Source organism: Callithrix jacchus, chromosome 2 (genome assembly GCF_049354715.1).
Source record: "Callithrix jacchus isolate 240 chromosome 2, calJac240_pri, whole genome shotgun sequence".
Taxonomy (NCBI): Eukaryota; Metazoa; Chordata; class Mammalia; order Primates; family Cebidae; genus Callithrix; species Callithrix jacchus.
Window position 1 is genome coordinate 2,202,039 of NC_133503.1, and position 58,208 is coordinate 2,260,246.

At 40.4% G+C, this 58,208-nt stretch overlaps 2 protein-coding genes across 5 annotated transcripts; both read right to left on the bottom strand.

The window, feature by feature from the left end:
* Positions 1 to 6,849: 6,849 nt before the first annotated feature.
* Positions 6,850 to 14,996, bottom strand: LOC100413863 (zinc finger protein 92-like). Its single transcript, XM_078365732.1, has 4 exons — positions 14,913 to 14,996; positions 10,529 to 10,655; positions 9,924 to 10,019; positions 6,850 to 8,982 (listed from the first exon to the last, which is right to left on the bottom strand). The coding sequence occupies exons 1-4, from the start codon at positions 14,994 to 14,996 to the stop codon at positions 8,966 to 8,968; spliced, it is 324 nt and encodes a 107-aa protein (XP_078221858.1). The 3' UTR covers positions 6,850 to 8,965.
* Positions 14,997 to 29,337: 14,341 nt separating this feature from the next.
* LOC103788059 (zinc finger protein 680) lies at positions 29,338 to 51,099 on the bottom strand. Of its 4 annotated transcripts, XM_078353258.1 has the most exons (5): positions 50,954 to 51,099; positions 50,007 to 50,133; positions 49,160 to 49,255; positions 43,388 to 43,464; positions 29,338 to 34,655 (listed from the first exon to the last, which is right to left on the bottom strand). In XM_078353258.1, the coding sequence occupies exon 5, from the start codon at positions 34,651 to 34,653 to the stop codon at positions 32,392 to 32,394; it is 2,262 nt and encodes a 753-aa protein (XP_078209384.1). In that variant the 5' UTR covers positions 34,654 to 34,655; positions 43,388 to 43,464; positions 49,160 to 49,255; positions 50,007 to 50,133; positions 50,954 to 51,099; the 3' UTR covers positions 29,338 to 32,391. The 4 variants fall into 4 exon arrangements, with proteins under 4 accessions (XP_078209384.1, XP_035134918.3, XP_008979318.5 ...); XM_035279027.3 differs by lacking the exon at positions 43,388 to 43,464; XM_035279034.3 differs by lacking the exons at positions 29,338 to 34,655; positions 43,388 to 43,464 and adding an exon at positions 46,128 to 48,958.
* Between the last annotated feature and the right edge of the window lie 7,109 nt (positions 51,100 to 58,208).

Genomic DNA, 58,208 nt, shown 5'->3' on the forward strand with positions numbered 1-58,208 from the left:
TGTGATTTTCTATTATACATGCAAACCAGAAAATTTAGAGAAAATAAACTACTGAATACACACAACCTTCCAAGATTGAACCAGGAAGAAACAGAAGTCTTGAACCAAGCAAAAATAAAGTTGAATCAGTAATAAACCTACCAACCCTAAAAAGCCCTGGATCAAAGTCTACTAAGACACAAGAAAAATATCTACAGTCCAGTATTCCTGGTAGACATTGAAACAAAAATCTTCCACAAAATACTAGGAAGCTGAGTTCATAAGCAAATCAAAAAGTTATTTTGGCACAATTCTGTAAGCTTTATTTCATAAATACAAGGATGTCATATAAAAATTATTGTGATTCACAATGTAAAGATAATTAAAAGCATTAAATCACATGATTATCATAAGATGCAGAAAAAGCATTCAAGAAAATTTAATGTTCATAAAAATATTATCAAGAAACTAGTCATTGAAGAAATATAGCTCACAATAAGAGCCATCTATGGGCAGATCCTTAGCCAATATCGTACTGAACAGGCAAAAGCTGGATGTATTATTTACAAGAATAGAAATTAGACAAGAATATCCACTCTAGGACTGTAGTTCCAGCACTTTGGGAGGCCAAGATGGGTGGATTATTTGAGGCCAGGAGTTTGAGACCAACCTGACCAACATAGCAAAACCCTGTCTCTACTAAAACTACCAAAAAAATTAGCTGGTTTTGGTGGCACACACCTGTTATCCCAGCTACTCGGGCAGCCGAGGCAGGAGAATTGCTTGAACCTGGGAGGCAGAGGTTGCCGTGAGCCAAGATCGCACCATTGCATTCCAGCCTGAGCAACAAGAGCAAAACTACATCTCAAAGAAAACAAAATCCACTCTAAACACTCATAATCAACATAGTTCTGGAAGTTCTAGCCAGAGCAATTCAGCAAGACAAAAGGCATCCAAATACGAAAAGAGAAAGTCAAATGATCTCCACTGATGATATAATTGCCCACCTGGGAGATGTCACCAACACACTTTACAAGTCTTCAAGAAAAAAATCTTTCAAAAGAAGATTTCACTAAAAGACTCCTACCTCTGAAAAGTGACTTCAGCAAATTCACAGGATTCAAAATAAACATTTACAAATTTGCAGCACATTTCTACTTAAAATAGCCACAAACAAAAATATGTCTAGAAATAAGGAGGTAAACTCTCTTTATAAAAAGAACTCCAAAACACTGAAGGAAATCAGAAAACATATGTAAGTGGAAAAGCATTCCATGCTCATGGATTTCGAGAATCCATATATCTAAAATGTCCATGCTGCCTAACGCAACCTACAGAATAAATGCTATTTTTATTAACTATTAATGCAATTGTAAATAGGAGAAAACTATAGTAAGAGTTATGTGGAAAAATAGCAAAAGCAACTTTAAACAAAAAGAATAACCTGGAAACGCTCACATTACCTGACTTAAAGTTGTGCTACAACCTACAGTAACTAATATAACATGGTTCTGGTACACATATAGACCAATGAAACAGAAAAGAGAGCCTTCAGTTAAAGCTACACTTCTACAGTGAACTTAGTTTTTGACAAAGTTGACAAAGGGGAAATAAACTCTATTCAATAAAGGTATTGGGAAACCTGGTTAGTCATAGGCACAAGATGAAAATTGAACCCCTTCCTCTCTCACCACATAAAAAATACATTGGGCAGGAGCAGTGGCTGACACCTGTAATCCCAGCACTTTGGGAGGCCAACATGGGCGGATCATGAGGTCAAGAGATAGAGACCTTTCTGGCCAACATGGTGAAACCCCGTCTCTACTTAAAAAACAAATAGCCAGGTGTGGAGGCACGTACCTGTAGTCCCAGCTACTTTAGATGCTGACGCAGGAGAATTACTTGAACCTGGGAAGAAAAATTATACATATCTCAAGATAGATTAAAGACAATGGGGAGGGGGCGGGGGGGGGGAAGACAACCAGGAAACAACACACACCAAAACCTGTTTCGGCGTAGGGAGAGTATCAGGATAAATAGCTAATGCATGTGGGGCTTATTACCTAGGTGATGGGTTGATAGGTGTGGTAAACCATCATGGTACACATTTACCTGTGTAACAAGCCTGTACTGTACATCTATCCTAGAGCTACAATTTTTTTTAAAAGACTTAACCGTGAAACTTTATGCTATAAAAAAATGTAGATGCACACCTAGAAAGTACTTTCCTAGACACTGGCCTCAGGAAAAAAAATGGACTAACACTTGAAAAGTGAATTTAAATGAAAATTGACACCTAAAGAGCTGCACAGCAAAAGAAAGTACTGGCAAAGTAAACAACCTACAGTATGGAATAAGATATGTGCAAATTGCATACAAAATAGAATCTATAATGTACCAAAAAAGACATAATATAGACACTTCTCAAAGGAATACATAAAAGCTGCTAATAAACATACAAAAATGTTTCTCAACATCCCTGATACTCAGAGGTAAATCAAAATGACATTGTGATACTACTCAAACCAGTTAAATTGCCTGAACCCAGGAGGCAGAGGCTGTGGTGAGCCGAGATCGTGCCATTGCACTCCAGCCTGGGTAACGAGCGAAACTCCGTCTCAAAAAAAAAAAAAAAAAAAATTGGCTGTTTAATAAAGTTGTGGAGAAAAGGGAATCATTATACACTGTTGGTGGAAATCCAAACAAATTCAGCCCCTGTGTAACATAATTTGTAGATTTTTTAAAGTAAAAACAATTTCCCTTTGACTGACAGTATAACTGTCTAAATGAATGAATGAAAGAAGAAAATTCCTGAGTGGCTTGAGAAAAACAGCTTACAGTATGTTGCCTTCAAGACACTCATTTTGGGGTTGGTACAGTGGCACGGTGGCTCACACTTAAAATCCCAACACTGGGAGACTGAGACCAGCCAAGTGGTAAAATCCTATCTTTACCAAAAAAAAAAAAACTAAAATGCAAAAGTTAGCCAGGTGTGGTGGTACACGCCTGTAATCCCAGCCACTTGGGAAACTGAGGCAGGAGAATTGCTTGAACCTGGGATACAGGTTGCAGTGAGCCAGCCTCAGTGACAGAGCAAGCAAGACTGCATCTCAAGAAGAAAACAAAAAACTCATTAGCATTCAGTCACATAGGCTGAAATTATCAGAAAGGAAAATACCTATATTCTATGCATATGGTAACCACAATTGGGTGAGGAAGTCATAATTACATTAAACACACTTTAAGTCGAATACTAGCATGACAAAAATATCACATACTACCACTAAAATGGGTGAATTTATCAAGAACCTGTAACTGTTATGTCTATCTATATGAACATGTATGTACATTAGGGCTCCAAAATCTGTAAAACAAATATTGACAAAAGAAATACATAGCAACATAGTAACTGTAGAAATCAAGACCTCATTTTCAATAATAGAAAGTTCAGATAAAAATCATTAAGGAAACAAAAGACAACATTGTATACAGTATTATTTTGTACATAGAGGAATACGTGATTTTTTTTTTTATAAAGATGGGGTTTCACCATGTTGGTCAGGCTGCTCTTGAACTTCCGACCTCAGGTGATCCACCTGCCTTGGCCTCCAAAGTGCTTGGATTACAGGCGTGAGCCACCAAGTCCAGCCAAGAGGATAATTTTTAAAGAAGAAATGTTTGGTAGACTGTACAAGAAGTGTATGTCAGCAACTGCTTCTGGTGAGAGCCTCAGGAAGCTTACAATCATGGAAGGCAAAGAGTAACTGGACATGTCACATGGTAAGAGACAGAGCAATTGTGAAATAAAGCACCTAGGTTCTTTCAATGAACCAGCTTTCATTTGAATTCAGTGTAAACTTTTTGATTACCAAGGGAAGGATGGTCCCAAGCCATTCATGAAAAATTTGCCCCCACGACCCAAACACCTCCCTATTAGGTCCCACATCCAACACTGAGGATTACATTGCAGCATGAGGTCTGGAGAACATGGACATCCAAACCACATTACAGATCAACTAGGCTTAACAGATATGAGTAAAACTTTCCAGTCAAAAGCAAGAGAATACAAAATTTTGTTTAGAGACAGAGTTTCACTCTGTCACCCAGACTGGAGTCAAGTGGCATGATCTTGGCTCATTGCAACCTCCACCTCCCAGGTTCTAGCAATTCTATCGCAGCCTCCCGAGTAGCTGGGACTATAGGCACACACTGCCATGCCCAGTTAATTTATTTTTTTTTTTTTAGTAGAGACAAGGTTTCACCATGTTTTCCAGACTGGTCTCTAACTCCTGAGCTCAGGCAATTCACCAGCCTCGGCTTCCCAAAGGGCTAGAATTATAGGTGTAAGCCACCGTGTCCAGCCTACAAAATATTCTTATCTATATCTAGTGTATTCTATTATGAATCATACCAAGCCTTATTAAATTTAAGAATACCAGCTAGGTGCAGTGGCTCATGCCTTAATCCCAACACTTTGCGAGATTAATTGTGGGAGGATCACTGGGGCCAAAATGTGAGACCAGCCTGGGCAACAAAGTGATGTCCTGTACCTACAAATAATCAAAAAATTAGCAGGACGTGATGTGCATGTCCTTAGTCATAGCTACTCAGGAGGCTGAGTGGAAGGATCACTTGAGCCCAGGAGGATGAGACTGCAGTGAGCCAAAATTATGCCACCGCACTTCAGCCTGGGTGACAGAGTAAGATCCTGTCTCAAAACAATAAATTTAAGAAGATCAAAATCATATACTGTGTTTTCTGGCCAAAACTGAATAAACCTAGAAATTAAAAGCAAAAGTAGAACTAGAAAATCTAAAAATACATGAAAATGAAACACTCTTCATATTCGTGGTCAAGGGTCCAAAAAAATTAATTTTTTGACTGGTGCAGTGGCTCATACCTGTAATCCCAGCACCTTGGGAGAGTGAGGCAGGTGCATCACCTGAGGTCGGGAGTTCAAAACCACCCTGACCAACATGGAGAAACCCTGTCTGTACTAAAAATGCAAAATTAGCCAGGCATGGTGGTGCGTGCCTGTAATCCCAGCTACTCAGGAGGCTGAGGCAGGAGAATTGCTTGAACCCAGGAGATAGAGGTTGCAATGAGCCAAGATCATGCCATGGCAGTTCACCCTGGACCACAAGAGCAAACCTCCATCTCAAAAAAATAAATATTCAAAGATGTCAATGCAACATACAGTGGTAAACAAATTCAGTATAATCTCTAAACAAATTCTAATGGAACAGTTTTTTTTACAGAAATATTGTTTAAAATTCTTAAATTTGATTATAAACTATAGCAAAATTCATTAAAAAGAAAAATGATGCATTATATTTTCTGATTTGAAAACAATAAAAGGTACACTAATAAAAACAAAGTGGTATTGACACAGAAACAAACAGATGAAAGAACAGGTACAGAAATGAACCCTTCCGTACATGATCAAATGATCTTCCACAAAGTTGCCATGAGCACACAATAGAGAAAAGAGAATTTCTTCAACAGTAATGTCAAAAATTGGATATCAACACTGACAAATTAAGTTGAATAATTTTCTTGAACCACATACAAAAAAACATTTAAAAAATACTTAGACATAAAAATAATTTCTTAGAAATGAATAGAAGAAAAATACATGACATTGGTCATGGCATTATTTTCTTAGATGTGACATTAAATGCATGAGCAACAAAGAACAGAAAAATTGAACTATATTATACTTCAGAATCTCTGCACATTAATTACATTCAATAGAGTGACAATGTCTCCTAGAAAATGAGTGAAAATATTTGCAAATCACATGTGATAAGAGTTGTATTCAGAATACATAACTCTTAAAAACAAATGCCAGTGCGGTGGCTCACACCTGTAATCCCAACACTTTGGGACCCTGAGATGAGCAGATCATGAGGTCAGTAGTTCGAGACCAGCCTGGTCAACATGTTGAAACCCTGTCTCTACTAAAAATACAAAAATTAGCTAGGTGTGGTGGTACATGCCTGTAATCCCAGCTACTCGGGAGACTGAGGCATGAGAATCGCTTAAACCCGGGAGGTGGAGGTTACAGTGAGCTGAGATCATGCCACTGCACTCCAGCCTGTGACAGAGTGAGATTCTGTCTCAGAAAAAAAAAAAAAAAAAAATTGAATAACTTGATTTAGAAATGAACAAATAATTGAAGTAAATGTTCATTAAAAATGAACACTAAAATACTATTTGTAGAGAAATGCATAATACAGTAAAAAAAATCACCTCATACCAATCGGAATGGCCATTATCAATTTTTTAGTACCAAATCTGTTGATTATGCAATAACAATAATCCCCATGTTGCCTGCTGGTGGAAAACAAGAATGCAGCCATTATTTTAAAATTCTATAAAGATTTCTCAAGTAATTGTAAATAAAATTATGGGCTGGGTGTAGTGGCTGACATCTGTAATTCCAACACTTTTGGAGGCCAAGTTGGGCACATCACTTGAGACCAAGACTTTGAGACCAGCCTGGCCAAAATGATGAAACCGCATCTCAACTAAAAATATAAAACTTAGCCAGTTATAATGGTGAGAGCCTGTAATTCCAGCTACTCAGAAGGCTGAGGCACTGGAATCCTTTGAAACAGGGAGGCAGAAGTTGCAGTGAGCTGATATTGTACCATAGCACTCCAGCCTGGGTGACAGAAAGAGACTGTCACAAAAATAAAACTATCATTAACTACAGCAATCCTATATATGAGTATATCCAACTGTACAACCCAGGACCTGAAAGACATATTTGAACATCCATGTTTATTGTACCGGTATTCACAAAAGCCAGAAGAAGGCTGAAGAAACTTAGATGCCCCTTGACTTACAAACACATTAAAAAAGGTAACAAACACACAACAGAATTTTATTCAGTCTTAAAATAGAAAATCTTGTGACATTTTAAGATAAACTTTGAGAATAGTATGTCACCTGAAATAATCCAGTAACAAAATGATGGAGATGGTATGATTCCACTTATGAGCTATCGTAAGTAGTCACACTCATAAAAACCAAAGTGGAAGGGTGTTTATCAAGGGATAAAGAAAGGGTAAAATGGGCAGTTGCTACTTAAATTTTAGTTCCACAAGATGTAAAATTTCTTAAAGTCTTTTGCATAACAATGTAAATATACTTAACATGCCTGAAGTTTTGGGGACAGGGCCTCACTGTCACCTGAGCTGGAGTGCAGTGGCACAATTATCACTCAGTGTAGCCTCAAACTCTTTTTTTTTTTTTTTTTTTTTGAGACAGAGTTTCGCTCTTGTTACCCAGGCTGGAGTGCAATGGCGCGATCTCGGCTCACCGCAACCTCCGCCTCCTGGGTTCAGGCAATTCTCCTGCCTCAGCCTCCCGAGTAGCTGGGATTACAGGCACGCGCCACCATGCCCAGCTAATTTTTTGTATTTTTAGTAGAGACGGGGTTTCACCATGCTGACCAGGATGGTCTTGATCTCTTGACCTCGTGATCCACCTGCCTCGGCCTCCCAAAGTGCTGGGATTACAGTCGTGAGCCACCGCACCGGGCCCACCTCAAACTCTTAAGCTCAAGTAAGCCTCCCAAAAAGCTGGGACCATTGGTGCACAAGACCGTGCCTGGGTATTTAAAAAACAAAGTAGAGAGGGAATCTCCTTATGTTTCCCAGGCTGGTCTCAAACTTTTGTGTACAAGGAATCCTCCTGCCTTGATCTTCCAAAATCCTGAGATTACAGATGGAAGCCACCACCATGCCTGGCTCTAAAATGTACACTTTAATAGATTTAAGATGGTAAATTTTATCAGTTTTCACAACTTTTTTTTTAACTGAAAAAAATACAGAATCAAAAATCTTTTCAAAAATCACCTTTAGGCCAGATGCGGTGGCTCACGCCTGTAAACCTAGCACTTTGGGAAGATGAGGTGGACAGATTGCCTGAGCTCAGGAGTTTGAGACCACCCTGGGCAACACAGTGAAACCCCATATGTACTAAAAATACAAAAAAATAGGCAGGTGTGGTGGTGAATGCCTGTAATCCTAGCCACTCAGGAGGCTGAGGCAGGAGAACTGCTTGAGCACAAAAGGCAGAGGCTGTAGTGAACCAAGATCACACCACTGTACTCCAGCCTGGGCAACAGAGCAAGACTCTGTCTCCAAGAAAGAAAAAAAAAATTACTCTGAAATCACAAAAGTGTTTCTCTAACACAAAGGAACTATATATTCATTATAAAACACATGGTGAAAAGAAGACTATTTCCATGATTACTCACTTAGACAAAATAAAACAACCATTGAAAATCAGCTAAGAATGAATATAAACAAGATGTAACCAAAATAGGGGTCATTGATAAATAAACACACATATATAATCTGATTTTGATAGACATCTGCCTGATTTATCTCTTAATTAAACCCCACATTGACTTTTAAGTACAAGCAATTGCAAAATGTCTTAAATTGTAACATGTAAGTAAAAAAAAATTACAATAAATTAATGTTAAGGAACCTATACTGAAAAAACACACTAATATAAAACTACAGAACAATAAGAGACATGTTGACTCAAAATCTGGTTTGCATTACTGGTGTAATATTAAGGAAGAATTTGCCTAGATAACTGCAATATTTGACCGTGCACCTATGGAAGACAGGTATTTTGAATCGTTGTCATACATTGTATGGCAGAATTTCAGAGGAAATGCAGTATAACCATAACTAAGAGATCCTAATGAGAAATTTTCAAGAAGCATTTAAACTATAGATGATTTTGATATTTTAAATATATAATCACGAGGTCAGGAGTTTGAGACCAGCCTGGCCAACGTAGTGAAACTTCATCTCTACTGAAAAAACAAAAATTAGTCGAGTCTGGTAGCATGTTCCTATAGTCCCAGCTACTCAGAAAGCTGAGGCGGGAGAATCACGTACACCTGGGAGGTGGAGGTTTCAGTGCGTCGAGACCATGCCACTGCACTCCAGCCTGGGTTTCAGAGTGAGATTTTGTCTCAAAAAAAAAAAAAGAAAGAAAGAAAATAAACAGTATATTAAAACCTGTCAAACTGATAAATATACTCAGTAAATTACCAAACATTAAAAACATATGAGTATAAATTATGGTTCCATATACTTAAACTATCTGATAAAATAGAGAAAGAAAACAATCTTTACGATAAAAAAACTGCTGAGAACAAATTTAACCAGAGATAAAAAATTTTTACAATGTAAGATATCAGTGAAAAAAAATTAGATATAACACAAATAAATTTTAAAATATTATATGGATTTAAAAAACAAGTTTTGTTAAAGTGCCATGTTATCCAAAGTAATCTATAGATTCAATAAACTCTGTATCAAAATTCCAGTGGCACTTTTGTCAAAGTGATAGAAAATACAATTCTAAGATTTACGTTAAACAATAATAAAGTTTGAATAGCCAAAGCAATCTTGAGGAAAAAGAACAAAGTAGAGGGACATCATAATTTCAAACTGTATTTCAAAACTATACTAACAAAAACAGAAAAGAATATGCAGAAAAATGAACCAAAAAACACAATGGAATAGAAACCACTTCTCAAACATTTCAGATATGCAAAAAGAAAACTTAAAGTATAGTTTAATACAGTTTCTCAAAATTATGCAGATATTCACGTGTCCCTAAAAACAATTAAAAAAAAAAAAGTCAGATTGTGTAGTCTTTAATGTGCCATGAAGAGGACGTTGGCCCTCACTGTGAACTTAAAGAAGGATTACTGAAGGGAAAGTAGAATCCTTAAAGAACTTAAAAACATAAGACAGAAGATGTTCTATGCGAGAGCAAAATAAAAACTCAGCCTTCCCAGAAATGATTTCCTTTGGAACACAGCTTCCCAAATTAAATCTAAAGGAGCGGCCTTGTCCTTGGCCTTTGACCTCTCACCCATGCCATCTGTGTATTCACTCACCTACCTGGGGGTTTGGCTACCATCACATGACTCTTCATATTCCAGGGCTCTTTTCCTTGCTCCAGCCAGGTGATCAGGTCTGGCTTAAAAACAGCAATACCTATTTTATTAAAAATAAATATCATGACTCTTGCTCATATTCTCCAATTGCCAACCTAGTAATGTGCTCAGTAAAGAGGTTCTAGAATATTCTAGTAAATTAATCCCAAAATGCTAATATATAACAAATTTCTAAATATCTAGAAAGTACTTGAAATTTGTAGGTTCTTAATTTCACTACCCAGTACTATTGAATAAAAAAAAAAAAAAAAAAAGCTGGTGTGGGAAGTTAGCTTTTAAGGTGTGGCCAACAATATTTTGTGCCAATAAATTTCTGGAATCACTACTACTCTAGAGTGAAGGATACAGATCAGCTCAGAAATGTGGAAAATTCAGGTCAAGATGAAACATCTTAAAGAAATTCTTTGCTACAAATCTCAAATATTTTTTTGAAAACCAGTATCTGAAACTCATTTATGCAAAGCATACATTACAAAAAAAGAAAAAGAAAAAAAAAAGAAATGAAACCTTTAGGGTGTATTAGGAATTGTGTATTGAAGTTATCCTCACCCAGGAAGACCAGGTTTCTGTAGTTCTCTAACATCACATCTCTATATAAATTCTGCTGTGCAGTGTCCAGGCATTGCCACTCCTCCAGAGAGAATTCTATTTTCACATCCCTAAATGTCAGTGGTCCCTGAAACACACACGCACATGCACACACACATATTAACCAAGTAGCAGCAATGGGCAGAATTTTAAATTTGACTCAATGTAAAATAAGACAGTAAAGAAAACTGATTCTGACTTATAGGAGTGACTGAAATTATTCACAAAATAATTTTTAACACAAATATTTTCTAATATACTTATCCTGAGAAAAGAAAGTGGCATAACAGCCACAGAATCTATGTGTATATGGTACTCTTTTAGATTAGATAAAGTACAAAATTAAGGACATAAACACAAACATGTCCACTTCCGAGTGCTATATGTGCATCCTACATAATGAGTTGTGTGTATTTTTCACATGGAAAAGGTACCTCTCTAGTTTTAATGTGTACAAAAAACGAGATTGTTAATGCAGATTATTTCTTCAGACAATCTGGAATATAGTCTGATTTCTAAATTTCTAACAGGCTCACCAGTAATGTCAATGGTTTTGGCCCAAGAAGAATATTTTTTCATACATCCAGTAAGTGGAAGAGCCTGTAATTTTCCCAGTTTTTCTGGCCTGTAAATAAAGATGAGAGCCTCGATTTTCCAAAGGCAGATATATGCAAAGAAAACGTAAGATAGAAAGAGCTGCCAGATTAAATGTAATGGTTTATGCACATGAGCAGCATAAAGATACTTAATAATGAAGAGAAAAATAAGTAACTCTAAATAAAGAAATCTGTCAGAGAGCTGTTTAACCAAGTATATCATTAACATCAACTGCACTAGGACAAATTTTTATGATGTGCTGAGGCACACAGAAAACACAGCTTCACTGCTGTGATACTGCTCCCAAAAGGAAATTACAGTTTGATCTTAACCATAAAAAAATCAGTTTTGAGAGGCCAAGGTGGGTGGATCACGAGGTCAAGAGATCGAGACCATCCTGGTCAACATGATGAAACCCCGTCTCTACTAAAAATACAAAAAATTAGCTGGGCATGGTGGTGCGTGCCTGTAATCCCAGCTACTCAGGAGGCTGAGGCAGGAGAATTGCCTGAACCCAGGAGGCGGAGGTTGCGGTGAGCCGAGATCGCGCCATTGCACTCCAGCCTGGGTAACAAGAGCGAAACTCCGTCTCAAAAAAAAAAAAAAGAAAATATGATATGGTATGGCACAGTGGCTCATGCCTGTAATTGTAACAGTTTGGTAGGATGAAGCATGTGGGTTGCCTGAGTTCAAAAGTGCAAAACCAGCCTGGGCAATATGGCAAAAAAGCACCCCTACAAAAAATATATCAAGAAAAAAATTGCCAGGCATAATGGTACAAGCCTGGAGTCCCAGCTACTTGGAGGTGATGAGGTAGAAGGATTGCTTGAGCCAGGGAGGTTAGCCTGCAGAAAGCCAAGATCACACAAACACACTTCAGCCTGGGTAATAGGGTGAGACCCTCTCTCCAAAAATAAATAAAATAGAAGATTTAATAGAAACAAAATCGGTACTACAAATATCATGGAATACTATGTGGCCATAAAAAAGAAGACTGTGTTCTTTGGAACATGGATAGACCTGGAGACCTTTAACTGTAGAAAACTAACGCAGAAACAGAAAACCAAATGTGTGTTACTAAGAGCGAGCTCAATAAGCCGGGTGCGGTGGTGCGTGCCTGCAGTCCCAGCTACTCGGGAGGCTGAGGTGGGAGAATCTCTTGAGCCCAGGAGTTCTGGGCTGTGGTGCGCTATGCTGATTGGGTGTCTGCACTAAGTTCGGCATCAATATGGTGACCTCCAGGGAGCAGGGACCACCAGGTTGCCTAAGGAGGGGTGAACCGGCCCAGGTCGGAAACGGAGCAGGTCAAAACTCCCATGCTGATCAGTAGTGGGATCGCGCCTGGGAATAACCACTGTACCCCAGCCTGGGCAACATAGCAAGACCCCGTTCCAAAAAAAAAAAAAAAGAGCTAAATAATAACACATGGACACAAAAAGTGGAACAATAATCACTGAGGCCTGCTTTAGGGTGAAGGCTGAAAAGACAGAAAGGATCAAATAAATACCTGTTTGGTGCTATGCTTAGTACCTCAGTGACAAAACAACCTGCAGGCCAAACCCCCGTGACACAATTCACCTACATAACAAACCTGCATGAGTTCCCTGACCCAAAAATAAAAAATTTGAAAAGAAAAAACCTCATGGGTGGGGGAAAGCGTAATGTAGGTGACATAACTGATTCGTGCTACAGAGAGCGGCCCCGGTGGGGCTGTACACTGACTTCTGCGTCCATGCAGGCAGATGAGCTTAGGAACAGGTGGTCCAGAGCCCTCAACTGGTGGAGAAAACAGGTTGCTGCTGCAGACTTGGTGTTTGGGAATAGGAACACATCAGGAGACTTGTAGGCACTTGTGTGTGTGTTTGGCAAGAAACACTAGGATGATAAATGCTGTGGTGAAATTCCTGAGGGTGGTGCCTGGGAGGGGTGTGGACACATCAATGTCTACTGGGTATGTCTGTGAGTGGGTGTGAATCCTGAGTGGCAGCGGTGGGAAAAGGGGTTCTGTTATCAGAGCTCCTTCCCTCTAAGTTTTCAGTCCTCCCTCACCATGGGAGGAGACCTGGAATCCCAGGACAATGGGCAGTGTGACAGCCTGTGTACAGGAGATCAGAGCCTCCCATTTGCAGACACCCAGAGTTCCATTCCAGGCCAGGCTTCTGAGATGTCTTTCTTCTGGCACCAAATCTGTCAAGTTTGCTGAACACCAAACAATTCTCCAAAACCAACACACTGTCTAAAATTCAAATTCTGACCCCACTCAGAGTCAGCACAGACCCTAATTCAAGGCTCAGCCCCGTAACACTGTCCTCACTGCAGATGGCAGACACAAATGCCATGGACTCATCTACGTTTTGGGGCTACTGTTTAAACAATCAGGACTCCCATAAACTCCCTCAAGTTCAATAATTTGATGAATCACAGAACTCAGCAAAATATTGTAGTTATGTTTACCCATTTATCATAAAAGACACAACCCAGAAAAACTCAACTGGAAGAAATGTAGGCTGGGCACGGTGGATCATGCCTGTAATCCCAGCACTTTGGGAGGTCAAGGCAGGTGGATCACCTGAGGTCAGGAGTTCGAGACCAGCCTGACCAACATGGCAAAACCCCATCTCTACTAAAAATATAAAAATGAGCTGGGCATGGTGGCGCATGCCTGTAGTCCCAGATACTCAGGAGGCTGAGGTTGGGAGAATTGCTTGAACCCAGGAGGTGGAGGTTGTAGTCAGCCAAGATCACGCCACTGCACTCCAGCCTGGGCGACAGAGCAAGACTCTGTCTCAACAAAAAAGAAATGTAAAGGACAAAGAAAAGAGGTGTGAAAAGATGAAGCACATAGATAATCCTGGTGAACAGCGTGATTAATAATATTCTCCTTCCTCTGTGTTCTCCAGAAACAGTTTATAGAAAAACATACCCTTCCTATTATGACTTAGATGGTGCTCTCTTTTCTTACCTATCACATAACCAGATATTGTCTCTACACACATTTTTTTAATTAAAAAATTAGCTGAATTTTTCTTCTGTGGTCAAAGAAAATTCTTCTTAATCAAAATTTACTTAAGTTTGTCTCCTTCCCACAGGCTCCTGAACTTTGAGCTACCCTCAGTCTGAGCCAACATACAACGCTATTTTAAGTTTCTCCTCAAAACTGACTGACTTCAGGATAAAATATTTCTAATCTAAAATCTGATTTTGGCTGCCCAGTGGCTCCCTGCAATCCCAGCACTTTGGGAGGCTGAGGAGGGAAAATCCCCTGCGTTAGGAGTTTAGAGAAAACTGTTTCTACTAAAAATATAAAAATTAGCCAGGTATGGTGGGGGGTGGCTCTAATTACACCCTCTTGAGGCATGAGAATCACTTGACCCCAGGAGGCAGTGGTGGCAGTGAGGTGACATTGAGCCACTGCAGAGTGAGACTTGGTCTCAAAATAATGAACTAAAAATAAAAAATAAAAATGTGATTTTTATACCCCCCATTTGCCATTCCCCTCTGACCTTCTAATCTTCTTTCCTCCTCCCAAAAGAAAAAAAAAGCCTTTGTCTGCCTAAAACTTGCAATCCTTAAAGATCTTCTAGTTGGTATTTCCTTCTGTTGCAATACTCTTAGAATTTTTTTTTTTTTACATAAACCTCATTTTGTTTTATTTTACAAAGTCTAGAAACTGCCTCAAAACAATAACAACTTCATCCTCAGTAGGATCCTCCCAGTCTTCTGCCATCTTCATGTCTACTGAACTCACCTGTTTGTACCCCGTTTTCCAGGGCTCTGTGGCTTTTCTCAGTATAGAGTTTCTTCCGTGGCTGGGCTGAGCAGGCTGGGACATTCACAGGGAAGGAAGGACATTCATAGTAAGTTGCTAACTGGGTCTTTAGTAACCTCCCTTCCCTTTGCAGGCTCAGGATTAGCCTTAGCTTGGGTGTCACTGGCACGAGCTTTAATTTCCATGGCAGACTTGTTCACTTGGTTTTTGAAACTGAAAAATTCCACAAAATTCCTCAAACACAGTTTATAAGGGAAGGAAATTTTAAAGCACTACATTACATAGCTCAATGAGAAATACAAATGTATGTATGTATTTCCTTAAGATGATAAATATGTTATTTCCTTTAAAAATGATGTAGTAGGCCGGGCGCGGTGGGTCAAGCCTGTAATCCCGGCACTTTGGGAGGCTGAGGCGGGTGGATCACGAGGTCAAGAGATCAAGACCATCCTGGTCAACATGGTGAAAGTCCGTCTCTACTAAAAATACAAAAATTAGCTGGGCATGGTGGTGCGTGCCTGTGATCCCAGCTACTCAGGAGGCTGAGGCAGGAGAATTGCCTGAACCCAGGAGGCGGAGGTTGCGGTGAGCCGAGATGGTGCCATTGCACTCCAGCCTGGGTAACAAGAGCAAAAACTCCGTCTCAAAAAAAAAAAAAAAAAAACAGATGTGTTGTCCTGGCACTCTAATACCAGCACTTTGGGAGGCGGAGGAGGGCAGATCATGAGATCAGGAGTTTGAGACGAGCCGGCCAACATGGCGAAACCCTGTATCTACTAAAAATGCCAAAATTAGCTGGGCACGGTGGCACGCACCTGTAGTCCCAGCTACTCAGGAGGCTGAGGCAGGAGAATTGCTTGAACCTGGGAGGCGGAGGTTGCAGTGAGCTGAGATCGTGCCATTGCACTCCAGCCTCGGCAAGGGAGCCAGACTCCAACTCAAAAACAAAAAAAGATGTGTCTGACTCACTTGTCAAGTCAGGCCACCCAATCACTTGAGAGAGAAAGATTCTCTCACCCCATCCTGTTCACTTAAGTGCTCAATGACCACCCTCTCTGCCCCAGGTGCATTTCAGTTTGCAAGCTCTTGAACCATCTCACTGGGGTCAGGTTTGATTTGTCTTTTGGGATGGTACTGTTTCTTTCACAATTCTTAGAGAATCCAGGGGGCCGAAATTATTTCAGTGTTCCCTCAATACCAGCATCTGATTGGCTGACCAGCAATATGTCTGCAGAAATGGAAGCTAGGTTGGTGTGGAGACGATCTTAAGTTCTCAAAGGGTTTGCTTTCCAAAGGAAGAGTACACCAGGAGATTCCTCTCAGCCCCAGGGCATCCACCTGCTCCCGAGAGGCTACTCTCCAACCTCAGGCTGTCCCGCATGTCACATTCCCAGATACCCAGAGTTCCATTCCAGGCCAGGAGCTGACTGTCACTAGACATTCCAGCATACACAGCCACACTGGATATCTTGATTTATCCCCAGAAAGTACTGAAACCCAGGACCAGGGCAAAAACTGAAAGGTGGCTGAGGACACATTATCTTATGTCTCCAAAGGGAAACCTTGAACCAAAAATATTCTAAGATCTCTGTGCTTAGGGAAGATTTAAAAAAAAAAAAAAAAGAGGTGCAGAGATTTTTTACAATACAGTGTCGAGATAATTCTTTGTTTTCTTCTCACGGGAAATATTTACAAACAGGTAACATTTTTTTAAATGCCATCCCGTGCTTTATCAAAAAATGAATTAAAATACAGTATTTCGAATGTACACTAAAGGAATAGTTGACAATGTGAATTACGGAGGGCACGTTGGCATTTGGGAACGTCAGAAGGAACTGGAAATTTGGTATGTTACTGTAAGCCAGAGTTAGGCTGGAGGAATGAGGAATGGTGAATGGGGAGTAGTCTTGAGACCCTGATTGGGACATACGTGAAAAATGCAGGGGAAAATCAGTCCCCCATAAAGTGTGAAAATAATTAAGTGGCAGGCAATTACACTAAGACCGCTCCACTCCCAGGGTATCTAGTTTAAAAAAATCTAACTTGAATGCATTTTTTGTAAATTACTACATTGTGGAAAATAAAATTCAGGCGTAACCAACTGTAAACTGCCAATTAACCTCTGATTAAATGACCAGGAAATTTCCTCATTGATGGTACAAATTAAGAAACTACATTCCTCGACTAAACAATTACTGAATTCGGCCAGGCGCGGTGGCTCAAGCCTGTAATCCCAGCACTCTGGGAGGCTGAGGCGGGTGGATCACTAGGTGATCGAGACCATCCTGGCCAGCATGGTGAAACCCCGTCTCTACTAAAAATACAAAAATTAGCTGGGTGTGGTGGAGTGCGCCTGTAGTTCCAGCTACTTGGGAGTCTGAGGCAGGAGAATTGCTTGAACCCGGGGGGTGGAGGTTGTAGTGAACCGAGATTGCACCATTGCACTCCAGACTGGCACCTGGCAACAGAGCGAGACTCTGTCTCAAAAACAAACAAACAAACGAACAAACAAATTACTGAATGTGGTTTTATCATACACCTTATAAAAGTGTTTCCTTCAAGCTCCTCCTACAGACCAAAAACTACAAACCACAATTCTTGCATCACTGTTTGATTATTTAATATTTTTGTGGTAAGCCGGGCGCGGTGGCTCAAGGCTGTAATATCCTTGGGAGGCCGAGACGGGTGGATCACGAGGTCAAGAGATCGAGACCATCCTGGTCAACATGGTGAAACCCCGTCTCTACTAAAAATACAAAAATTAGCTGGGCATGGTGGCGCGTGCCTGTAATCCCAGCTACTCGGGAGGCTGAGGCAGGAGAATTGCCTGAACCCAGGAGGCGGAGGTTGCGGTGAGCCGAGTTCGCGCCATTGCACTCCAGCCTGGGTAACAAGAGCAAAAACTCCGTCTCAAAAAAAAAAAATAAATAAATAAAAATTGTGGTAACTTTCATAAATTTTAATAGGAAAAAAGTGGGACTGGGAAGCCCGCGGAGGAAAGCTCTTCTCATTCAGAACCCAGCACCCCGAGCCAGGATTCTCGCAACAACCCTCCCGTGGTCCCTGCCCAATCGCTGCAGGTGCAGAGCTGCCCAGAGAGGCCTCCAGGCCAGGGTGCAGGCCCCGCGCAGGGAGGAGACAGGACGCCTGGGGGCCCAGCTGCCAACCTATGGCCGAAGGGGACCGAGGGCCGCCCTGGGCCCAGAACATCCGGATTTCGGAGCGAGGCCCCGGTCCAGCCACAGCCACTTTGACCGCTTCCAACCAGCCCCACCCCGTCTCGGGATGTCGGACAGGCACTCTTACCATTTCCAGGCTTCCTGGCATCTTAGCTGTGCATCTCCCAATACCTGCAGGTAACACAGCGCCACGGAGGCTGGGCCTCTAGGAGCAGAGGACGTAGGAAAGGGAGGACACAGCCAGCTCCGGAAGCCGCCTGGTCCCTCCAGCTGGCTGCCTGATCGGACCTTTCCCAGCCCAGAGTCCCTGATTGGATAACGTTTAACACCCCACCCGCTCAGGCCCTGAGTGACGGATGTGCTCAGGTGCTGGCCTAAGCTGCAGACTTTTAAGGCAGGGTTTCCTCCCTAAGCTGAGCCAGGCACACCCCAGAGAGCATTTGCATTTAACCTTGTGTATAAGGTCGTATGCATTTATAAATACTATATAGCTATTCACACCTGAAAATAATATAACAATTATTTTTAAATTCCAGATTTTATAACCTTACTGAATCTGGTCCTTTGGGCAGGCAGCCTGAAATTTTTTTTTTTTTTTTTTGAGACAGAGTCTCACTCTGTCGCCCAGGCTAAAGTGCAGTAGCACAATCTCAGCTTACCCCAACCTCTGCCTCTCGGGCTCAAGTGATTCTCCTACTTCAGCCTTCTGAGTAGCTGGGATTACAGGTACTCATCACCACGCTCAGCTAAGTTTTGCATTTTTAGTAGAGACAGAGTTTTGCCATGTTGGCCAGGCTGGTCTCAAACTCCTGACCTGAGGTGATCCACCCGCCTAGGCTTCCCAAAGTGTTGGGATTACAGGAATGAGCCATCATCGTGCCTGGCTGGCAGCCTCAGATTTTTTTTTTAAAGGCAATCCTCTGAAATAATTCCAAATTTTCTAGTAGTCAAACTCAGAAGAACCAGGTAAAATTCATTATAATTGACACGGTTGGTCATTTAGGCTGGGCTCGGTGGGACCATTCTTCTGGTCTTAGCCAAGCTCCTTCAGACTTGTATCAGCAGTGGCTTATTGAGGAGACCTGTGCTTATGGGGGTGAGCTTCTGCACCTGCGGCTGTCAACACAGGCAACTTGCTTCTCCTCCCTGTACTATCTTGCATCTGGCTAACATGGGCTTTTTTTCATGGAGGTAGCAGCCTTCCGAAAGAAAAATGAAGCATTCAAAATCTTTTCAGCCCAGGCCTCAAACTAGCACACTACCCCCTGTTCACAGGTTTCTACTGCCCTGAGCAAGTAAGGCCAGCCGGAGAATTGCTTGAACCCAGGAGGCAGAGGTTGCGTTGAGCCGAGAGCACACCATTGCACTCCAGCCTGGGTGACAGAGCAAGACTCCGTCTCAAAAAATAAATAAATAAGTGCTGAAAATGGAATATTAAGATATGGCCAATAATAGTTTATGCCACTGAATTTCCAGAATTACTACTAATCTGGAGTGAAAAACACAAATCAGCTCAAGAAAAGAGGGTTATACCAAGAGAAAACATCTTAGAAGATTTTGTTTTCTCGAGCAGCAAACTTGCAGTTCTTGGAGAAACTAAAATTCATTCATGCAAAGCAAAATCTCCCAAGAAACATTCTACAGAGAGAAAATTAAACTCTGAGGAATCTTAGGAATGGTGTTATTAAGGTTCTCCTCACCCAGGAAGGTCAGGTCTCTGTAGTTTTCTAACAACACATCCCTATACAACTTTTGCTGACTGGGGTTTAAATATTCCCCCTACTCCAGAGAATTCTACGGCTACATATCTGAATGTCGAGGGTCCCTTACAAAACACATATTTGCCACGTGATCATGGTCTCAATTTGACTACAGGTGAAATGAGTTTTTTAAAAAACTAGTTTTGGTGGGGCACAGTGGCTCACTTCTGTAATCCCAGCACTTTGGGAGGCTGAGGCAGTTGGATCATGAGGTCAGGAGTTTGAGACCAGACTGACCAACATGGTGAAACTCCATCTCTATTAAAAACACAAAAATTAGCTGGGCATAGTGGCACGTGCCTGTAATCCCAGCTACTCAGGAAGCTTGAACCCGGGAGGCGGAGGTTGCAGTGAGTCAAGATCATGCCATTGCACTCCAGCCTGGGCGACAGAGCAAGACTCTGTCTGAAAAAAAAAAGGAAAACAAGTTTTGATTTATGTGATAACTGGGATTATCTAATAAAATTTTTAACACAGTAGTATTCTCTAAACCATTATGTGACTGAGAAAAAAGGATGGCATGCTCGTAATTTTTGCTTCTGCAATGGAAATATGGGCCACACCGACTTACCCTTACCAAACCCAAGCAGAGCAGGCCTTGTGACCTTCATTCGGAACAAAAGGTGAACTCACATTTTATTAAAGTATTTGGAAGCCTGCATGCTTGACCCTGATCTCACTGTAGAGTCACGTGAGGCACTTAATTTAAAAACAGAGATGTTTCCGCACAAAACAACAGAGAGAATCTGTGGAAAGAGCACAGGTGATGGTATCTCTTCACAATGGTCAGGTAATCCTGTTAGAATACTGGGCAGAGAATCATTTAACTAAGCAATGCCTCTCAAGCTTCAATGTGCACATACATGTTTTGGTGTTTCAGGCTTCACCGTAAGGAACGTAATGCTGCAGGTTTGGAAAGGGGCCATGAATTAGCTTCTTTTCGCAGGTTCCCTGTTAGTGCAGAGGCTGCTCCTTCTAGAGCCCTTATAGCAGCACTCAGCTGGAGGAAGCAGGGACGGCACACACAGTCCCTTACTCCAGCATCCTTTTTTTTTTTTTAATGACAGAAATTTATTTTCTACAGTTCTGGAGGCTGTAAACTCGAAGAGCAAGATTCTGTCAGGGTCCAGTTCTTTGAAGGGCACTCTTCTTTGCTTGAAGACTGCTTCCTTCCTGCTGTGTTCCCACGTGGCTGAGAGTGAGCTCTGTGGTGACTCTTTTCAGAAGACCACTAATTTTGTGGGATCAGGGTCTCACCCTTATGCCTCATTTAACCTTAATTACTTTCACAGAAGCTCCATCTCTAAATACAGAAGCAGTGAGGGTTGCAATTTTTTGCATATGAATTTTGAAGGTACGTAACATTCATTTCAAAACATATCCACTAGGTTAATTTGGAAATATTTATTTATTGATACATAAAAATAATGTTGACTTGTGAAATTTTTTATATTGTACAGAATTTCAAGAAGATTAGTAGCTATGACTAGTTGGCTATTGCTACAGATAGTTAGAAAATCATTTCACATTTTTTTCCAGCATCTTGTTTCCTGACTATTTTTTTTAATTTATTTTTATTTTTTATTGCATTTTAGGTTTGGGGGTACACAACACAAAACCCTTTCAGCCAAAGAAAGAACCACCAATCACCACTGCAAAACACAGCATTGTTTGCAAACCCTTGAAAGATTTCAGCGGCTGGAGATGGTGGCAACGTCTCAGTAAATATGCGTTTGGAAAACAACACGTGCTCACGCATCAATGCGACGTTTATGCAGAATGCACTGTGAGCTCAGGAGTCCGTTTGGAAAACAGCATGTGCTCAGGCATTAATGCGACGTTTATGCAGAATGCACTGTGAGCTCAGGAGTATGGCACAGAGCACTGCACTAGGAACCTCAGATAAGTTTCTGTTTTTTTAACACACTGGGACATTGGTACTTAAGAGTCCCATAATATTCAGGTTTTAAGTACATGGTCCGGCATTTCTATTTCTTCCTCTGTTTCCCTATTACTAATTTTAAAAAGAAAATATATAGAATAATAGCTCAGTATAAATAGCTGGGAGAAATATAGCAAGGAAGTGTTAAGTGCAGTTCAGAGGGACTTAACTTTTGTGTTGTATTTTATTGAGACTTGTGAAGAAACCACTAAAAATGCAGAGATGAACAGGTTGCTGGACGGCATGTCTAGAAATGCCAGCTTTAATTAAAAAAAAAAAAAAAAGATTTTAAGTTCCAAAGTATGTAGTTTGTTGTCCATTTATCTGCTTCTGGGTTTCAGAAAACTGTGAGCGCCAGCTCTGGAGAGGCAGTGGGGGCAGCCACTCCAAACTCTGACCGTCTTTAAGCAGTTCTGTCGGAGATTCCAGTGTGGGGTCAGACTGGGACAAGGCTCAGATTAGGGTGAATCTGGGCAGAGAGTGGACTCTAGGCTTCTGATCTCTATGCTGCTAAGTAAAAGCAATATAAAGAATTACAACCTCGGCCGGGTGCGGTGGCTCACGCCTGTAATCCCAGCACTTTGGGAGGCCGAGGCAGGTGGATCACGAGGTCAACAGATCGAGACCATCCTGGTCAACATGGTGAAACCCCGTCTCTACTAAAAATACAAAAAATTAGCTGGGCATGGTGGTGCACGCCTGTAATCCCAGCTACTCGGGAGGCTGAGGCAGGAGAATTGGCTGAACCCAGGAGGCGGAGGTTGCCGTGAGCCGAGATCGCGCCATTGCACTCCAGCCTGGGTAACAAGCGCGAAACTCTGTCTCAAAAAAAAAAAAAAAAAAAGTTACAACTTCACGAATAGCCCTTCAGAAGGTAGCATAAAACTCATGTAACAATAAAGGAAATAAAAGGAAAATGACCCAAATGAAGCCTAAGTGCCCTGTGCACCTCCCGTCCTTTTATTAATCACATGATGCTAAATTCAACCATGTATTCGTGTGCTCTAGACTGCAAGTTTCCAGATGGTTGGGGCGTGACAGCTTCATCTGCTTTTCTAATGGCCATATGAAAGGGAAGCAATCTGTGGGTGTTGAACAATGAGAACACGTGGACTCAGGGAGAGGAGCGTCACACACTGGGGGCAGCAGGGGAGGGGCAGGGGAGAGACAGCAGCGGGTGGGCAGGGGAGAGACAGCAGCGGGTAGGCAGGGAGGGTGGGGCGGGATAACACGGGGAGAAATGCCAGATATAGTATGCACCTAAAGTAAAATAAATAAAAACTTTTTAAAAAGGGATTCAATTTACTGATTGACCAGTTTGAGCATCCAGATCTATTCATTTTTTGCCAAAGAACCAGAGCAATTCCCATCTTAGTACAAACCAAAAAGAATGTTTCTGTGAGGAGAGAAACAAACCCTGGATGAGTCAGTGTTCTTCCTCTGAAATGGGAGCGGAATTAGATTTTTTTTTTTTTTTTTTTTTTTTTGAGATGGAGTTTCGCTATTGTTACTCAGACTGGAGTGCACTCAGCTCACCGCAACCTCTGCCTTCTGGGTTCAAGCAATTCTCCTGCCTCAGACTCCCGAATAGCTGGGACTACAGGCACGCGCCACCATGCCCAGCTAATTTTTGTATTTTTAGTAGAGACGGGGTTTCACCATGTTGACCAGGATGGTCTTGATCTCTTGACCTCGTGATCCACCCGCCTCGGCCTCCCAAAGTGCTGGGATTATAGGCATGAGCCACCGCACCCGGCCTGGAATTAGATTTTGTTATAAGCCCGCCCCCAGCCTGCACAGGACATCCTCAAATGTCTTAAACACCCACAAACGCTGGTGAGAGTGTCTTGCTGATCCTGGGCTGATGCCCCCCAGAGTGATCCAGGCAGGAGATTCAGGATGACTTTGTGGACTACAAATAAGTGAAACTGCCCCTGCCCCGGTGAACTGTAGACCCTGGATTCAGATGTGATAGTCCTTGTCCCTGATGACCTAACTCTAGGGTGGGAGAAAAGAAACGAATACTCGACTCCAGTAACACAGGTGACAAGGAGGCATAGTTGTGATTATGGCTCTGGATACTTTGCGGCCCTAACCTCCCACTGCTCAGGTGCTTGTTTAACAGATTCCACCACAGGATTCTGTTGACACCAGCACCTTCTCACACAGCTGTAGCAGGACTCTGGAAACGAGATCTGGAAATCGCAAGGGCTCCACTCTAAAAACAAAGCTTACGACGTCTATGTTGATGTCTCATGGTGCAGAAAATATCTTCTGTGAGTTTTCTGTGCATCTTCAACCCAAAGTCTGGTCCTGTCTTGTGAATCCAAGGCAGACACCAGCTTTTATGTGCAGAATTTACGTGGAATCAAAGTGACTCTCCCTTCTTAGAGTTTATAGCAAGCCAACTAAAGCCAGGAGAGATCCTCTCGTGGAGGTTTTCTCAACACATTGTAAAAAGTATTTTGACCTAAAAGGAAACAGCTGGGGTAAACCTAAGTAGAGAGTTTGTGCTAAAGCTTAAAGACTGCAACCCTGGTGTATAAAGTTCCCCTGAATATACACTCCAATTAGAAGCAGTTGTAAGTATATTTTCCAAGGCACAAAGGAAGGCAGAGAGGGTAATAATACAAAGTTGTCAGAAATTCTTGTTTTATATAAATAACATTGATTAGTAATTGCCTATACATTGTTATGCTATAGGGTGTGGGTTATAGAGTCGAGTGTGACATTATTGGCTTGCAGCAAGAGCAACCAATTTAAAAAAATAGTTTTTTTTTCTTTTTGAGACAGAGTTTAGCTCTCTTTACCCAGGCTGGAGTGCAATGGCGCGATCTCGGCTCACCGCAACCTCCGCCTCCTGGGTTCAGGCAATTCTCCTGCCTCAGCCTCCTGAGTAGCTGGGATTACAGGCACGTGCCACCGTGCACAGCTAATTTTTTGTATTTTTAGTAGAGACGGGGTTTCACCATGTTGACCAGGATGGTCTCGATCTCCTGACCTCGTGATCCACCCGCCTCAGCCTCCCAAAGTGCTGGGATTACAGGCGTGAGCCACCGTGCCCGGCCCAAAAATAGTTTAAAGAGGAGAGCAGACTATAACTCTGGTCTCATTTTAACATATCTCTGGGTCTGATAATTAAAATAACTTGTATTTCTCAAATAAAAGTTCTTTTCTTCCCTCAAATCCCAGGATGTGAATTCAGAATCTGGAACTACACATTTATGTCTTAGCAGCCTGGTAAGCTAGGAACGTTTGTGAGCATTTGGACGAAAGGAGGGAGGACGGTAAATTCTCATGTTTAATCAACGTGCATGTGTGAGCCTCGCTGGAGATCTGGGACCCTGTGATCCTTGAATCCGTGTCAGACCTGAAGATGGCAGGAGCACTGAAAGGGCAGAATAATTGATTGCTGTTCTAAAGAGTTATTTTTGCAGAAACCTAGTCTAACTGCTCCAGAAGGGACTGTGGATCTTAAGTAGGAGAAACCATTGTTTACAGATTTGGAGAGCACTTTGCTGCACAATTATGGGTTGTGACTGGGAACCTGAGAAAGAAAGACCCCTCTAAAATCAAACCTGCTGGGCACCTTGTGTATAACCTCTGGTAATTCTGGACAGTGTGTGGAAAATACTAGAAACAAAAACATCTCTAACCCTAAAAAAGTCTTAACAATAATAGAACAAGAAAACTATTTTGTCATATTAAACGGAAATGTAATATGTATCACAGGCAATCTGCTAAGAAAGGTCACCAAAATTAGTTTCCAAGTGGAAGACTTGACAGCAGCATTCGTCATTCATAGTTTATAATCATTTCACCTAGTAATCTGGGAGGTCATCTGGGTTTTCTAATTGGTAACATTCAAAGAAAAAACAAAATTTTTGCCAGGCATGGTGGCTTAGGCCTGTAATCCCAGCACTTTGGGAGGCCAAGGTGGGCAGATCACCTGAGGTTGGGAGTTCGAGACCAGCCTGACCAACACTGAGAAATTCCTGTCACTATTAAAAATACAAAATTAGCCAGGTGTGATGGTGCATGCCTATAATCCCAGCTACTCAGAAGGCCGAGGCTGGAGAATCCCGGGAGGCGGAGGTTGCGGTGAGCTGAGATCACGCCATTGCACTTCAGCCTGGGTAACAAGAGCAAAAGTCTTAAAAAAAAAAAAAAAATTCACAACTTCATGACAGAAAGTACCTTTGCAATGTAGAGCCATGTACCTGCTGAAGGGAGCCTCCTACTCTCCTGCACAAACTGTGGAGTAGATAGGATGCATATTCTTGCTATTTACATTTTGGAACAGCTTCCAGTTCCTAAAGGCAATTCTGAGTCAAAAAGACAAATGAAATGTTCAAGTAACACAAATGATTTACATATATATTTCAAAGAAGCAGAGGAAATATTTAAATATAAAAGTTTTCAAATTAAGTGCCTTATGAAACTAGAAAACAGCAAAAATCTTCCCTTATTTTAAAGAGAAAGCATTAAGCCTCTTCCTAATTTGTATCTCTACTAAAAGTATAAAAATCAGCTGGGCGTGGTGGGACGCACCTGTAGTCCAGGTACTTGGAGGCTGAGGTTGCAGTGAGCTGAGATCACGCCACTGCACTCCAACCTGGGCAAGAGTGAGACTCCACCACAAAATAAACCAACAGCCGGGCGCGGTGGCTCACGCCTGTAATCCCAGCACTTTGGGAGGCCGAGGCGGGTGGATCACGAGGTCAAAAGATCGAGACCATCCCGGTCAACATGGTGAAACCCCGCCTCTACTAAAAATACAAAAAATTAGCTGGGCATGGTGGCGCGCACCTGTAATCCCAGCTACTCAGGAGGCTGAGGCAGGAGAATTGCCTGAACCCAGGAGGCGGAGGTTGCAGTGAGCCGAGATCGCGCCATTGCACTCCAGCCTGGGTAACAAGAGCAAAACTCCGTCTCAAAAAAAAAAGAGAGAGAGAGAAAAAAAAGATTGCAAATCAACAACCTAACTTTCTCCCTTAAGAAACTAGAAGGCCGGGCGCGGTGGCTCACGCCTGTAATCTCAGCACTTTGGGAGGCTGAGGCAGGTGGATCACGAGGTCAAGAGAGTGAGACCATCCTGGTCAACATGGTGAAACCCCGTCTCTACTAAAAATACAAAAAATTAGCTGGGCATGGTGGTGCGTACCTGTAATCCCAGCTACTCAGGAGGCTGAGGCAGGAGAATTGCCTGAACCCAGGAGGCGGAGGTTGTGGTGAGCCGAGATCGTGCCATTGCACTCCAGCCTGGGTAACAAGAGTAAAACTCCGTCTCAAAAAAAAAAAAAAAAAAAAAAAAGAAAGAAAGAAAATGGGAGGTTTTGGGTCCATTCGTGCTGAGAGGCCTCCGGGGAAAAAAATCTATTTTTTTAGGAGCTCAATGGCTCAAAGTCAGCTTCATTAAAAGCTAACATCCAACATGTGTATATGTGTGTGTACATGTTTGTATTTAAAAGGCATTCATGTTTTTATCTCCTAAGACCTTGCCTTTGTGACAAAAATTTTCTCTTCTCAGATTGACTGAATTCTGTTTTCTTCATTAATAGCTATTACAACAGAAGCTACTCTGGGATTTTTTTTTTTTTTTTAGATAGTTTATTTCTTGTTGCCCAGGCTAGGGTGCAATGCCATGATTTTGGTTCACTGCAACCTCCACCTCCCAGGTTCAAGCGATTCTCCTGCCTTAGCCTCCTGAGTAGCTGAGATTATAGGCACACACCAACACACGTGGCTGTTACAGGCATAAGCCACCGCCCCTGGCCTTGGAAAAAAAATTTTAAGTGCACTGTAAAAGCATCACATTGTCTAGTCTCATAATTCTCCCTTTTTGAAAACCCGGGATTCAGTGTGTGCTCTGCTATGTAATTTTTGTTTGATCTGGCATCCATCTTTAATCTCCTAGCACCACCAGACTTTCTGTGTGCGAGATGTAAATCTTGCCCTTTGATTTTCACCTAAGAGTCGTTTCCTTTCATATGCAAATTTAGGGCTATGTAGCTGACAACGGCCAGAGTAATAAACCAGGTCATCAAGAGTTTGAAAATCTAAGATAGGAAAAAGGAGGTCTTATGAATCTATGAAATGTACTTCTATTGGCAAGGCTAATACGTCTAAGTATTTATGTCTTGTATACCCCATATTTCACTACCGAAAATATATAAAAGAGCTCTAACTAGGCTGGGTGCCGTGGCTCAGGCCTACAATCCCAGCACTTTGGGAGGCCGAGGCAGGTGGATCACGAGGTCAAGAGATCGAGACCATCCTGGTCAACATGGTGAAACCGTCTCTACTAAAAAACACAAAAATTAGAGGGGCATGGTGGCGCACGACTGTAGTCCCAGCTTCTCGGGAGGCTGAGGCAGGAGAATTGCTTGAACCCAGGAGGTGGAGGTTGCGGCGAGCAAACATTGTGCCATTGCACTCCAGCCTGGGTAACAAGAGTGAAATTCCGTCTCAAAATAAATGAATAAATGAGCTCTAATTGGCTCAAGTAAATAAAAGCACTTATAAATGTATAAATATATAAAATAAATTTATTATATAAATATACATTTATAAATATATTTTTTGAGACGGAGTCTCACTCTGTTGCCCAGGCTGCAGTGCAATGGTGTGATCTTGGCTCACTGCAACCTCCACGTCCCAGGTTCCGGCCAGGCTTGAGCCACCTCACCTGGCCAAAAATAGGTAACATTTTTAAAATGTTTATTCAGAACTCAGAATTTCTTTAGGATTTATGTATAGTTGTATATAATTTTTATTATAACCATAAAAATGACCGTGTAGTCAATGAAGATTGTACATTCTGAAGTATCTAAAAGTGTAGAATTGGTTTGTTAATACAAAGGAGAAATGCTGGAGTTGATGGATACTTCTTTTTGCCCTGTGATTAATACATAAAATCATATGCCTGTATCAAATGCCATACATGCCATCATTTTTGTATCCACAAAAATTAAGAGAAATACATTTAAATAAAAAACAGAACAAAAAATCTAACCTATGGAAACATTTTTTTTTTTTGAGATGGAGCCTTGCTCTGTCACCCAGGATGGAGCGAACGGTCGTGATCTCAGCTCACTGCAACCTCCACCTCCCGGGTTAAAGCGATTCTCTTGCCTCAGCCTCCAGAGTAACTGGGACTACAGGTGTGTGCCACCACGCTCAGGTAACTTTTTGTATTTTTAGTACAGATGGGGTTTCACCGTGTTAGCCAGGATGATCTTGATCTCCTGACCTTGTGATCTGCCTGCCTTGGCCTCCCAAAATGCTGGAATTACAGGTGTGAGCCACTGCACCCAGGTTCTTTAACTTATTAGTTTAAAGCCACTAGCAAAAATAATTATTAGAAATATTAGTCCATCATGTTATCAAATTGCATACAGTTACCCTCATTTACCTAAACCCTTGAGTAAGGGGGGATGGGTAAAAGTTAGTGGCATAAAAACACTTCATTGAATGCACAATGGCCTTAACAAGTTAAAAAAAAAGTTTAAGTTCACACACAATTTAAAAAGTTTTAAACATAACGCATTTTATTACATACAAATACAATAAAATGATATATTACAAATTAATCTTAACTAAGATTAAAAATAACGTTTTCTTACTATAATGCAGAAGAATAGCACTCTGAATGCCTTCCTCATGGACCACTCAATACTGTAAGTTAAACACAAAGAGCCTCTCTCCACAGGTTTTTATCATGCATCTTACAGTAATGTCCTTACTCTTTCATAGAAAGTATCCTGACTAATGCCCACCTAACAGAAATGACTTCTTATCTCTGATGCAGGAACAATTAATTATCACATGCTTTCACATATGAACACAAGAGGAATAAACAGCATTAAGCGATTTGAGAGTTGAATTACATATTTGCTTTTCAAAAACAATTTTCTCAAGAGAAAAATATAATTTGAAGGTAATTATAAATCTACAAAAAATGTTCTACTTCTTTTAAGGTTATATACAATTTAACTACCAACTTAAGTTTTAAATTATTTTCTATTCTCGGCATTCTGTTTAAGTGCAATGTCTGAAGTGTCAGTACCTTAGATGATATTTCTACTGTGAATTCTTTTTTTCTTTTTTTTTTTTTTTTGAGATGGGAGTCTTGTCTGTAGGCTAGAATGCAATGTCATCATAGGCTCACCACAACCTCTGCCTCCCGGGTTCAAGTGATTCTCCTGCCTCAGCATCCTGAGTAGCTGAGATTACAGGTGCATGCCACCACGCCCAGCTAATTTTGTATTTTTAGTAGAAGCACGGTTTCACCATGTTGGCCAGGCTGGTCTTGAACTCCTGATCTCAAGTTATTTACCCACCTTGGCCTACCAAAGTGTTGGGATTACAGGCGTGAGCCATCGTGCCACGCCTGAATTCGCTGATATTTACAGTCTTAATTTTTGATTTTTATATTTACTGCATTTGCAAAAATAGATTTTAGTATGAGGGCTCTGTTTTTTTTTTTATTGCATTTTAGGCTTTGGGGTACATGTGAAGAACATGCAAGATTATTGCATAGGTACACACATGGCAGTGTGATTTCCTGCCTTCCTCCCCATCAGCCTCTAGTATTTTCTAAGCTGTAGTTTTTTTAAAAAATGTTTTTCCAAATGCATTCTATTTGGAGAGTTTTTCCTCCAATATAAATTTTCTGGTGTTGAACAAAGTTTGAGCAACTGCTTCAGGGTTTTCCTCCAGTACAAAATAGTACAATGTATCTGTGATACAAGTAAAGGTACTACAACCCTATTCATATTTGTAACGTTTGTCCTCAAAATGAATACTTTGTATTTTTTGAGACAAAGGTTTTTGCTCTTGCAGCCCTGGCTGGAGTGCAGTGGTGTGACCCCAGCTCACTGCAACCTTCGTCTCCCAGGTTTGAGCAGTTCTCCTATCTCAGCCTCCCAAGTAGCTGGGATTACAGGGGCCTGCCACCACACCCAGCTAATTTTTGTATTTTTAGTAGAGACACAGTTTCACTATGTTGGCCAGGCAAGTCTCAAACTCAGGAATTTGAGGTCCTGACCTGATTCTGACCTGAGGCACCCCCTTGGCCTCCCAAAGTGCTGGCATTACATGCATTACATGTGTGCCACACCAGCACACCCAGCTCCTCTTCTTCACTTTAAAGGCTTGTATTTTCTGAAAGATCTAGACAAAAACTGCATTTTTATTAAGTACTAACTCTCTAATGTTGAATAAGATGTGAGCAGATATTTCTTTGAGATGGAGTCTCACTCTGTTGCCCAGGCTAAAGTGCAGTGGCACGACCTCAGTTAACTGCAACCTCCGTTTCCTGGGTTCAAGCAATTCTCCTGCCTCAGCCTCCTGAGTAGCTGGGACTACAGGCACGCAACACCAAACCCAGCTAATTTTTTTTTCATAGTATAGATGGGGTTTCACCATGTTGGCCAGGATGGTCTCAATTTCTAGACCTCCTGATCTGCCCACTTTGACCACCAACAGTGCTGGGATTAGAGGCAGGAGCCACTGCGCCCAGCTGATGTGAGCAGATATTATTGGCTTTTCCACATTCCTTACATTTGTACAATCTTTCTGAAGTATAAATGTTTTCCTGTGCAATACGGAGCATTTATTAGAAATGCTGCCACATTCTTTACACTTCTAGTTTTCTTCAGTATGGATTATCTTACCTACAATCAACTGTGACAACCATTTAAAGGCTCTGTGAAATTTTTCACATTTCTAGGAATTTGTCACCAGTATGATTTATGTTAGAAAGTTTGAGGTGTTGTCAAAACTATTGTCACATCTTTCAGGTGTTTGACGTTTTCAGTATTAATTATCTTATGTTTATTGAGGTTTGAAGATTGGTTAAATGTTGCCATATTATTCGTATTTTCAGAGCTTCTCTCAAGTATAAATTGTGTCACATGTAGCAAGGTGTGAGGACCACTTAAAGGTACTGCCACATTTTTTACGTTTGCAGGGTTTCTCTCCAATATAAATACTCTTATATGTAGGGTTGAGAACTAAAGGCTCTGCCACAGACTTCACATTTGTAGGGTTTCTCTCCAATATGAACTTTCCTATCTGCAGTAAAGATTGAGGATAGGTTAAAAGCTTTGCCACATTCTTCACAACTGCAGCGTTTCTCTCCCGTATGTATGGTTAGTAAGGTATGAGGATTGGTTAAAAGCTTTGCCACATTCTTCACAATTGTAGTTTCTCTCCAGTATAAATTATCTTGTGTAGAAAGGTGTAAGGACTGATTAAAGGCATTGCCACATTCTTCTCATTAGTATGGCTTCTCTCCAGGATAAATTACCTTATGTTTAGTAAAAGTTGAAGACCAGTTAAAGGCTTTGCCACAGTTTTTACATTTGTAGGATTCTCTACAGTATGAATTTTCTCACGTTCAGTAAGATTTGAAGGTAAGTTAAAAGCTTTGCCACATTCTTTACATTTGTAGAGTTTCTCACCAGTATAAAAGATCTTCTGTGTAGAAAAGAAGACTGGTTAAAGGCTTTACCACATTATTCATACTTGAAGAGTTTCTCTCCAGTATGAATGTTCTTATGTGCATTAAGTTTTTAGGATGAATTAAAAGTTCTGTCACATTCTTCACATTTGTAGGGCTTCTCTCCAGTATGAATTTCCTTATGCGTAGTAAGGTTTGAGGATAGGTTGAAAGCTTTGCCATAATCTCCACATTTGTAGGGTTTCTCTCCAGTGTGGATTATGTTATGTATAGTAAGAGATGAGAACTGGTTAAAGGATTTGCCACATTCTTCACATTTGTAGGGTTTCTCCGAAGTATGAATTTTCTTATGTGTAGTAAGGTTTGAGGATTGGTTAAAAGCTTTGCCACATTCTTCACATTTATAAGGTTTTTCTCCGGTATGAATTTTCTTATGTGCAGTAAGGGTTGAGGACAGGTTAAAAGCTTTGCCACATTCTTTACATTTGTAAGGTTTCTCTCCAGTATGAATTATCTTATGTCTATTAAGAGTCGAGGAGCAGTTAAAGGCTTTGCCACATTCTGCACATTGGTAAGGTTTCTCTCCAGTATGAATTCTCTTATGTATAGTAAGGTTTGAGAATCGGTTATAAGCCTTTCCACATTCTCCACACTTGTGGGGTTTCTCTCCAGTATAAATTCTCTCATGGTTAGTAATGTTTGAGAATAGGCTAAAAGCTTTTCCATGTTCTTCCAATCTGTAGAGTTTCTCTCCAGTATGAATTATCTTTTGTGTAGTAAGATGTGAGGGCTGGTTAAAGACTTTGCCATATTCTTCACATTTGTAGGGTTTCTCTCCAGTACGAATACTTTTATGTAGAGTAAGGTGTGAGGACTGTTTAAAGGCCTTGCCAAATTCTTCACATTCTTTGAATTTCTCTTTAGTATGAATTATCTTATGTCTACTAAGTTGATAGGACTGATTAAAAGCTTTTCCACATTCTTCACATTTATAGGGTTTTTCTCCAGTATGAATTCTCTTATGTTTAGTAAGAGTTGAGAATCGGTTAAAGGCCTTGCCACATTCTTCGCATTTGTAGGGTTTCTCTCCTGTATGGATTTTCTTATGTTCAGCAAGGTTTGAAGACTGGGTAAAAGCTCTGCCACATTCTTCACATTTGTAGGGTTTCTCTCCAGTATGAAGTTTCTTATGTCTAGTAAGGGTTGAGGATCGATTAAAAGCTTTTCCACACTCTTCACATTTGTATGGTTTCTCTCCAGTATAAATTTTCTTATGGTTAATTAGGTTTGAGGGTTGGCTAAAAGCTTTGCCACATTTTTCACATTTGTAGGATTTCTCTGGAGTATGAATTTTTTTATGTTTAGTAAGGTTTGAAGATTGGTTAAAAGCTTTGCCACATTGTTTACATTTGTAGGGTTTCTCTCCAGTATGAATTATCTTATGAATAATAAGAGTTGAGGACTGGTTAAAGGCTTTGCCACATTCTTCACATTTGTAGGATTTCTCTGCAGTATGAATTTTCTTATGTTTAGTAAGGTTTGAAGATCGGTTAAAAGTTTTGCCACATTCTTCACATTTGTAGAGTTTCTCCCCAGTGTAAATTTTCTCCTGTTTATTAAGGTTTGAGGATATGTTAAAAGTTCTGCCACATTCTTTATATTTGTAGGGTTTCTTTCCAGCATGAATTCTCTTATTGTTAGTAAGATTTGAGAATAGTTTAAAAGTTTTTCCACATTCTTCACATTTGTAGAGGTTCTCTCCACTAGGAAGTATCTTTTGTGTAGTAAGGTGTGAGGACTGACTAAAGACTTTGCCACATTCTTCACATTTGTAAGGTTTCTTTCCAGTATGATTTCTTTTATGTAAAGAAAGGTGTGAGTCCAGTTTAAAGGCTTTGCCACATTCTTCACATCTGTTGGGTTTCTCTTCGGTATGAATTATCTTATGTCTAGAAAGCTGTGAGGACTGGTTAAAGGCTTTTCCACACTCTTCACATTTGTAAGAATTCACTCTAGTATGAATTCTTCTATGCTGAGTTAGTTGTGAAAGCATGCAAAATGATTTGCCACATTCTTTACATTTGAAATGTTTATTTCCAGTATGTCTTTTCTTATGTCTATTTGAATTTGAAAATTTATGGAAGACTTTCATGTATTTATTACACAGAAGTATTTTGCTTGGGGTAGCTGTCAAACATTGGTTAACTCTGCTATAACCTCCTTCGTGCTCCGTACACTCATCCACACTTTTACAGCCTTTTTTAAACTGCAAATTCTCATGCCCACATTTTCCACATCTTCTCAGTGTCACATTTTGGAAAGAATCTTTCATGTTCTGCTCTGACCAAAGGTCTTGGGCAAAATGAAAACACATAACTAAAAGAAATTAAAATAAGAAATTACTCCACTTGCTAGACACAGATGAATATACTTTACAAATCTGATATATAAAATTATACAAACTACATAAGATTGCATAGCAAAATGCCACAGGCTCCAATTTCTTCACAGACATATAACTAAAACATACTGACCAAAATAAATTTGTGAAAACTTATAAATAAGTTCAGTGTGTACAGGGCCCCAGGGGAGCACAACGTGAGAGCCACATAGAAGAAAAAGACAAGTCTGTTTTATTTACCCAACAAAGCTCTTTCTGTTCCCCAGTAGATAACATAGTGCCTTTAGAAGTAAATCGCCAACTCCTGGTTTCATTTTTAAAAGACAAGAAAAATAACAACAAACATATACACATCTTCGTTTCTGGGTTCTATGTCCCTTTACAGACATTGGTTTCTGTCTCCCATGACATAAAGGGCTGAAAGAAATGGTGGTGGACTTTGGAATGACATTTTGAGTCTGCTGAAGTCAAAGGTAAATGTTACTGCAGTAGAAAACAGTTGTAGCAAGTGATTACTGACCATTCAGAAGAAACAAGAACAAACTCTTTTAACTAAAAAAAAAAAAAAAAACCTAGAAAATCTTAGAAAAGACACATCAAACGAACATGTGTGAAAGACTCTCAGAATCACTAGTTAAGACAAATGGCTTCAGACTATGCCAGGACAAAGCTACATTATAAAGATGGTGACAGGCCGGGCACGGTGGCTCAAGCCTGTAATCCCAGCACTTTGGGAGGCTGAGGTGGGTGGATCACGAGGTCAAGAGATCGAGACCATCTTGGTCAACATGGTGAAACCCTGTCTCTACTAAAAATACAAAAAATTAGCTGGGCATGGTGGCGCGTGCCTGTAATCCCAGCTACTCAGGAGGCTGAGGCAGGAGAATTGCCTGAACCCAGGAGGCGGAGGTTGTGGTGAGCCGAGATCGCGCCATTGCACTCTAGCCTGGGTAACAAGAGCGAAACTCCGTCTCAAAAAAAAAAAGATTACAATGTATACAAAATATTAGGGCAATAGAGCCCATCAGAAATTATAAAATTTTCAGAAAGCAACCATTAAAAAATAAAAATATACAAATTAATTTAAAAAATTTAAAATGAATAAAACATGAGTGAATAGGAACAGAGAACTACTGAAAATCAGAAAAATGAGGATAACAACAAAAAAAAGCAGAAACCAGAAACTATGGAGGTAAAAATACAAAAAAAAATTAAAAATTTAAAAGAAAAATTAATGGAAAATAAAGACACTCAACAACTCCAAACACACAAAGGTATTTATAAGAAACACACATATCAGCAAAATTTCAAAACTCACAGACAAGAGAATCTTGGGAACTGCAAGGTGAAAGTGATGTGTGATTTATAATTATAGTCTTAGGAGATAGCCAGTGAATATGTCAAGAAAATTTCACAGGCGAGAAAGGAACTGTGATATAGTCAAAGTCCTGAAAACAATAGATGTAAACTGAGAATAATATCAACAACTGTCCTGCCAAATACCTTCCAAGTAAAACACCTTCCAAAATAACAAAATTTGGCCATGTGCCATGGCTCACGTCTGGAATCACAGCACACTGGGAGACCAAGGTGAGTGGATCACCTGAGGTCAGGAGTTCCAGACCAGCCCGATCAACATGGTGTAACCCCATCTGTACTAAAAACACAAAAAATAATTAGCGAGGCGTGGTGGTGCACTCCCGGAATCCCAGCTACTTGGGAAGCCGAGGCAGAAGAATCACTTGAGCCTGGGAGATGGAGGTTACAGTGAGCCAAGATCGTGCCACTGCACTCCAGCCTGGGCAACAAGAATGAAACTCCATCTTAAAATAAATAAATAAATGGGAAAATTCTGAAAATATATTTTGACGCTACCTATGCCCTACATATCAAAGATGCTGAAAGGAGTTCCTTCCACTGAAAATGACATGACACAAGAAAATAACACATAATCATATGAAAATACATAACTTTCTGGGAAAGATATGTGCATACACAAAAATATGATTTTGTAGCATTATCATAATGGGGCAGAAAGTATTTTTAATTATTCTCTGACATGTGAAAGATAAAAGCATACAAATTATAATAAACATCTGCTAATGAATATGTAACATATAAAGATATAATTAGCAACCTCAATGACAAGGTTGAGGGCAGCTGTATGAATAAGAATTTTTGTATGCAAATAAAGTTGATTTTTAACTAGATTACAATATACTGTTTTATCCTGTAGAGGTTTTATGCGATCCCCAAGGAACCACAAAGAATATATTTGTGTAGATTCACAAAATAAAATAAGAGAGAAATAAAAGCATATAAATACAAAAATCAAAAAGACACAAAGGAAGAAAGAGAGAAAAGGGACTAAGAGACAAGAATCAAATTAAAAGATTAATAAAATAATGTTAGCAAGTCTTTCTGTTTCAGAAAAATATATAGAAAGTTAACTTTACTTAAATATCTATATGATAAATCAAGAGACATACTTTTGGCCAGGCATAGTGGCTCATGCCTTTAATCCCAGCACTTTGGGAGGCTGAAGCAGGTGGAACACCTGAGATCAGGAGTTCGAGACCAGCCTGGCCAACATGGTGAAATCCCATCTCTACTGAAAATACAAAAATTACCTGGGCATGGTGGTGGGTGCCTGTAATCACAGGTACTCAGAAGGCTAAGGCAGGAGAATTGCTTGAACCCGGGAGGTGGAGGTTGCAGTGAGCTGAGATTGCAACACTGCACTCCAGCCTGGGTAACAAGAGCAAAACTCTTTCTCCAAAAGAAAAAGACATACTTTCAATAATGGAATTAATTAAAAATTTTTGAAAACCAAGATCCAACTTGACTTTCTACAAGGGTAAGCTGAGATCTAATTATAAAACAAGACTGAAAGTGGCACGATGGATCTATACATTCTACACAAATATTAACAAAATGAGAACAGAAGATGTCTAAAAAATTACACAAGGTACATTTTAAGTCAAAAACTGTTCTATTTTATAAAATATACCTTAGGTCAAAACTCCAAAGAGAAACATTAAACAGTAATAGATTCAGTTACTAAGAACCTGTGACAAATTTGTATATACATGTGTGTTATATGTGTGTGTGTATCTCACACTGTGGTTCCAAATACAGAAAGCAAACACTGACAGAATAACAGAAATGAAACACATAGAGAATATAATTATAGTAGGATATTTCAATACCAGACTTTCTATAATAAAGATAAAACAAGATAGAATATGAAGGAAGAGAGCACTTGAAGGCAGTAAAAAACAAACATATTTAACAAAAATATAGAGAACACTTCTCAACATTAGGATACACACACTTTTCAATAGCTATACAACAATCTCCTTCAGAGACCACCTGGTAAGCCAGATAATAAGTCTTAACAAATTTTATAAAACTGAATTTTTTTTTTTTTTTTTTGAGATGGAGTTTCGCTCTTGTTACCCAGGCTGGAGTACAAAGGTGCGATCTCGGCTGACGGCAACCTCTGCCTCCTGGGTTCAAGCAATTCTCCTGCCTCAGCCTCCCAAGTGGCTGGGACTATAGGCATGCACCACCATGCCCAGCTAATTTTTGTATTTTTAGTAGAGACGGGGTTTCACTATGTTGATTAGGATAGTCTCGATCTCTTGACCTCATGATCCACCTGCCTCGGCCTCCCAAAGTGCTGGGATAATAGGCATGAGCCACTGAGCCCAGCCGAAAACTGAATTTTTATGGTTACTTTCTCTAACAAAAATGAAATAATATAAAACAATAGAAAAAAACTTAAAAATTTACAAATATGTAGAAATTAACACACTCTGGAGCATGCTCTTGTTCAAACATTGAAATAATACTGTGAAGATGGCCGTACTGCTTAATCTACTAATTCAATGCAATGCCAAATTCACTGCATTTCTGAAGAAACACAAACCACAAAAGTATATAAAATCTCAAAAGACAATAAAGTACACAATTTTCAAAAAAAGAAAAAGAAAAAAGTAATGTTAAAGGCATTACAGTTCTTGATTTGAAAACACATTACAAAGCCACAGAATTAAATAACTGGCATGAGTATAAAGGTAAAAAGTCGGCTAATAAAGTAGAATGCAGTACATATATAAACTTTCACATATTTGACCGTAAGAAGAGTACTTTGCCAACATCACTGAGAGCACATAAGTAAAAACAATGCAAACTTCTGTCACCAAACCATTCAGTCGATAAAATGTGAAATACAGAAATACTGGAATATCACCTAAAATTTAAAAAGCAGGAAATATTCTAACAACTATAAAGATAAAGCTAGAAGACATTATGCGAAATGAAATGAGCCAGCCACAAAAAGAGATTGTAAGAGACATACAAAGCAGATACAAAAAACACTCCCAGAAACAGAAAACAGAGTGGTGTTTAAAAAGTCTGACAAAATGGGAAAAACTGGTAGCTGTTTAATATGTACTGAGATTTAGCTTTGCAAAATAAAAACATTCTAGGGATATGTTGTATAACACATCAATATAATTAAGATGACTAAATTGAATATTTAAGAATACTTGATTGTCAGCCAGGTTTGGTGGCTAATGCCTATAATCCCAGCACTTTGGGAGGCCGAGGCAGACAGATCACCTGAGGTCAGCAGTTCAAGACCAGCCTGGTCAACATGGCAGAACCCTGTCTCTACTAAAAATACAAAAATTAGCTGGATGTGGTGGCAGTCACCTGTTACCTCAGCTACTTAGGAAGCTGAGGAAGGGAGCAACGCTTCAATCTGGGAGGCTGAGGTTGCAGTGAGCCGAGATCACGCCATTGCACTTCAGCCTGGGTTGACAGAGCAAGACTCTGTCTCAAAAAATAAGGAAAAATACTTAATTGTAAATTGTTACATTTTTTTGACAAGTAAAAATAAACAATAATACCTTAAAAAGATAGAGTTATGACAGTTTTTAAATTATCTTTCAATCCAAACATTTTTCTCCCACATAAAAACATAGATTTAAAAATAACTAAATGTTAGCTTGGCGTGGTGGCTCATGCCCGTAATCCCAGCACTTTGGGAGGCTGTGGCAGGTGGATCATCTGAGGTCAGGAGTTTGAGACCAGCCAGGCCAATGTGGTGAAACCCTATATCTAATAAAAATGCAAAAATTAGCTGGGCGAGGTAGTGGGCACCTGTAATCCCAGCTACTCAGGAGAATGAGGTAGGAGAATTGCTTGAACCTGGGAAGCGGAGGTTACAGTGAGCAGAGATCAGGCCACTATACTCCAGCCTGGGCAACAAAAGCAAGACTCTGTTCTAAAAAAAAAAGCCTAAATGTTGAAATTTTGAGCATTTTTATGACTGCTCACCTAGACAAAATTATACAACCATTCACAACAAACCTATTCCAGAAAAATACAAGTCTTAAAAAAATACAGGAATAATATTTATATAGGGAAACAGTTAACTATATTGGCAGTAGACAATAAATATGGTTAATTCATATTTGGTTTAGTTTGTTTGTCTGTGTAGAAACAGACTCTCGCTCTGTTGCCCAGGCTGGAGTGTAGTGGCGCAATCTTGGCTCACTGCAACCTTTGACTCTCAGGTTTAAGCAATTCTCCTGCCTCAGCCTCCCAAGTAGCTGGGACTACCGGCGCCTGCCACCATGCCCAGCTAATTTTTTGTGTTTTTTTAGTAGAGATGAGGTTTCACCGTGTTAGCCAGGAAAGTCTCAATCTCCTGACCTCATGATCTGCCTGCCTCAGCCTCCCAAAGTGCTGGGATTATAGGCGTGAGCCACTGTGCCTGGGTCTAATTCGTATTTAATTTTGCTCTGCACTGTCTTAAATTGCAGAGAGTTAAATACTGTCATACACAATTAAAATATAAACTAAAATACCAAAATACATTATTTTGTGAGGTGGCATACTCTAAAACATATAACACAAAATTATTAAGTTGCAAAACAAAATTAAAAGATGGAATGCAAAACTGACCAGATGCCATCAAGAATGTCAATATATTCATGAAAGAAATATTAGAAGAATATAGGAAAAAAGTAATACAGAGGTTACTTGAAGACAAAAAAGGCGAAGAACTTCCCAAATTTTAATGTAATAAAAAATTTTAACCAGTAAGACTTGATTCAAAATTATTTTACTTCAAAGACAAAATATAAATAAAGACTTCCCAAAATAAGAGGTGAGCCAGGCGTGGTGGCACATGCTTGCAATCCCAGCTACATGGGAGGCTGAGGCCGGAGAATCCCTTGAACCCGGGTGGCAGAGGTTGAGTGAGCCGAGATTGTGCCATTGCACTCCAGTCTGGGCAACAACAGTAAAACTCCATCTCAAAAAAATAAATATATAAAAATAAAAAAGAGGTGAAAGTGTTCACTGCCACTAGCAAAGTGCTACAAAAAATGCTACATTATGGCCAGATACAGTCGCTCACGCCTCTAATCCCACAGTTTTAAGAGGCCGAGGCAGTCAGATCACTTGAGACCACGCGTTGAAGATCAGCCTGGGCAAAAAGTAAGACACTGCATATTTAAAATATGCTAAAATAAGTCCATAATGTTGAAAAATAAAATGATGCCGGACACCATCATAAAAACATATATAAACATAAAGCTCTCTATTACACGTAAATGTACAGATACACATATAATTCTCTTTTTTTTTTGATATGGAGTCTTGCTCTGTTTCCCATGCTGCAGTGCAGTGGTGCTATCTCGGCCCACTGCAACCTCTGCCTCCTGGGTCCTGCCTCAAGCCTCCCAAGTAGCAGGGATTACAGGCATGCACCACCACATCTGGCTAATTTTTCTTTTTTTTTTTTTTTTAGTATAGATGGGGTTTTACCATGATGGTCAGACTGGTCTCAAAGTCCTGGCCTCAAGCAATCCACCTGCCTTGGCCTCTTAAAGTGCTTGGATTACAGGTGTGAGCTATCACATCTGGCCTTGTTTTTCATATTCTACAGAAATGTAAGGGTTTTATGCACCATCATTATGACAGTAAAGAATTCTGGCCAGCTGTGGTGCCTCATGCCTGCAATCCCAGCACTTTGGGAGGCCGAGGTGGGCAGATAATGAGGTCAGGAGTTTGAGACCAACAACAGTGAACCCCATCTCTTCTACAAATATAAACATTAGTCAGGTGTCATGGCCCATGCCTGTCATCTCAGCTTCTTGGGAGGCTGAGTCATGAGAATCATTTGAACCTGGAAAATAGAAGTTGCAGTGAGCTGCAACGCCACTGCACTCCAGCCTGAGCAACAAAGCAAGACTCTGTCTCAAAAAAAAGTACATGAAAAATGAAATATTAATCTGTTAATAAATACACAATATAATTTTTAATATCAACAAACTAAAAAATATAGAGGTGTAGTTTTTGTATTTAATTGAAGTTTTTATGAGATCAAAATATAGTTTTAACTTTGTTTTATGTGATCTCCATTTTTCATGACCATTATGAAGATAAAATTTATAAAAAATATTAAAAAATAAAGCATGTCCCTACACAATTAAAATTAAAATGGAAGAGAAAATACGAAAAACGTATCTACAAGAAACACATAAAAGAACAAAACTGATAATAGTAATATTTTCTTAAACAATCATTTTAAATATAAATCAATTAAACTACTTTTAATTTTCTGTTTTTATTTTTTGAGAGAGTCTCACTCTGTCACCCCGGCTGGAGTGCAGTAGCATGATCTCAGCTCACTGCAACCTCCATCTCCCCGGTTCAAGCAGTTCTCTGCCTCAGCCTCCCAAGTAGCTGGGATTATAGGCACGTGCTACCACACCTGGCTAATTTTTGTATTTTTAGTAGAGACAGGGTTTCATCATCTTGGCCAGGCTGGTCTTGAACTCCTGACCTCGTGATCCATCTGCCTTGGACTCCTCAAGTGCTGGGATTATAGGCACATGCTACCACACCCAGCTAATTTTTGTATTTTTAGTAGAGACGGGGTTTCATCATCTTGGCCAGGCTGCTCTTGAACTCCTGACCTCATGATCCATCTGCCTTGGCCTCCTAAAGTACTGGGATTATAGGCATGAGCAACCAAGCCTGGCTAATTAAACTACTTAATAAAAAGAAATGTAATCTCAGGACTTTGGGAGCCTAAGGTGGGCTGAACACTTGATCCTAGGATTTCAAGACCAGCCTAGGCAACATAAGGAAGCCCTATCTCTACAAAAAAATACCAAAAAATATGTGATTGCACATCCTTGTAGTTCAGCTACTTGAGAGGCTAAAATAAGAGGATCATCTGAGTTCTGGAAGTTGAGGCTACAGTGAGTTGTGATAACACCACTACAAGCAAGCCTTGTAGTGAAACCCTATCGAAAGAAAGAAAAGAACAGAAAAGAAAAGAAAAGAAAAGAAGGAAGGAAGGAAGGAAGGAAGGAAGGAAGGAAGGAAGGAAGGAAGGAAGGGGAAGGGAACAGAAAAAGCAAGGAAAGGAAAAGGAAAGGAAAGGAAGGGAAAGAAAAGGAAAGGAAAGGAAAGAAAAGAATAAATAAAATGCCTGACTGACTTAAGAAAAAAATCATACAATATGCTGCCTACTAGAGACTGATTTTAGCCCTGGCACAGTGGCTCACACTTGTAATACCAGCACTTTGGAAGGCTGAGACCAGCCTGGCAAACATGGTAAAACCCCACCTCTACTAGAAAAATAAAAATACAAAAATTAGCCAGGAATGGTGGCACACACCTGTAATCCCAGCAACTCAGAAGGCTGAGGCAGGTGAATCACTTGAATCTGGGAGGCAGAGGTTGCAGTGAGCCAGCCTGGGGGACAGAGAAAGACTGCATCTCAAAAAAAAAAAAAAAAAACTCAGGCTAGCAATGAGTCAAATAGGCTGAAAATATCAATGAGGAAAATATCTACATTCTATGAAAATGGTAATCACAATTGGGTGAGGAAGTCATATTAGACATGCTTTAAAGTACTTGCATGAAACAAAGACTGATATTACATAATAGGAAAGTGGATCAATTTACCAGGAACATATAGCTTTTATATTTATCTGTATGTAGATGTATATAACAGTAGTGCTGCAAAATGGATAAAGAAGATATTGTCAAAAGTGAAGCAAGAAATACACAGCAACATAATAAACATCAAGTAGACATCAAGACCTCATTTTCAATAAACAGAAAACTCAAATAAAAAATCAATAAGAAAACAGCGAACTTATAAAACATTATAGATATTAATTGTTTTTGCATGTAAAGGAATACCTGAGAGCTAATAATTTATAAAGAAAAAAGGGGCCAGGCATGGTGGCTCACACCTATAAACCCAGCACTTTAGGAGATAAATACATAGTTCAAAGAACAGAGAAACACATAACTGTGGTATTATTTTAATAAGTGAAAATATTTGCAAATCACATGTGACAGGAGTTAATATTACGAATATATAAACAACTCTTAAAACCAAACAATAAAGTTCAATTACTTCCTTTAGAAATGGGAAAATAATTGAATTAAATTTTCACCAAAAATGATACACAAATTAGAAAAAGCAATTGAAAGAACACAGTATATTACAGTTTGTAGAGAAATGCATACAAATTGCAATGAGGAACAAAATCACCTCACACCAATCAGAATGGCCATTATCAGTTTTTTTAAAAATACCAAATCTGTTGACAATGCAATAAAAATGAAACCCATACTGACTGTTGGTGAAAAACAAGAATGCAGCCATTGATTTAAAATGTTATAAATGTTTTTCAAGTAATTAAAAATAAAATTGTCATAAAATATCAAATAATAAATCCCATATCCAAAATATCCAACAGAGGACCTGAAAGACATATTTGAACATCTATGTTTATTGTACCAGTATACACAAAAGCCAAATGGCTGAAGCAACCCAGGTGTTCCTTTATTTATAAACACATCAAAAAATATAACATATACATACAATGAAATTTTACTTAGCCTTTAAAAAAATCTTGCCACATTTTAAGATAAACATCCTTGAGAATATTATGTCACCTGAAATAAGCCAGTAAAAAATGATGGACACTGTATGATTCCATTCATAGGAGATAACTTAAGTGGAAGGGTGTTTGTCAAACGCTGGGAAAAGGGTAAAATGATGGACACTGTATGATTCCATTCATAGGAGATAACTTAAGTGGAAGGGTGTTTGTCAAGGGCTGGGAAAAGGGTAAAATGAGCAGTTATTACTTAATGGGTATTGAATTTTAGTTTCCAAAGATGTAAAATTTCTAGAAGTTTTTTGCATAACAACGTGAATATACTTAACATGCCTGAAATGGAACAGCACAAATTTTTTTTTGAGATCAGATCTCACTCTGTCACCCAAGCTGGAGTGCAGTGGCACAATTATCACTCACTGTAGCCACTAACTCCCTGGCTCAAATAACCCTCCCCTCTCAATCTTCCAAAGAGCTGGGACCACACACCACCATGCCTGGCTATTTTTTTTTTCATCCAGCTGAAGTGTAGTGGCACGATCCTGGCTCACTGCAACCTCTACCTCCCAAGTTCAAGCAATTCTCCTGCCTCAGCCTCCCAGTGTGCCCAGCTAATTTTGTGTTTTTAGTAGAGGCAGGAGGCCAAGGCGGATGGATCAAGAGGTCAGGAGTTCAAGACCAGCCTGTCCAGCATGGTGAAACCCTGTTTCTACTAAAAATACAACACTTAGCCAGGAATGGTGGTGCATGCCTATAATCCCAGCTACTTGGGAGGCTGAGGCAGGAGAATTGCTTGAACTTGGAAGGCAGAGGTTGCAGTGAGCCAAGATCGTTCCACTGCTCTCCAGCCTGGGTGACAGAGCGAGACTCTGTATAAAGAAAGAAAAAAAAATTGTAGAGAAGGAATCTTCACACCCACTGCAGTGGCTCATGCCTATAATCTCAGAACTTTGGGATGCTAAGGTGGGCAGATCAGGAGGTCAGCAGATTGAGACCAGCCTGACCTACATGGTAATGCCCTATCTCTGCTAAAAATACAAAAATTAGCCTGGCATGGTGGTATGTGTCTGTAATCCCAGCTAGTTGGGAGGCTGAGGCAGGAGAATTGCTTGAACCCAGGAGGTAGAGGCTGCAGTGAGCTAAGATCATGCCACTACACTCCAGGTGAGATTCCATCTCAAGAAAAAAAAAAGAGAGAGAGAATCTCAATGTTTTCCAGGTTGTTCTCAAACTTTGGGCTCAAGTGATCCTTTTGTCTTGGCTTTCCAAAATCCTAGGATTACAGATATGAGCCACCACCACGCCTGGCCTTGAAATATACACTTCAATAGATTTAAGACTGTAAATTGTATGTTATGGGGTTTTACAACAATTAATATTTTAAAGAAAAACTGAAAAAAATATAGAATTATAAATCTTTTCAAAAATTACCTTCAAATCATAAAAGTGTTTCTCTCACACAAAGGAAATATAAATTCATCATTAAACACAGTGAAAAGATGATATCCATAACTATTTACTTAGACAATATAAAACAACCATTGAAAATCAGCTAAGAAAGAACACAAATAAGATAAGCCATAACCAAAATTGGGGTCATATTTGTAAATAAAAACACACACATATACAATCTGACTGTAACAGACATATGGCTAATTTATTTTTTAAACCCCACATTGACTTAGAGTGTACAAATGGAACTGCAATTATAATACACAAGTAAAACAAAACACAATAATCTGATGTTAAGAAACCTACATTGAAAAACCACGCTAATATAGAACTACAAAACAATATGAGAAATGTTTATTCATGAAATCTGGTTTGCAATATTGATGTACCTTTAAGAAATAATCTGTCTAGGTAATTGCAATATTTACCTAGGTGTGTACTCACGGAAGGCAGGTATTTTAAATCATTCATATCTGCTGGGTAGCAGTAAAAATTCAGAGAAAGTGAAGCATAATCATAAATAGAAGACACCAATGAGGAAATTTTAGAGCATTTTTTAAAAAGTGGAGATAATTTTGATATTTAAAATATATGCTATTCTTACACAAACTGAAAATTCTGTAACCCAACTTTAGAAGCAAACAATACCCTTACATCGCTAAAGAAAAAATAAATATATGTGAATGTGTATATATATATTTATATGTGTAATATATATTTATATGTGCAGGTATGTGTGTGTGTGTGCAAAATATGGCAAAATCTGGTTAGAGCCTCTGATACATGAAAGTATTTGAGAATAAATGATAATATTTAGATACAGTCTGAAGAAAGTGGGTGAAAATCCTGTAATTTGTTTATACCAACAGCTAATTCAAATTTGTAAGTAACTATTTTAATAAATAGGAGTGCCTACTAATTATCTAATTTACTTAAGGTATAACTTATAAATTCTAGCACATTGTCCTCAGTGTCTGAATTTAAAACTACAGACAAATTTAAAATAGAAAATAAAACGCAAAAATGTATAGAGTGATTTCAGTAAGACAGAAAAATAAAAGGTGCCCTATTTTCTTATACCCCAACAGCAAAAATATTTATCAGCCATCCCTGACCAAAAAATATGTTTACGAGAAAGCTGGGCATTATGGATCACACCTGTAATGACAGTTTCACGTGGTACATTTAGGTTGGATTGGTTCAGGCCAGGATTTAAAGACCAGCATAGGTTGGAAAGCAAGAACCCATCTCAAAAATAAGTACCCGTAACAGAGCTTTAAGATCCAGGGAGGGAGTTTTGAAACTCTGCTAGAGCCAAAGATTGAGAAGTGTTCCTTTTCAGAAGGCAAATTACAAGACCCCTATAGTTGGCTACAGACCAGAAAATGGCCCACCCAACTTGGTCCCCCTAAGAATTCTGAACTTACTCTGTAATCATCCCAAACTCCTCCCAGCAACAGTCTGAGAAAGGTCCAGTCTTTCCAGAGGTCTGGAGGAAGACACACATTTATAGCCAGGTAGGCAGATCTGCAGACTCTGGCCGTTACCATACTCCCTGAAGCAGTTCAATGACTCAGTTCCTACTCCCCGATTCACACCTTATTGTCAGTTCTGCCTACACAGAAACCCATACAGTGACCTAGAAAAATCTCTGGTACTCAGTAAAAGCCATACTCATCCACATCCTGATACAAGGCCCATCATACTCAGACCTAACTGCAAAAACATGCCCTAATATCTGTCCTACAGAGCAATGTCCTAATGGACATTTGGTCTATCCAAAAATAAACTGGAAATTACAACTACCTAAGCTTCTTACAACAGACCAATAAAGGCAGACCCTAGTGCAGACACAGTAACCTTGTGACTAAGCTACACCCCACTCTACTACAAACCCAGAGGGCATCCCATCACCCTGGGGGCTCTACAAAAGAAGATCTTTCCTCCTGAAATCAGTTTATAAAAACTTGAAGAGGTTTTTGCTCTTTCAAATGCATACATACCAGTGCAAAACTGTATTGTGCCCGTTGTCAATGCTTTTATTTTAACATAGCACTGACAGCATGTGGCAAAAGGATTAAAAATTTTTTTTAAAGTCACTGAAATTAAAGACAAATAAGTAGAAAGTTGCTGGTTGTAGATTATATAATCTTATATATACGAAACCATAAACAGTATATTAAAACCTGTCAAAAGTGATAAATATACATGGTAAATTTCCAAAATATAAAATTAACATATAAGTATAAATTATGGTTTCATCCACTTAAACTATCTGATAAAAAAGAGGAAGAAAACAATATTATTTATAATACCATTAAAATAATTATTCTTGAGAACAAATTAAACCAAAAAGGTAAAAAAAAAAAAAATGTATAATAAAAGAAATTAGAGAAGACACACATTTTAAAATATTTTATGTATATGGATTGAAATAATAAATATTGATAAAGTGCCATGTTTTCCAAAGTGATTTATAAATTCAATAAACTCCCTATTGAAATTCCAGTGGCATTATTTTCACAGTAATGAAAAATACAATTCTAAAATTTACATGAAACTACAATAAATTTGAATAGCCAAAGCAATTTTAAGTAAAAAAAAAAAAAAAACAGAACATCATAGTTTATAATTTCAAACTATATTTCAAGACTATAGTAATAAAAACAGAATAGAATGTGCAGAAAAATGAACAATGAAACAGAAAACACTACTCACACATTTCAGACATGATGCAAAAAAAGAACTTAAAACAGTTTAACAGAGGTTTTCAAAAGTATGCAGATATTTGTGTCGCCAAAACAAAAAAAAGTCAGGCTGTGCCTCTAACATGCCATGACGAGGACTTTGGCTCTCACTGTGAACTTGAAGGAAGATCACTGAAGGAAAAATAGAATCCTTAGAGAATTTAAAAGCATAAGACAGAAGATGCCCCTCTGTGACAGCAAAAGAAAAAAAAAAGCTCAGGCTTTCCAGAAACTATTTCCTTTGGAAGACAGCTTCCCAAACCACATTTTAAGAACTGGCTTTTCCTTTGACCTGTCATCTGTGTCATCTGTTGTATTCACTATCTCACCTACCTGGGGGTTTGGCTACCATCTCACATCTCTTCATATTCCAGGGCTCTTTCTTTTGCTCCAGACAGGTGATCAGATATGGCTTAGAGACAGCAATACCTGTTTTATTGAAAATAACATGAATCTTAGTCATATTCTCCAATTACCAACCTAGTAATGTACTCAGTAAAGAGGATATAATAAATACTAATCTATAACATAAACTTCTAAATATTTAGAAAATATTTTAAATTTGTAGGTTTTAAATTTTACCATCTGGTACCACTGAATCAAAAATTGGTGTTGGGAATTAGATTTTAAGGGGTGGGTAACAATATTTCATGGCACTAAATTTCTGGAATCATCACTAATCTAGAATGAAAGATAGAGATTAGCTCAGGAATGTAAAAAATGAAACATCTTGAAGGAATGATTTCCTACTCAAAGAAATCTCTACGATTTTTGGTCGGGAGCAGTGGGTCACACCTGTAATCCCAGCACTTTGGGAGGCTGAGGCGGGCGAATCACAAGGTTAGTAAATCCAGACCACCCTGACTAACACGCTGAAATGTCTCCACTAAAAATACAAAAAATTAGCAGGGTGTGGTGGCATGTGCCCGTAAGTCCCAGCTACTCGAAAGGCTGAGGCAGGAGAATCACCTGAATCTGGGAGATTGCACCACTGCACTCCTGCCTGGGTGACAGAGCAAGACTCTATTTCTAAATAAATAAATCTCAAAGATTTTCTTGAAAACAGGAATCTGAAACTCATTTATGCAAAGCATAAATTACCAGAAAACATTCTACAAAAATAAAAAAAAAATAAAACCTTAAGTGTATTTTAGGAATTGTGAATTGAAGTTATCCTCACCCAGGAAGACCAGATTTCTGTAGTTTTCTAGCAACACATTCCTATATAAATCCCGCTGTGCGGTGTCCAGGCATTGCCACTCCTCCAGAGAGAATTCTATGGCCACATCCCTAAATGTCAGTGGTTCCTGAAAAACACAAACACACACACATCTACCAAGTGGCCATGAGCTAGTACTTGATTGATTGATTATGTATGTACGTAGGTGTGTATTTATTTATGAATGAATGAGACGGAGTTTCGCTCTTGTTACCCAGGCTGGAGTGCAATGGCTCGATCTCAGCTCACCGCAACCTCCGCCTCCTGGGTTCAGGCAATTCTCCTGCCTCAGCCTCCCGAGTAGCTGGGATTACAGGCACGCGCCACCATGCCCAGCTAATTTTTGTATTTTTAGTAGAGACGGGGTTTCACCATGTTGACCAGGATGGTCTCGATCTCCTGACCTCGTGATCCACCCGCCTCGGCCTCCCAAAGTGCTGGGATTACAGCCGTGAGCCACCGCGCCCGGCCACTTCCACAGATTATTTTAAGAGAAAAAAAGACTGACTGGGAACCCCACAGACTAAAGCTTTTCCCATTCATGAACCCCGCATCCCCAGTCAGGATTCTGCCCTGACGACCCTACCGTCCTCCCTACACAACGGAAAAGAGATGGGGCGCTACGGAGGCAGAGCTGCCCAGAGAGGACTCCGGGCCGGGCCGCAGCCACCGCGCGGGGAGGAGACAGGACGCCCGGGTCCCGGCTGTCAGCCCAGCCGCCATCTTCCGGCTGAAAAGGACTGAGGGCTGAGCTGCGCCAAGGACAACTCGGGGCCAAACTCGGGACCACACTCGGGGCCGCGGACTTTGAAGCCGACTTCCTGGGGCCCCTGTCCCGCCACAGCCACTTCGGACCATTTCCAAGCAGCCCCTCCCCCTCTCTCGGGATGTCGGACCGGCACTCTCACCATTTCCAGCCTGCCAGGGGTCCCGGCGTCTTAACTGTGCATCCCCCAGTACCTGCAGGGCACAGGGACACAGAGGCGGGGCCTCCAGGAGCAGAGGACACAGGGAAGCCAGGAGGCGACACCGAGCTCCGGCCGCGGCCAGACACAAAGGCCCCGCCAAGGCCCGGAAGCCGTCCTGTGCGCTCCAGCTGCGTGCCTCATTGGACGGCTCCCAGACGAGCGATCCTGATTGGACAATGTTTGCGGCCCCGCCCCCTCAGGCCCTGAGTGACAGAAGATGTGCTCATTTGCTGGGCAGGAAGAATGCTGATAAAGCGAAATCTAAGCTGCAGCTTTTTCAGGCGGGGCTTCCTCCCTGAGCTGAGCTAGGTCCACCCCGGAGTGTTTGCATTTAGCCTTGTGTATAACGTCGTACTCATTTATAATAATACATTATGTGGGTATTCACACATGAAAATAATACAACAATTATTTTTAAATTCCAGATTTTATGACCTTTCTGAATTCTGGTCCTTTGAGCGGGCAGGAGGAGAGTTTAAAAAAGGAGGCAATCCTCCTAAACAAAATGTAAGCTGCATGTGTATTCTAAATTTTCTTTCTTTCTTTACTGAGTAGCTGGGCTTACAGGCGCTCATCACCATGCCCAGTTAATTTTTAGTGGAGATGGGGTTTCACCATGTTGGCCAGGCTGGTCTTGAACTCCTGACCTCAGGTGATCCACTTGCCTAGGCCCCGCAAAGTACTGGTATTGCAGGCTTGAGCCACCGTGACCTACCGTGTTCTAAATGTTCTAGCAGTCAAACTTCAACAAGAAAGAAGAAACAGGTGGAATTCATTCTAACCATTGAATTAACCCAATATATCCAAAATATTACCATATTAACGTGTGAGCAATATGTGACTATTGACAAAGTGTATATATTTTTGGAACTAAATCTTTAACTCCATATTTACCTTTCTTTTCTTTTTTTTTGAGACAAAGTTTCACTCTTGTTACCCAGGCTGGACTGCAATGGCTCAATATTGGCTCACTGCAACCTCTGCTTCCCAGGTTCAAGAGATTCTCCTGCCTCAGCTTCCCGAGTAGCTGGGGTTACAGGCAGGCACCACCATACCAGGCTAATATTGTATTTTAGTACAGATGGGGTTTCAACATGTTGGTCAAGCTTGTCTCGAACTCCTAACCTCAGATGATCCACTCGCCTCGGCCACCCCAAGTGCTGGTATTCCAGGTGTGAGCCACCTCGTTCAGACATGTATTTTACCTTTCTAGCACATGACAATTCAGACCAGCCACATTCCAGACACCCAGTAGCCATACATGTCACATTAAAGTGCAGCTCTGACAACAGGGTGTAAGGGCCTGAACATTCGTTTTTCTGCCAGAGGTGAGGGAAGAGCCTCTCCCTACCAACATCTCTCTTCAGTTCCGAGGATGGAACGGGGTGTGGCCATAAAAAGAGTGGAGGACACCAGAAATAACATAACCTAAGGCTGTTACGAGTTAATGAAATTAATATGTATATAATTAAAACTACTAGATGTATGAAAAACAATTCTGCATGAAGAAGTATAGGCAAAAGCAAAGTGTGCTTTTAATGAAGAAAGAAGAAACACTTTATCTAGTTTGAAATTACTTAATTGTTGTTTCAAATTGAAAAAACAAAAAATAGATACTATAATATAAAAAGTTGAAAAATTGGGTGCGGTGGCTCAAGCCTGTAATCCCAGCACTTTGGGAGGCCGAGGCGGGTGGATCACGAGGTCAGGAGATTGAGACCATCCTGGTCAACATGGTGAAACCCCATCTCTACTAAAAATACAAAAAATTAGCTGGGCACGGTGGCACGTGCCTGTAATCCCAGCTACTCGGGAGGCTGAGGCAGGAGAATTGCCTGAACCCAGGAGGCGGAGGTTGCAGTGAGCCGAGATCACGCCATTGCACTCCAGCCTGGGTAACAAGAGCGAAACTCCGTCTCAAAAAAAAAAAAAACGTTGAAAAATTTATTAAAGAGACCATAAAGTATTTATGAAAATCTACAGTGGCCAAAAATGACACATTTCATGGATTTGTTTATAAGATTTTACTAGAATTAGCTGTAGTATTAATAATACACTAATACAGAAGTAAATGTTGGTTTTCTTTTGAACAAAAATTTTACATAATCAATGACATAGTAAAACATTTGTGTTTACCTTTTGAATAAATTCAAAAAGAAAGTAGAGAAAAGATAGAATTTTTCTCATGCTCTCTTTCTCAGGTTTTTTTGACTGGAAACTGAATCTACTGTATCAAACAGTAAATTATTTTGCTTTTAAAATCTATTAACTTACCTACGCAACTGTCTTGCATGTTCTGCACATGTACCCCCAAACCTAAAATGCAATAAAAAATTAAAAATAAATAAAATAAATAAAATCTATTAACTACCATTTTGGTTAAATAAATGACTATTATTTTATAGTGATCTGTGATCCTATTTCGATAGTTTTAGCCCTCTGACATATTTGACAAGCCTCCCAACATCAAATTTTACTTAAAAAGTGTCTTTTTTGGCCGGATGCAGTGGCTCACGCCTGTAATCCCAACACTTTGGGAGGCAGAGGTGGGCGGATCACGACGAAAAGAGATCGAGACCATCCTGGTCAACATGTTGAAACCCCGTCTCTACTAAAAATACAAAAAATTAGCTGGGTGTGGTGGTGTGCGCCTGTGGTCCCAGATACTCGGGAGGCTGAAATGGAAAAGAATCTCTTGAACCCAGGAGGCGGAGGTTGCAGTGAGCCGAGATCGCGCCATTGCACTCCAGCCCGGTGACAGAGCAAGACTCCGTCTCAAAAAAAAAAAAACAGTGTCTTTTTTTTACACCCTGAACTTTTGGATGCTATAGAGTGTCAAAGTAGCATGAAAAAGAGTGATAAACAGGCCTGGCATAGTGGCTCACATCTATAATCCCAGCACTTTGGGAGGCTGAGGTGGGTGGATCACAAGGTCAAGAGATGGAGACCATCCTGGCCAACATGGTGAAACCCTGTCTTTACCAAAAATACAAAAATTAGGTGGGTGTGGTGACACGTGTCTGTAGTCCCAGCTACTCGGGAGGCTGAGGCAGGAGAATTGCTTGGACCTAGGAGGCAGAGGTCACTGGGAACTGATATCATGTTATTGCACTCCAGCCTGAGCGACAGCGAGATTTTGGGAGGCCCAACCCTTTGGGAGCCCGAGGCAGGCAAATCATGAGGTCAGGAGTTCAAGACCAGCCTGATCAACATGGCGAAACCCTGTCTCTACTAAAAATACAAAAATTCGCTGACAGGATGGCTAGCGCCTGTAGTCTCAGCTACTCCAGACGCTGAGGCTGGAGAATCACTTGAACTTGGAAGGCAGAGGTTGCAGTGAGCAGAGATCGGGCCATTGCACTCCAGCCTGAGCAACAAGAGCAAAACTTCATCTCAAAAAAAAAAAGTTAACTTACATGGAAGCATTGTAAAGTAAAAATAATGTTTGCCAGGTGTGGTGGTTCATGCCTGTAATCCCATCACTTTGAGAGGCCGAGGCAGATGGATCACTGGAGGTCAGGAGTTCTGGACCAGCCTTGCCAAGATGGCAAAACCCAGTCTCTACTAAAAATACAAAAATTAAGTTGGACGTGGTGGTGGGTGCCTGTAATCGCAGCTACTTGGGAGGCTGAGGCAGGAGAATTGCTTAAACCCAGGAGGCAGAGCTTCCAGTGGTCTGAGATTGTGACACCACTCTCCAGCCTGGGTGACAGAGCAAGACTCTGTCTTAAAATATATATGTATTTGACTTCCTTCAACTTATATTTTAATAAACATGTTATTAATATTTTTGCCAAAATTGTATGAAATTTCTAAAAAACTAATAAATCTGAGTAAATGCTCTTATTCATACTTATGGTTATTACAATAAATCATTGTAGGCCACAGATACAATTAATTTCTTTTGTTTCTTTATAACCATTTAAGGTCATTTCCACAGTTAATGGCTTAATTCTGATGTAGTTTCTAAAACTTCAAAAGTATGGAAAGTTCTAGAGTACTGTGTTTTTAAGGAGGTTCATGAGAAGATGGAAAAGGCCCAGATGAGTTGAGTACACATTTCTGATAACGTTAGAATTATACTGTTTGAATTAGGTAAAAACTATGAGAATTTGGCCAGGCGCGGTGGATCACGCCTGTAATCCCAGCACTTTGGAAGGTTGAGGTGGGCGAATCATGAGTTCAGGAGTTCAAGACCAGCCTGGCCAACATGGTAAAAACCCGTCTCTACTAAAAATACAAACTATTAGCTAAGCATAGTGCTGGGTGCCTGTAGTCCCAGCTCCTCAAGAAGCTGAGGCAAGAGAATCGCTGGAACCTGGGAGGTGAGGGTGCGGTGATCCGAGATCACACCACGGTACTCCAGCACAGGGAATAGAGTGAGACTTCATCACACACAAAAAAAGATTGTGAGAATTCCAGTGAAGAGAGTAACACTTGTAAAACCGCTAATTTAGGCAAAACAAAAATTAATTGAACATCAGGAAAATACTCTGCCACATTTTTATGCTAAATCAGCCAGCACTAAAATTTTTTAGATATGCCATTTGAATAAACTCTGTAGTCCAGATCGAATTACCTATGAGAACCCATCTTTTTTTTTTTTTTTTTTTTTTGAGAGCAAGTCTCACTCTATTGCCCAGGCTAGAGTGCAGTGGCACAATTTCGGCTCACTGCAACGTCCGCCTCCTAGGAGAACCCCTCGTTTGTTTGTGTTTTGCAACTAATTTGAAGAAACAAACTTGGTATTTAAGAGAAAATAAATTCAGTGTTCAGTGTGGACCCATGAAGAACCTAGACAGCCAACAGCCACTTGTTCATTCCTGAGTTCTTAAAGCCCGTTATTAAAAAGCTGTACATTCCATTATTCATCATAGAAGATATAAAATAATCTACATTAAATATAAATTAGGCCAGGTGTGGTGGCTCGTGCCTGTAATCGCAGCTACTCAGGATGCTGAGGCAGGAGAATCGTTTGAACCCAGGAGGCGGAGCTTGCAGTGAGCTGAAATCGAGCCATTGCACTTCAGCCTGGGCAACAAGTGTAAAACTCCATCTCAAAAAAAAAAGAAAAGAAAAGAATCACATCACCTACATGTTGAGGCCAAAAATATGTATATGTATTGATATGTATCAATAGGTATTGATATGCATTAATATATATCAATAACCCCTGTAGGCAGGGACAAGGCAGAAGAATCACATCACCTGTGTGCTGGGCTCTGTGATAAGTCACTCTTTATCTGTGGGTATGGCCCAGGGAGAAGAGGCAAGTCAAAACACCTGGTGCAAAGTCCAGAGACATGTCACAATGCCCCTGTAATCAGGGTCCTGGTAAGAGACTCAACTTACCTTTGTTCTGGGCCCTGCAATATATACAATGCTTTCTCCATAACTGTCATACAAAGAAGAGACCCAGGATCTTACCTAATTCAGTAAGCCTACCTATGGCAGTATCTCTTACTCGAAGGAAGAGGGTCATGATCTCTCCTGTGAGCTGGACCAAGGTATATGTCATAATCCCACCTGTGGGTAGACAGCAAGCAGGGGAGTCACATCATCTGGGTGGTCAGGCAGGGATCTTATTTTACAATCCCTTCCTGAAAGCGAGGCACAGGATACATTGTCACATCACATGGGTTCTGGGCCCAGTAATATCTTACGATGCTCAGTATGGGCGACACTCTCTCAGGAGAGGCATAGAACCTTAATGGTGGACCCAGTGATATGTGGGCAGGATGCAGGAAGAACAGAAGTCACATATTCTAGATGATGGAAGCAGGGAGATGTAACAGTCCCTCTGTGCGCAGGACCAAGGCAGACGCCTCCTATTCTGTAAATGCGGGCCTCAGTGATTCATCACAATACCCAACATATGCAAAGCCCACTTAGGTGCTGGGTCAAGTAACATGTCCCAATCCTCCCTTTTGGTATGGCCCAGGCAGCAGCAGAAAGTCACATCACCCAGGTAATGAATAGAGAGATATGTCTCCCAGTACTTTGGGAGGCCGAGGCGGGTAGATCACGAGGTCGAGAGATCAAGACCATCCTGGTCAACATGGTGAAACCCCGTCTCTACTAAAAATACAAAAAATTAGCTGGACATGGTGGCGCCTGCCTGTAATCCCAGCTACTCAGGAGGCTGAGGCAGGAGAATTGCCTGAACCCAGGAGGCGGAGGTTGCGGTGAGCCGAGATCGTGCCATTGCACTCCAGCCTGGGTAACGAGCGAAACTCTGTCTCCAAAAAAAAAAAAGACCACTGAAAATTATTTAATACAGCTCACACAATTATGGTAGTTATTTTCAGTATATAATTTTGGCAGGGAGCAAATCACAAAATGGTACACTGCTACATATTCTTGTTATATAAAATTCAAAATGGGGCTGGGCGCGGTGGCTCACGCCTATAATCCCAGGACTTTGGGAGGCCGAGCGGGTGGATCACGAGGTCAAGAGATCAAGACCATCCTGGTCAACATGGTGAAACCCCGTCTCTACTAAAAACACAAAAATTAGCTGAGCATAGTGGCACGTGCCTGTAGTCCCAGCTACTCAGGAGGCTGAGGCAGGAGAATTGCCTGAACCCAGGAGGCGGAGGTTGCGGTGAGCCGAGATCACGCCATTGCACTCCAGCCTGGGTAACAAGAGCGAAACTCCGTCTCAAAAAAAAAAAAAGAGAGAGATGTCATAATACATCTGTGGACAGGGCCAAGGCAGGAGTCACATTGCCTAGGTGTTGGTCCCAGCTATATGTCAAAATACACAAAGTATGCTGGCCCCAGGTCAGAGAGAGGAGTCATGTCACCTAGGTTCTGGCCCAGGGATACATCATAATCCCTACTTGGCAGAGCCCAGTAGAGGAGAATCACATCACCTAGATACTGGGTCCAGAAATATGTCACAATACCTTCTGAGGGAAAGAATGAGGCCGGAGATCCTCATCTCCCAGGTGAGGGCCTCAGAGGTATGCCACAATAACCTTTGTTAGGGTCCAGGAAAAAAGTTACATAATATAGGTGCTGGGCCAAGTGATAAGTCACAATTCTAACCGTAGACAGATCCCAGTAAGAAGACAGTCCAACTGTCTATGAGATGGGCCCAAAGACATGTCAAAATTACCTCTGTGGGCAGGGACCAGGCAGAGGAATCACATCACCTGTGTTCTGGTGATAAGTCACTTTATTTTATAGGCAT

Coding starts and splice junctions, on each gene's coding strand:
- LOC100413863 (XM_078365732.1), bottom strand. CDS start 14,996: ATGTCCCAGCCTGCTCAGCCCAGCCACGGAAGAAACTCTATACTGAGA. Junction 10,656..14,912: donor GGAAAACGGGGTACAAACAG/GTGAGTTCAGTA, acceptor TGTGTGTTTCAG/GGACCACTGACATTTAGGGA. Junction 10,020..10,528: donor CAGAAACCTGGTCTTCCTGG/GTGAGGATAACT, acceptor TTAATAAAATAG/GTATTGCTGTTTTTAAGCCA.
- LOC103788059 (XM_035279027.3), bottom strand. Junction 49,256..50,006: donor CAGAAATCTGGTCTTCCTGG/GTGAGGATAACT, acceptor TCAATAAAACAG/GTATTGCTGTCTCTAAGCCA. Junction 34,656..49,159: donor GATGGTAGCCAAACCCCCAG/GTAGGTGAGATA, acceptor AATTTCTTTTAG/TTATGTGTTTTCATTTTGCC.